We start from the raw sequence: 72,089 nt of genomic DNA on the forward strand, positions 1-72,089 counted from the left end.
GATGCTAACAGCAATGCTGGAGCTGGAGGAACTTTGTTTTACAAATGCCCAAGTAACTGTACTTTTGATGTCACGTGCGATAGCACAACTCTTTGCTCTAAGTGCAATCGAGCTATGAACAGTCTAACACGTTATGTTGGAAAAAAAGTTGTTGATGACAACATATCGACTCAGAATGGTTTTGTGAAAGATGTTATAACTTTCATGGTGATGGATGATTTGGTGATTGAACCCATGTCAACAATATCAAGCATCACTTTGCTTAACAAGTTCAATGTCAAAGAGGTTGGTACCTTGCAGGAGAAGGTTGTTGAGATGGGAATGGATGAGGTAAAATATATTTTTTATGTATTTATGTTTAAATTTTGTTCCTATTTGTTAAATTGGCCATTATATTTCATTATGGGTAAAAATCTTCTTAACTTCGCACATGTTCTAAGTTTTTAAGCTGTTTGATTTACTTTATTTTGAACAGGGCATCAAGTTGCTCAAAGCTTCTTTGCAGTCTAAGATGGTCTTGACAAGTGTTTTCATCAAGAAGAAGATTTGAAGAAGGATGTATTTTAATTTACTTTTTCGTTTGATTTTTAAATTTTTATGAGAACATGGCATGTTCGTTTTTGTGTTGTAGTTTTTACTTTTTGGTTTTGCATGATGCTTTCCATATTAAGGTCGTTTTATTGTTGTCTCAAATATATTCTAGTATCTTTTTATTGAGCAGTGTGACGTACCTTATTTACATGGGTTGTGTTATTGGTAACAGAATTTTTTGACTGAGCAAAGCTATATGTAACAAAAAATCAATCATCCACGCGTATTTTATGATACATTCTATTTTATAGGTCCTTAATGTAAGATTTTTTTTTAAAATTAATTGAAAAATGAATTTATTTCTGTCAATTAAAAAAGACTGTCATTTAATAAGAACTAATAATTTATTTGAAAATTTAACTCTTATTTTAACCATTTGAAAAATTATAGAGATGACTTTGATACATGTTATGAATCTTTTCACACTGATACATAGTGAATAATTATTGTTCTCAATTTAAAAAATAATTTCTTTGGGATAAATAATTATTCTTAAAAATATTTGTTCAAATATCCGTGACATTACTAAAGAAATAACTTTGTTTGGTTCCTTGTGCTCCTTTCGAGTGCATCTATTGCATCTACCATAGAAAGATACAAATAATTATTTTTGTCGTGGATTCATTTGTCTCAATGCTCAACTCTCTGTTATTTCCACTCATTTTGTTTTATTGTTGGTTTTGCTGTGACCAAGTTAATCAACTGAGCCATTTCATATAACTCGAAAGGAGCACAAGGGAACCAAACAAAGTTATTGCTTGTTCGATAGAGAGAGTTATGGATTATGGAGGGTGTGAATCTGAGTTTAAGGAAATGGTAGCAGAACATTGTTCAATTGGGTATGTCACATCATTCGCGATGCAGTCGTGATATTATATTTTTTTTCTTTCAGATTTAGCGTTTTCGTTTTGTTCACACCTACGTTAATACAGTATAGAATACAAAGAAAATGAGCAGTGCTAAAATTGAAAAATGTTTTAAAAAATTATAAGACTTGGCTAATTGAATAAAGTCTTTAAGAAAACTTATAAAACTTGGCTTATCGTATTAATAGAAGTTTGAAGAGGAAGAGGGTCAGCCACGAAATTTTATCCGGTAAAGCTGATATCTTTTTTGTTACAAGAGACTAAATTTAATCAGATTGATGATTTTTTGGCGAGGAGTTTCTGGTGAAGGGAAAAGGTGGGTTGGTCCCTCAGGGGTTCCGAAAGTCAATCGGGTGGGTTGCTAACATTGTGGAGGGAGGGAGTTTGCAATGTTTTGTGTAGTATCAGGGTGCGGGCTTTCTTGGGATCAAAGTTTTATGGAGAGTGAGTGTTACTATGTGGTTAATGTGTATTCACCGTGTAATTCTATTCAGAAGAAGAAGCTTTAGAAGGATCTTGAGGAGAAAAAATAATTTTCGGGTGTTTGGCTAAGGATTTTAACGCGATTGTAAGCCACAAGGAGAGGAAAAAGGAGCATCCACTAAAACAGATCTTCTGAGACGAAGGATTTCAAGTGCTTCATAGAGGATGTTAATCTAATTGATATGCCATATAGAGGAAACAAATCCAGCTGCTTCAGTGGCGACGGGAGATCGATGAGCAGGTTAGATCAGTTCCTTGTTTCTAGTGGTTTGATTGATAGGTTGGGTATCGTAGGGTAGTTGGTTATAGGAAGATTGCCTCGTTTGGCTTGTGATCAATAACTCATATTGGGGTCTGAAACCCTTCAAGGTTAACAATTGTTAATTTGAAAACAAGGATTTCCTTGGTTTTGTTGAAAAGCAGTGGTTGAATGCCTCAAACTAACTAATAGTGTTAGTTTTATAGCTTATTCTAAATATGACACAACATTAGTTTCAATGCCTCAAAAATAAAATAAAGTCGAATTTAAACAATCAAAATTATTAAAGTAGATAAAATCGGGTTAGAAAAGGAAAAAAATTGGAAGAAAGCTCGCTTGCCTGTTACGACCCGTAATAGCCATTACGAGTGGCTGTAACAAGCCTCTGTTTTTTGTCCAAGGGCGTCTCTTATGAAGGTTTGGAGAGTCATGTCTATTACGACCCGTAATAGCCATTTCAGATGGCCGTAACAGACCCCTGATTTTTGTATGGATAATTCTAACTCTTGGCCTTTTTTTTTGCGTTTTATCCACTTTTCATCAATATTTCACTTGGACGCCTATTATGAACTAAAAACAAAGAAAATACAATATCAAAGCATAAAACATGGTAAAATGAAAGGAAAATGGGTGAAAATGATAAAATATAAAGGAAAAACAACTAATAAAAAAATACAAAATAACCACTTATCACGCGTTCTCTCCTCTATCGGTTGAGTTGTATCTCCTTCTCGATTAATATGGGAGGGGCATTAGGACCTCAACGCGATTAACTTCTCCTCCAAAATTTGATAAAAGAGCTTCTAATGAACCAAATATGCATGGCTTGCATTACATTCATTCACATTTTATTGCATCTGCATCTCATCATAATGTATGTCATTTTCCAGACAAAATACAAAAAAACTCATCCATCCTTTGTCCATGATCAGCAAAGTGATTCCTGACACACATTTAGAACAAAGAACCATGTATCAAGAGATGATGGACGAGCTAAGGAAAAGTCATGAAGCATTGAAGGAGGAACTCAATCTTTTGAAGAGCCAAATGGGATGGGTCATGGAATACCTGCAAGCCTTATTGAGAAAATAGGATCATCCCATACCCATTGCTGCAACGGAGGGAGCTACTGCTCCACATCCATCCGGTGTTACCCCAAATCATGGGCAATTCTATGTGGCAACTCCTCATCTACTGGCGTATGACCCCCCCCCTAGGATGTCATCATCAACATCCTCTGCCTATTCCTCCTCAAAATCACCGAAGTCAGGTTCAGAACAAAAATCAGAATCAGAACAAGGGGAACCAAAATCACAACGACCCGATTCCGGTGCCATATAGCAAGCTCTACCCGCAGCTAATCCAGAATGCTTTGGTGGCCCATCGAGCTCTCACACCTACGTCACCATACCTGCCATGGTACAATCCAAATGCAACATGTGAATTCCATAAAAGGGAAGTGGGGCATGACCTAGATTCTTGCTTAGCGCTGAAATCCTTGGTACGAAAGCTGATTAACAAAAAAAAAGCTTAGTCTTTGAAGAAGATCACCCGAAGGTCAAGTGTGGATACCATACTAGAACAATAATGTGTATATATTTCTTTTTAGTTTCTAAGTATTATATATATGTTCATGTGTTTTTTTGGTTACTATATATATATATATATATATATATATATATATATATATATATATATATATATATATATATGTATATATATATATATATATATATATATATATATATATATATATATATATATATATATATATATATATATATATATATATATATATATATATATATATAATGTGTTAAAATTTTGTTTTCATTTTATATACTAGCTCTATTTTGATTCTGTACTAATATAGATTTATTGTGCATTGTGGCTAGTGAGCGTTTTGAGTTTAGATTTTTATTTTTCAATTATCTTGAGTTGATGTAAAAAATATTGTGACATTGCTAAAATAGTTTTTTGGTTGTTGTTGTCTTTCATTACTTTACAATTTCGGAAGTTAAAACTCAATTTAACTTTCGAAAACCGTTTTGATGCATAGATTCACTTGCTCGATTTTTTATAAGAGTGATTCATACATGAGTCCACTTTGAGTTAGCTTAGAGTTAAATTCATTTGCTTTCAATTTAGGTTGGTTTTCGGTCACATGGCTTACTCTTGGTCCTTGTTACAATGAGTTCGGTTTATTTCGGTCCCGTGGCTTACTCTTGGGTCTTCTTATAATGAGCTATTTTCTTTTTGCGTGTTCGCATTTACTTTTCTGTATTTCAATTACCCTGAAATCACTTCAAACCATTTTGATAACTAAAATTGGAAGAAAAAGATTACACTGGATGAAATATCCAGTCGTAATCTCGAATATTAGGCTCAAGTTGTAAGAGTTTGCAAGCCATAAGTATTCGTCTTCTTTTCAAAACGCTCTGATATTCAAATCATTTTCATAATAAATCTGAAGAAAAAGATTACTCTGGATGGAATATCCATTCGTAATCCCGAATATTAGGCCCAAGTTGTAAGAGCTTGTAAGCCATATGTATTCGTCTTCTCTTTAAAATGCTCCTATATTCAAATCATTTTCATAAGTGAATCTAAAGAAAAAGATTACCCTAGATGGAATATCTAGTCGTAATCCAGAATGTTAGGCCCAAGTTGTAAGAGCTTGTAAGGCATAAGTGTTCGTCTTCCTTCTAAAACACTTGTAAATATTCAAACAATTTTCATAAGTAAGTTGAAAGAAAAAGATTATCTGGATGAAGTATCCAGACGTAGTCCCGAGTATTAGACCCAAGTTGTAAGAGCTTGCAAGTCATAAATACTCGTCTTTCAAGCCAAAAAATACATTCAACCAATCAAACTCTTTTTTCGCCGCTGTGTGATTGATCAGAAAAACATTTAAGGTGATGTAAAATAATGCTTCGGCCATAATTGTTGGGTTGAGATAAGTGACGTTTTTCCAAATTTGATTTGAAAATAAAAAAAAAATGTCAGCATTATCTGCATTTCTTAATCTTCAAGTTGCAAACTAGTATCCACCTTTATACTAATTCTAAGTCGAGTACCTCATAACCTATATAAGTCTAATAACATAAAATCATATAGCTAACTGCTCTAGCTTAATTTTAAATGGTTGTTACAATTTGTTACAACTAATATCTTAGGCTTTTGCTGAAATTACTTGTGATGAAAGCTACTTTAGACCATCGCGAACCTTTTCTTTGTGTTACATAAACATGTTCCTTCATAATGAAAAAACAGTACATAGGCAAAGAAGAGACGCTTAAAAATAACAGGAGAGCCAAATAAATTTTTTTATTATAAAATAAAATAATAAAGTGCTGATATAATTGATCATGACTATAATAATAAATAATTAAGTAGATTGTTTAAAAGTTACCATAGGAGTAGTGTAATGTGTGTGCATTTTAAATCACAGGGTGCGTTCCAGCACCACCGTCCTGCATGGAGTACTGAACCGCTACTATAAGATGTAACGGTTTGAATGCAATGTCATGGGGGCTTTCCACATTCGCAAGCTCTTGCTAATTAATGTTCATCTATTTAATACTCAAACTTTTTCTGCCTATAAATGAACATAGCGTCTTCTTCCGTTTTTAAACCACACGAGTATAGCTTTCCAATATGGCATCCTCTTCTTCATCCCCAACCAAAGTGACCCTCAAACTTCTTATTGACACCAAGAATAAAAAAGTTCTGTTCGCTGAAGCATCTAAGAATGTGATTGATTTTCTCTTCAACTTACTTCGCATACCCGTCGGCACGGTTGTAAAACTGCTAACCAAGAATGAAATGGTAGGCAGCATAGGAAATCTGTATGACAGTGTTGAAAAAATGAGCGACAATTACATGCAAATAGGGCAAACCAAGGACGTTCTTTTGAATCCAAGAGCTCCATCTGGAATCTCTGGCCTTCTTCCGGCAACTGACGCAGATGCTAACAGCAATGCTGGAGCTGGAGGAACTTTGTTTTACAAATGCCCAAGTAACTGTACTTTTGATGTCACGTGCGATAGCACGACTCTTTGCTCTAAGTGCAATCGAGCTATGAACAGTCTCACATGTTATGTTGGAAAAAAGGTTGTTGATGACAACACTTCCATTCAGAATGGTTTTGTGAAAGATGTTATAACATTCATGGTAATGGATGATTTGGTGATTGAACCCATGTCAACAATATCAAGCATCACTTTGCTTAACAAGTTCAATGTCAAAGAGGTTGGTACCTTGCAGGAGAAGGTTGTTGAAATGGGAATGGATGAGGTAAAATATATTTTTGATGTGTTATGTTTAAGTTTTGTTCCTATCTGTTAAATTGGCCGTTATACTGCATTGTGTGTAAAAATCTTCTTAACTTCGCATACATTCTAAGTTTTAAAACTGTTTGATTTACTTTATTTTGAACAGGGCATCAAGTTGCTCAAAGCTTCTCTGCAGTCTAAGATGGTCTTGACAAGTGTTTTCATCAAGAAGAAGATTTGAAGAAGGATGAATTTTACTTTACTTTTTAGTTTGATTTTTAAATTTTTATGAGAACATGGCATGTTCGTTTCTGTGTTGTAGTTTTTACTTTTTAATTTGCATGATGCTTTCCGAATGATTAAGGTCGATTTCTTGTTGTCTCAAATGTATTCTAGTAAGTACTTTTTATTGAGCAGTGTGACGCACCTTATTTACATGAGTTGTGCTATTGGCAACATAATTTTTTGACTTAGCAAAGCTATATATAACGAAAAATCAATCATCCACACGTGTTTTATGATACATTCTATTATATATGTCCTTAATATAAGAAAAAATAATTTTTTTATATTAATTGAAAAATCAATATATTTAGTTTGTATGTAGTTAATGTATTGATTTTTTAATAAATTTAAAAGTATTTAATTAATATGCCTTGACAGTTTAAATATTTTTTGGCTAATGCTAACTTGTGTCCTAGGGGCCCAAGATAAGACACCCACTTGTAGAAAGTTTGTTTTGAAAAAACCAATTTTAAAATAAATTTTTTTCCTTTATTAAAATCAATGCACAATTTCCAATACAAAATTATTTTTTGTAGTTCTTATTTTTTATATTCTCAATTAATCATAACTATTAATTTATTTCAAATGTTATATTATTATTTTAACTATTTGAAAAATAGGAGAAACAGATAATTGTGATATAAAATAAATTTTTTTATACTAATAGTGTAAAACAATTATTCTCAATTTATAAAATGATTTTTTTTCTTATTTTAAAGATCTGTTTTTATTTCTTTAAAATATTTGTTGAAGTATGGGTCACATTCATAGTAAAATGAAAGGGCTCCTTCGTTTAACTTGGTCACAACAAAACCAACTACAAAACAAAATGAGACAAGTGAATCCACGATAAAAAATAGTTGTTTGTATCTTTCTTTAGTAGATGGACTAGATGCACTCGAAAGAAGCACAAGGGAACCAAACAAAGTTATTGCTTGAGTGATGGAGAGAGTTATGGGTTATGGAGGGTGTGAATCTAAGTTAAAGGAAATGGTAGCAGAACATTCTTCAATTGGGTATGCCAACTTATGTGTTATCAAAGCTCTCATCATGATTACCAGGTCTCTTTACATAAGGGGAGGCGGAAGCAGTTTGAAGACGAAGAGGGTCAGCCACGAAATTTTATTGGGTAAAGCTGATATATTTTTGTTGCAAGAGACTAAATTTAATTTGGTTGACAATTTTTTGGCAAGGAGTTTCTGGGGAGGGGAAAAGGTGGGTTGGTCCTTCAGCAGTTCCAAAGGTTAATCGGGTGGTTTGCTAATGTTGTGGAGGGAGGGAGTTTACGATGTTTTGTGTAGTTTCATGGGTGCGGGCTTTCTTGGGATCAAAGTTCTATGAAAGGTGGGTGTTACTATGTTGTCAATGTGTATTCACCGTGCAATGCTATTCAGAAGAGGAAGCTTTTAAAGGATCTTGAGGAGAGAGAAAAATATTTTTCGGATGATGAGTGGTGTTTGGCTGGGGATTTTAACATGATTGTAAGCCATGAGGAGAGGAAAAGGAGCATCCACCATAACAGATCTTCTAAGATGAAGGACTTCAAGTGCTTTATAGAGGGGGTTAATCTGATTGATATGTCCTGTAGAGGAAACATATCCAGTTGTTTCAGTGGCGACGGGAGATCGATGAGCAAGTTAGATCGGTTCCTTGTTTCTGGTGGATTGATTGATGGTTGGGGTATCGTGGGGCAATTGGTCGGGTAGCGGGACATCTTCGACCATTGTCCCATTTGGCTTACGATCAATAACTCTGATTGGGGTCCGAAACCCTTCAAGGTTAACAATTGTTGGTTTGAAAACAAGGATTTCCCTGGTTTTGTGGAAAAGGAGTGGTTGGCCCTTTGCGTTGTTGGAAGAAGCGATTTTATCCTCAAGGAGAAACTTAGATTGATTAAAGGGAGACTCAGAATGTGGAATGTGGAGGTGTTCAGTCATTTCAATATGGAGTTGGAGGAAGCAAATGACACAATTAATGAGATGGATGAGCTTTTGGCTTACTGCAAGGAGGAGGAAGTGACGGGTATTGTTGCAAGGAGAAGTAAGAAGTTGGGAATTTTGTGGAGAAGGCTTGATATTAATGAGAATATGTTGATCCAAAAATCCAGGAAGCTTTGGATTATAGATGGGAATTTAAACTCGAGATACCTTCATAACATAATCAAGGGTAGATGGAGGAGGAATTTCATTGGAGTAATTCATTCCGACAGGGGAACTTTATTTTCTGTTGATGAAGTCAAGGAAGAAGTTAGAAGGAACTTTTGTTGTAAATTTTTGGAACCTGAGCTTGATAGGCCGTTGTTGGAGGGTGTTGATCTTAATGTGTTTTTTTAGCTGATTCGAGGATGTTGGTTTTCGGTCTAGGAATTTCAAAAGGTTGTTTGGGGGTGTGATGACTCGAAAAGAGGGAAAGGAAAATATCAATTAAAGCCAAGGGGAACTGAGAAACAGGTAAGGAAGTCAGTTATGCGAGGGAAATGTATTAACACCCCTCACATCCATGGCACTCCATGGAAACCGTTTTAAATGCTCTTGTTTGGATGAGTGTTGCTATTTTTATTTACCTGCAAAATAAAAAATGGGTTTAAGAGCGAGAGAGTGCTTAAGGAGGATTGAGACCCTCATGTCTACATATTCTCATGGTGCAATGAGAATATCAGAGCTTTGTAATTCTTGAAACCAAAGAGAGAAAAGGGGGGAAAGAAAGAAAAGTGCTCGCCAATGATTCACATCCCCGTGCTTACTTACCCTTATAGTGCAATTAGGAAGTCAGAGCCCAGTAGTTCGAAGGACTAAGACTGAAAGAGAGAAAGATTGAGGGTGGTGTTTAAACCAAAAGGAAGGCTTACCAAAGCACGGGGACTGACATGGTAAGGGAAAAAGCGGGAATTTGTCAAGGAACTGGGATTGATATGACAAGGAAATGACGTCAAAACCAAGAAAGGAGGTGTATAACCACAAAGGTGTTAACCTAAAAAAGAAGGAAAAACGGGTTAACCATAAAGGTGTGTCCCAATCGGTGAATGTGACAAATTTTCAACTGCATCCTATCATAATCAATCAACTTGAAAGAAAATATTTCACTAGAAAGGTTAATGAAGATGCAAACAAGCACATGCAGAGATTCCTGACCATGAGTACTACTTTGAAAATTGATGGTCATACTGATGAAGCAAATAACTTAAGAATGTTCCCATTCACTTTATCTGAAGAGGTGGAAGAATGGTTCCACTCTCTTCCAGCTGGCAGTATTACATCATGGGAAGAGATGGAAATAACTTTCTTAAATGAGTATTTTCCAGCATTAGTATTTTTGAGAAAAAGGTATGAAATCTTAAAGTTCAAACAGAAAGATGGTGAATCTTTGGGATATACCTACAAAGGATTCAAAAGGGTCCTGGTAGCTTGCCCAACTCATAATATTGATCAGACTTAACAAATGCAGATGTTTGTCAATGGGCTGGAAAAAAAAGACAAAACAGTTGATTGATACAACATTCTTGATATAGTAAGGCTTATTTTCACCGACAATTTTTTATGGACATAGAAATTAGGGTAAAATGATTAAAGGTTTTCTCACCAAGGACTTGGGAGAAAGTACCATAGAGAACTGATAGTAATTGATATTTGTTGATGCAATAGTGACTCAGAGTTGTTACAGGGACAAATCATACACCTTTCCTGACATTGTTCCTCTTCCCTTGCAAACCCTTATTTTTTCAGTCTTATTTTCTTTTGCCTTTATTTTTATAGCTGAATCTAAAAACTCCAACTATAGTTTTTGTTAATTGAACGATGATTTGAATTCGATATTGACTTGCAGTCCTTGAGATCGACATTTGGGGAATTTCCCCTTTATTATTATAACAGGCAAAATAATACACTTGTTATTTTTCGGATCATTAGTCCAACTCACATTTGACCCAAAGATGCCATAAGTGGGTGTGGGGACGAGTGATGGCGACTCCACATGGAAAACATGTAAGCTCGCCCGACCCAAAGATGCCATGAGAGGGTGCGGGGACGAGTGGTGGTAACTCCACATTGAAAATATGTGAGCTCACCCGACCCACCCCAACACCTCTTATAGGCTTGAATCACCCATCCCACATTATTTTTCTTGATCCTCATATCATGGGTGACATGTTATGTAAGTTATGAAATGAAATAATGGATCCCATTACTGATCCACATAAGTAACAATTTGTCTTACTAAGGGAGAGTATTGGTCCTCCTAACCTCACGTTTCAATCTTTTCAATTAAGTGGAAATGAAGACGAGGTAGCCAATTTAGTCATAGGGTTAGAGCCTATAAATAATCTGACCCATATGGCTAAAGAGAGATAGTCATTTCGTATAGATTCGGCATAAAATACCCTCTTACTCTCTCTTCTATGAAACACAAGTTTTCTTCTTTATATTTATCACAAGTAAAAAGAACAAAGACTGAATCCATATCATAACGCGTCCTACATTTGATTGGAATCTAAAGCTGATAATAAAACAACGATGAAACAACAAAGCCCAACTAACATAGACAAAGTGAAAACATTAATCTTGAATATAATTGAGACGAACACTTATGGAAATAAACATATTAACATAGAAAGCATGATATAAGAACGAGGATCCAATTATGTGACATTCATTTCAAACATCAATTACAAAAGATGTCTTTCATCAGAAAAATACAACACAAATTATTTACTTAATTCCCAAAATATCATAAAGAAAAACTGTTGGGAAAATAACAAAAAAAAATATTACACATTTGGAAGCATACCCACAAAAAGAAAAAGAGCAAAACAAATAAAAAAAAAACTCACAAATTCATTATTCAAACTTCAAATCTTTACAAAACAAAATTACAAACTCTCTTAAGAAGAAGATTGTGAACCCTCAAAACTACAATTTTTGAACATAAAAATTGCAAACTCTCTCTCAATTATAATTTTTGAACGGAAATATTGTAAACTCTCTTTCAATTACAATTTTTTTTGACGAAAAAATTGCAAACCTTCTCTCAACTGTAATTTTTAGACAGCAAAATTACAAATAATTCTAACAAATTATTTTTGAACGGAAAAATAGGAAACCCTCTCAACAAACTATTTTTGCACGAAAAAAAAGAAAACGCTCTCTAAACACACAACTATCCAAAATTTAATACACCAAAAAGACTATATTTTATTTTTGTGTAAAAAACTAAAACTAACTATATTTATATTAATACTCAAATTCTATTTTCTTCTTACTAGTACTACCCAATGTGAGACTTGAATAAATATATTATTTGACCCAACAAATCTTCCCTTCATCCAAAGTCTCAAATATACTCACTTTGTCTTCAACTTCTTCTTCAAAATGATCATTATAATTATAAAAATTAACCATATTTGTAAAATTATCTCTTCAATCTTTTTGTCTTTTTCCTCCCTTGATCAATTTTTTTTGTTACTATTCCTTTTTCACTTGATCAAAATGTTTTGTGACTCTTCATTCCTCCCTTGATCAAAATCATAGCCCTGATACCAGTTATTAAGAAAATAACAAACAAACAAAAATTCTACGCACGCAGAAGCATACCCACAAAAAGAAAAATTCAAAAACAAAACTCACAAATTCATTATTCAACTTCAAATCTTTACAAAACAAAATTACAAACTCTCTTATTAAATTGCAAATTTTAAGGAGAAAAATGAAAATCCTCCAAACATTATTGAGAACAAGTGTGATTTATATGGAGAAATAAGTGTGAGTTTTAAATCCCATATTGCTTAAAAAGTGGAGGTTGAACACTTTATAAGTAAGCTTATACATCTATCACCTTAAAATTTTTGGTGAACATGTGGTGCATGTCTCATTTGTTTGAGTGAGTCTTTGACCTTTAGGTGAATGTTATACCAATGTGAATGTTTTCTTCTCATGATGCTCCATCAGGGGTATCATAGTCTGCTTCGAGTAAGGGACCGACTCCTTGTGTCGAAAGTCTTCCTGACATGGTGGTCTGGAGGCGTGTCGCGTTTAAATGTCCATGACGAGATAAATGTGTCTTTCAATGGCGGTACAAGCATATGGAAGAAAGAGCTTCCGCTTTAGGGGAAACATAGTGGATGGACTCACATTTGAGGAGGAGATTGTTGAGAACAAGTGAGTTGTGTGGAGAAACATGTGTGAGTTCTAAGTCCCACATTGTTTAAAAAATAGAGGTTGAATACTTTATAAGTAAGAAGACCCATACTCCTATCGCCTTAAGATTTTTTGGTGAATATGTGACCTCTCTCACTTGTTTGTGTGGTGAGTCTCTGACGTTTAGACAAGAGTTAAACTCAATATAAATATTTTTTCAGAAACAATTGTTGTAAGAACTAAATAAGACTATTATAAGTTTTGAAAATGATAATTTTTATTTTGTTAGTTAAGGAACCTTACCATAAGAAATGGAAGTGTTAGTATTATAGCATCAAAGTGGATAATATTATAGACATACATTTTTAAAATTAGTGATATTAACTAGATATTTATACATCAAAATTATAATAATAGAAATTTCACTTTTTATTTTAAATAGAGAAATCTAGTAAAAAAATATCACATAGGATCCCGATATTATAGAACAATATATTATAGATGATAGTTATCATTCAGACATTAAAGCCCCATCACAAGGAACAAAAAAACAAAATTCCAGTCTCACCTTCTTATGTTTTGAAGACTTACTTAAAAGAGAAGGAAAAAAAAAACATTTGTAGATAAACAAACAACTATCTTATTACCCCTTGCATCTCGGTTTTCAACTTTGCTTCTTGATAAAAACACTTGTCAACACCATCTTTGATTGTAGAGACGCCTTAAGCAACTTGATTCCCTGTTACACAAAAAAAAAAAATATAATTCCAAAATTACAACTGAATTAGAAAATTATACACATAACGAAGTTAGTTTTTACCTCATCCATTCCCATTTCTACGTTCTTTTCTTGCAAGGTACCAATTTCTTTGACATTGAACTTGTTCAAAAGTGTGATGCTAGATATTGTTGACATTGGCTCAATCACCAAATCATCCATCACCATAAATGTTACAACATCCTTCACAAAACCACTCTTAATATTTGTAGAAACTTTCTTTTCAGCAACATTCTTATTTCCAACATATCGCACTTCATTGTTCATCGTACAGCTGCAATAACCATACCCGGGACGGCAAGGACAACGAAGTTGGTTATCATATGTCACCTGAAAATTACATTTATTTTGGCACATGTATAACTTGGGTCCTTGGTCATCATCAGAATTGGCATCATTCTGGGTAAGAAAGCCAGAGATATCAGTTGAAGAGCTCTGAGCTCTTGGGTTCAACAAAATATCTTTAGTTTGGTCTGGCAGCATGTAATTCTGGTTGAGGTTTTCGACACTCTGATAAAGATTGCCTAAGCTACCTACCATGCCATTAGCACTTAGGAGCTTAACTACAGTTCCTATAGGCAAGCAAAGAAGGTTAAACAGAAAGTCTACAACAGACTTTGAAGCTTCAGCAAAGAGAACTTTTTGGTTCTTTGTGTCGATGAGAAGCTTCATGGATACTTTGGTAGATGAAGAAGAAGCCATATTATACTGAAAGGTTTCTTTTACAGTATAAAAAGCAACAGATGAGACTATCCATTTATAGGAAAATAGAGTTATAAAGAAATGGAGTTTGGATTGTGGAAAGCCAGTAGTCGCTTGCAGTGATTCCTTGCCGTTATGATTATCATCTATTAATATCCAAGTCTTCATAATGTTTTTTCATTCATATTAAAAATACAATAAAGACAAAACATCAATTTTGTGTACTTTTTTTTTCTTTCAAATATATCTTTTAAAGTTTTATTTTAAATTTTAACTTAAGTTTTTCACACGATGGTTTATTATTTTTTATATCATATCTTTAATTATTTTATAAATATTTAAAATAAAAGTTAAATTAATTAAAAATAAAATATAGTTTTTTTTTATTTGGCATAATGTATTCATCATAAATATAAAGATAAAAGTTTTTTTTTTTAATTTGGCATAATTGTGAAGACTAAGTATATTAAAGTGTCCTCTTGTATATCTTGTATATCTCAAACTCGAATTCTTCTAATAGTAGAGTTGATTTTTTTTAATTAGTCGTTTAATGAGTCGAATTTAAATATCAAAAAATAAAATGAAGTTAAATATAATATTTTAATATAAATCTAAAATAATCGTATATCTTGATTTGAGAATTTTATTTTATATTTGAGCCGATATATGAGTGAGTGTCTTTTGCCTTATGGTGGAGAATGTGATGGAGAATTCTTAGTGGTCTTCTTTCATGGTGTTTTTTATTTGTTGGTGAATTTTTCGCCTAACCTAAAACTCAAGAGGCAAAAAGGGAACAACAAACGATAAACAACTTCAACAACTCATTTATCACCCTAAAGCAAAAACTCATTTATCAACGCAAAACAACTTCAACAAAGAAGTAAATCTAAGAAAGATACAACTCAAATAAACACTAATGATTTTCATCTAGTACCAAAATATTAAATAACTTAAATATTATTTACATCAAAACTAATATATTATAAACATATATTATAAATTCATTGTCGCACTATAGCCTATAAATGCCAATGAAGTAAGATATCCAACATGAATGATGTAATGTCGTTAAAAAATCATATAAATTTGAAGAAAATGTAAGATCACTTGATTAGAAACAATCACAAACTTTTATGTCATAAAAAATAATTAATATGTTAATTTAAACATTTATTATACTCTCTAAAAAATTAACAATGTCGACAAAGACAATGTTGATAATGTGTTTAATGACATAATATTCACACTCGTATCCTCCTAATTGTTTGCTCGTCTATAAATTTATTTTTTATAGTAAGTAATAATACATACAAAAACACATGTAATGTTTATATAAATGAAAGTCACAAATAATAGACTTATTATAGGGGTATAAGTTTGAGCTTTTTTCTAGTCCTTTCAACATTTTGTTCCCTCCACAACTTTACATGCCGAAAACAATTTAAATATTATAGAGTGAGCTAGTTAAAAGTAAAAGAAAATAATATTAAGTCTCATATAACATAAACTTGCTTAACAACCACTACTACAAAATATATCTATCGTAACATATTTTTACATCAATTAATCAATCAACCGAAGTAATAGCTTAAATTTAGGCGCTTGCATTTTATTTAATTTTGTTAACAGATCTATCACAATGGTCGACAATAACAATATTGGTTATATATTAAAGCTTACCGGCTTTGAATCCCAACACCAATATGTTTTTATTTTTTCTATAGGGCAAAGAGTTTATCTATTAATTTCTATATTTATATAAAAATTAAAAATAATTTCACCGCGGTTGTATTTGTCAATTGTGGTTACATGTCACCTAAAATTAAATTGTTTTACTACGGTTGGTCTTTTCAATTTGGTGAAATATGTTTCTTTAAAATAAAATAAAAATGTCATATTTAGTTTATTTTCTTCCGAACACAAGTGCCCTAGCGAAGAACACAAACGAAAGTTATAGTGAAACTTCCAAACTTCATCATCTTTATCATCATTCATGTTCTTTAGCTTATTGTTGTCGCACACGCACGAAGGTTGAGTTTTCGCGAAGTCCTCCAGATACGCGAAGACTTTACAATAAGGTTTCTTGGTTACAACCTATTCTTCAGTTTACGACACATTATCTATTTCATCACTTTTGTCACCATTCATGTAGAGTTTTAAGTTTTAGTGTTGTTAAATGTTATATTATTGTAATAAAAATTGATTAGAAAATCGTATTCCTATATATTTTATGTATGAACCTCTAGAATGTTCTGTGAATATAGGTTGTGTATGCAACATATTAGTATGTGAGAATGTTGTGTGAATATTATTTTATAACGATATTAGTATGTTGTGTGTAGAATTAATGTGTCATTTGTGTTGTTGTGATTGAATGATATTGAGATTGTTTTTATGTTGTTGGAATGCTATATATTATTATGATTCAATGATACGAATATGAATATTGTTTTATAACTTATTGTGTTGTTGTATTGTTAAGTGACTCTACAAGTGTTTGTTATAAATTTCATAATTTATTATGGATTGATAGTTGGATGAAAGCGGATAGAATAAGTCCCACTGCAAAAAAAAATATGTCTTGTCTGGCGGCAGACATACTGCAGTGGTTGTTCGGAACCACCCACATAATGCATTAACTGTGGCGATTGTGTCAGAACCGCCCCCAAGACACACTAATCACGGCGGTTGCAAACCCCCACCATAATAAAGTAGATAACTGCGATGATTACTAAAATATTTACAGTTGTTTTCTAAATATATTTGTTAATTACAACAGTTAAAAATTATCGCGGCAGTTACGTCATCAACATTGAATTTGCGTCATGAATTTTCTTTTAAGTGCGTCTAATAAAAAGTTATCATGACGCTTTATTTACGACGGCAATTAAATCATTTATTTGTGATAATTAATTATAAAAATAAATAAAAAATCTCGTCCTTTTAAAATATTAACGTTTAAAATCTAATCCTTGCTTTGATTTCAAGGGCTTTTCCATCGTCTGCAATCCCTTTAGGAATCTCTTGGTCGACAACACCTTGAGCAGGAAAAGCTTCAGTCGTATCCAAAGAAGCCTTTTGTTCCTCGACCTTAGCAATCTTCTTAGTAAGTTCAGCTATTTGAGTGTGATAGTTTGGGATTTGTTGATCGAAGGCTTGTTGTTTATTGAGACGTTCCTGCTTCTTGACCTCTAAATTGAGTTTATTCTCACAAACTTCACTAAAATCTCACTATCCTCTCATCTCGCTGATCTTCGTCTTAATTTGAAAATCAACATTCCGACGAAGAGCGAGGTCGTTGATCAGTTGTGTGAAGAAAGCTTCAAATTCAATCAAGTACCTGAAATCGGAGTAGGAAGCTCGTGTCGAGCAAGTTCGTCAAGCAGTTTAAGGATGTCGAGTCCCAAGGATTCTTCCTCTTTGATGACAACTAGAATCTGTTAAAGTTTGAGAGCGACAAAAGCATCCATTTCTGAAGTAGGTACGACAGTCGAGGAAGAAGGCTGAACCTCAGTCGATACTAGGCAAAGTTGTTGCAACTTTCTTAGGATCTTTGTCGGATTCTGTTGCTTGATGGCTAGAACCTCCTGCGGAGTGAGAGTGCTAAAAGACGTACCTTCGTCAGCAGCAGTAGAAAGGGCATGAGTTTGTTGAATGTCAAGATTTTTATGAGCTCCAGGCGACACACTTTGGAACTCATCTTTCCCTTGAGGACTCAAGAGGGTAGCAGTGTCAGCTGGTTGGGTTTCAACCCTCACGTTGCTTGTGGGCTCAGCAAGAGTTGTATCAGCCTCGTTTCCATATAACAAAGAATTTATGATCAATGTAGAAGAATAATTCACGAGGTTATTGTTGGTTCTAAATGTTGGTAGCAATTTTGGTAAAACAAAGAGTGTTCACAAGATGTTATGTGTGATGTCTTATCATGAGATATCCTATGTACCTGTTGGAGCTTAAGAAGCATAATTATGCAGGATTGTTTCAGAATATCATACACAAGGTCATGACATCTGATATGGTTGTACCTGCTGGATGTTATAAAAGGAATTATTGAATTATGCAGGATTTTTCCAGGATGTCAGACCCGATGTCATGACATCCTGTACACAGAACATTCAGTATGAATGTCTGGTGTTTTGTGATTGCACAATTAATGGCAATCTATGTATGATTGAAGATCTGATTTGCAGGCGCATTCAATCATGGATTACAACCTGATTTACTTATTTTCCAAAGAGATCTGACCAGCTGTCATAAGAAGATTTGGTTGGAAAATAGATTTAGGGTTTTCAAGATGTCTAAGCCCAGCTGAAAGCTTCTATAAAAAGGGGCTTAGAAAACCTGTTTTACAACACAACCAATACTGAGCGAAATACAGAGAGAGAGCTAGGGTTTGTGTCTTGTTTAGTCATAAGACTTGTAAGCCATTCAAGTCATCCATTGATGATTGAATTGGTCTGATTTGTGGTTGTAATTTGTCACTCTAAAGCTTTTAAGCAAGATTGTGTGTCTACTTGATCAAAGCTGTTAAGCAAGATCAAGTGTGTGTCTTCTTGATCAAAGTTGTTAAGCAAGATCAAGAGTGTGTCTTCTTGATTGAAACTGTGAAGTAAAATCAAGAGTGTGTTATTGAAAAGTGTTTTCTTTTCACAAGGGATTGTTGTTTAAAATCACAGGTGTGATTGTAGGGAAGTGAGTGGGTTCTCATATCTAAGAGTGCTTAGGTAGAAATTGCACAGGTAGAGATTAGGTGAGAAAGATTGTAACTTATTAAAGTGTACGGAGAGTCTTTGAACTGATTCTATTTTAGTGAATTTCCTTCCTGGCTTGGTAGCCCCCAGATGTAGGTGAGTTGGACCGAATTGGGTAAACAATTGCTTGTGTCTATTGCATTACTATTCTTTCTCTTTATCCTGTTAGCATTATTCAGATATTAGTGTCGTGACATTACCTTCGACATCTCATATCTGATACTAGAATTTCAATTGGTATCAGATCGGGCATCCTGCTCTGGTTCTGGGTGAGATCTAGGGACGATACTTTCTGGTACTATGGAGAGAGATGGAGGATCTGTTTGAAGGAGAATGGCGATCCAAAACGCAGCAGAATTTAAAATTTCTCCTTTAATGATCCTTACGAATGGGCATGATCAGTGATAGAATCGTTACCTCTTGTGGCGATCACGAACGTTGAACGATGACAACGCCTCTACTCATTCCACACGAACGGATTCCTTCAATCTCAGTGCTAGCTGCTACGAATGAAGGCTTTGAGTGAGAGAGAGAGAGAACCGAAATTGCAAGTGTGACAATGCTTCTACACAAGGGTTCTATTTATAGAACCACTTGTGTGGGCTACAAGCTAAAAAGCCCACTCAAGTGTATATGACCCATATCTTATAATATACCAAAATCACTTAAGCGTGTGGTACCTTACCATATTTCGTATTCTACGTAAGTACACCGTACCTTACGATGTTCTATAATTCACTTAAGGGCACCGTACATTACGGTATTCCTTAATTACTCTATCTCTCATCAATCCGTCCTTTGTGTGCGATCCTATAGGTTTTCGCGGCATTGGCAATTATATTAAATCACGTATTTAACATAATAAATAGTGAGCGGTATCTAGCAACACATCATTTCTACCCAAGACACGAAAATGTCATGTGATCTGACAAATCCTTCTGTGATAATAATTATGTGTATAATTACCCTTTTGCCCTTATGTCTATATTGAACACAAGGCATAGACCGTGTCATCCTTGTCTAGTTCAATATTGGGCCCATAGACATTTATCCTGTTACGCAGGATGGACAAATTCAATCTAGGTCACTCATGTCCCTTAGCATGCTTCGTGGAGTACCCATCAACTGTCTTTATGGTCATCCAATTACGGACAACGTTTGATCAACAATAAGGCACTCGACTATACACCTAGGGTCCATAGTGGTTTCAGGTCGAAGGGTGGTATGCACCATTATCACCATGAGAATAACTTATGACACTTTGCATAACATTCTATATAGTATTCTCATAGCGGGTCAATCCAGTATAAATATTACTCTTAATATTCATACCTATGTTTAAGACTTGATAACTCTTTATCCATGATCCATGAGATGTGATCATCAGTCTCTAAACATAATAGTCTTCATGCTTTAATGTTATCCCACTTCACAATAAAGCTTGACTACGGATACTTTAAGAATAGTGTCCTTATGTCTAATGTGATCTCATGATTAAGTCATACTTAATACATTAAACGGACTAGCTATTCTAGGGACTTTATTAAACAAACATAATAAAGAAAAAGCCTTTTATTATTAATAAATAATTCGATACAAGTACCAAAAGTATTGGCCTCTAGGGCTTACACCAACACTGTTCACAGACCACCTATTTTGGATGGATCCAACTATGACTACTAGAAACCTCGAATGGTAAACTTCATAAAATCTCTGGATAATAAGGCTTGGAAGGCTGTGTTAACAGGCTGGGAACATCCAGTTGTTACCAAGAATGGAGAAGCTACTGCTGATAAGAAGGCTGAAGAACAATGGACCAAGGAGGAGGATGACTTAGCCCTTGGGAACTCTAAAGCATTGAATGATATATTCAATGGTGTAGATAAGTATATCTTTAGATTGGTAAACAACTGTGAAGTGGCTAAAGATGCTTGGGACATTCTCAAAACCACTCATGAAGGCACCTCTAGAGTGAAGATGTCTAGACTGAAGCTGCTCACTACCAAGTTTGAAAGTTTAAGGATGAAAGAAGATGAAAATATTCATGAATTTCATATGAATATTGTTGAAATTGATAATGCCTCAGGAGCCCTGGGTGAGAAGATGTCAGATGAAAAATTAGTGAGGAAAATACTCAGGTCACTCCCTAAGAGATTTGCCATGAAAGTGACAGCCATAGAAGAGTCTCAAGACATTTCTAATATGAGAGTTGATGAGCTAATTGGATCCCTTCAAACATTTGAGATGGGAATGTGTGATGGATCTGAAAAGAAAGCCAAAAGCATAGCATTCAAGTCAAACACTGAGGAGGAAGAGGAGGAAGGTGGTCCAGATATTGATGAAGATCTGGAAGATGATGTAGCAATGTTGGGAAGACAGTTCAACAAGCTAGTAAAAAAGATGGATGAAAGATCTAAGGCTAATGTCAAGAACATCGCATCTGACATCAGTAAATCCAACAATGTTGGAAGAAGAACAAGGTCAGATGAAAAGCCCAAAGAAGAAAAAGGAGTTCAGTGCCATGAATGTGATGGGTATGAACACATTAAAACTGAATGTGGGACCTACCTCAAGAAACAGAAGAGGAGTCTTGCTGCCACTTGGTCAAATGGAAGTGAAACAGAAGAATCTGCAAATCTTATGACTGCCTTGACTAGAAGATGGGATTCTGATGAAGACTCAAGTGATGGTGAAGTAACCTTTGAAGAGTTGGCCACTACCTACAGAAAGTTGTGTCTCAGAAGTGCAGAAGTGTGTAAACAGGTTGAAAGCCAGAAGAAGGTGATAACTCAACTAGAGAATGAGAAGGTAGAACACTTGGAAACCATCTCTAAATTAAAAACAGAAGCAGTGGTTCTGAATGCCAAACTAGATGAGAGTCAACAAGTTGAAATCCAGAAGAAAGTGATAGCACAACTGGAGAATGAGAAGGCAGAACATGTGGAAACCATCTCCAAGTTAAAAACTGAAGCTGTATTCTTGAATTCTAAACTGGATGAGATGACCAAGTATGTAAGAATGCTAAACAATGGATCTGACACCTTAGACAAGATTCTCCATACTGGACAAATAATAGGAGACAAATCGGGCATTGGGTTCAATGAATCTAAGGCTGAGCGCAGTTACACTGGTGGAAAACCTAAATCCAAACCTAAGTGCAGCCATATTGATAGCAGACCTGCGATGTCACATCACATGTCACACCATCATAAAGGAAGACATCAGAGAGGGAAACACCAAAAATGGAGATGTCACTACTGTGGAAAGTTTGGCCACATAAAACCTTTCTGCTATAAGCTGTATGGTTACCCTCAGCCTGCTCATCATCAACCTAGACCCAAACATCACAGACCTGTCAACAAAAAGCAATGGGTTCCTAAGACTAATGTTACAAGTCTAATAGCTCACACTTCCTTCAGAGTTTCAACCAAAGAAGATTGGTTTTTTGACAATGGGTGCTCCAGACACATGACTGGAAACAAAGACCTGCTAACTGGCCTTCATCCTCATGCCATGAGTTATGTAACCTTTGGTGATGGAGCAAAGGGTGAAATCAAGAGGATTGGTAAGCTGGATTGCCCTGGAGTTCCTGACCTTGACAATGTCCTACTTGTTAAGGGCTTGACTGCAAATCTAATAAGCATCAGTCAACTATGTGACCAAGGTCTAAATGTTAACTTCACTAAAACTGAATGTCTGATTACTAACAAAGAAAGTGAAGTGATCATGAAAGGAGTCAGGACCAAAGACAATTGTTACATGTGGAGTTCTCAAATTGGTTATTCTTCAAAGGGTACCTTAGTCAAAGAAGAAAGAGTGAAGACATGGCATCAAAGATTGATCCATCTGCATCTTAAAGGTATGAAGATGATTATATCTGTTGAAGCTGTTAGAGGAATTCCCAACTTGAAGATTGATGAAAGAAAAGTCTGTGGGAAATGTCAGACAAGAATGTCACACCAGAAACTCAGACATGACACCACTTCCAAAGGTTTGAAACTCCTCCATATGGATTTGATAGGACCCATGCAGGTGGGAAGCCTTGGTGGGAAGAAGTTTGCATATGTAGTGGTGGATGACTTCTCCAGATACACCTGGATCAACTTTATAAGAAACAAATTTGATGTGTTTGAAGTCTTCAAAGATCTTTGTCTAAAACTTTAAGGAGAAAAGGAAAGTCAAGTTATCAAAATTAGAAGTGAACAAAGAAGGAAGATGGATCCCAAAAGATTATTTCTGGGCTATAGCAGAGCATATAAAGTCCTTAATTCCAGAATCAAAATAATGATGGAATCTATTAATGATGTGGTTGATGACCAATAGACTGATGTCTCAGACGATGTTAAGACATCTCTAAATGATCCCCAGCTGATTTCTCAGAAAAGGTGAATGAACCTCCTCAAGCTGAACCTGACAAAGTCAACAAAGGACCCTCCATCAGAGTTCAGAAGGATCATCCCAAATATCTCATTCAAAGAGATCCAAGTAAAAGGGTCACAACTAGATCAAGGGAAGTGATCTCAAATGGCTACTTGAAAGAGGAAGTATATGTTAAACAACCTAAAAGGCATGTGTACAGATTTAAGAAATCCCTCTATGGTTTGAAGCAAGCTGCTAGGGTTTGGTATGAGAGACTCATAATGTTCCTCACTCACAATGGTTACAAGAGGGGAGGTATTGACAAGATCATATCTGTGAAAAATGAAAGAGAAAAGCTCATAGTGGCTCAAATAGACATGGATAATATTGGGTTTGGTGGGAGGTCAAATCAAATGGTAGAACATGTTGTTAGACAAATGCAGTCTAAGGTTGAGATGAACCTTGTTGGACTTGGGCTACAAGTCAATCAGATAGAATAGTCTATTTTTCTATCTCAAAGCAAATATGCCAAGAACAAGGTTAAGAAGGTTGGCATGGAGAATGTAGATCATAAAAGGACACCTGCTCCTACACATTTGAAAGATGAAAATGGTGTTTGTGCTAGATATCAAACTGAATACATAGCAGCTGGAAGTAGCTGTTCTCAACTGGTTATGATGAAACAAATGTTGACAGAATACAATGTCACACAAGATGTCATGACAGTGTACTGTGACAACCTGAGTGCTATAAATGTTTCTAAAAATCCTATTCAGCACAGTAGGACAAAGCACATTGATATTCGCCATCACTTCATTAGAGAACTTGTGAAAGAGAAAGTCATAGCACTGGAGCATGTTAAAACTGAAATGCAATTAGCTGACATATTTACAAAGGCTTTGGATGCTAATCAATTTGAATGTTTAAGAGGGAAATTATGGATTTGTATCCATGAGAATTTATAGCAATTAATATGGAGTGGAAAAAGCTCAGATAAGGAAGATGACACTGCTGAGAATGTTATTAATCTGGAGGAAGAGAGTTCAGAAGAAGAAGAGGACACCTTGGTTCGTCATGTAAAACCAAGTGTTGCTAGGAAATTGAAGACCAGAAAAGGGAAGATTGTAGCTGAGATGTTGACAACCAGAACTAGGAAGAAGACTGCTGGTGTAGGACCCTCCAAATCATGGAGTAAAGTTGAGATTAAGAAGAGGAAAGGCAGAGAAAGTTCTGACTCTGAAGAGGATGTCGAAGACGATGTCCCAGACATCTCTCCTGCTAAAAGGTAGGCTATTAAAAAGTCCCTAGCCAAAGAGGCAGCTGTGCACTTAGACAACATCTCTTTCCATCTGGAAGAAGGTGCTGCCAAGTGGAAGTTTGTCATTCAAAGGAGGGTTGCTGTTGAAAGGGAGCTAGGAAAGGAGGCTGTGGAAGTGAAGGAGATTATGCAATTGATCAAGTCTATTGGTTTGATGAAAACAGTTAGTGCATTGCCCCAATGTTTTGAAGGTATTGTGAAGAAGTTTGTGGCTAATATCCCAGAGGATATTTCTGACAAAAATAGCAAGAATTTTAGCAAGGTGTTTATAAGAAGAAGATGCTACTTCCTCAGACTGAGTAGTAAAGGTCCCCCTGTTATGAAGACTGTGTGTTGGGTGCTACTCTGGATGCTGTTATGACTGTTTTGGAAGCTTGGATGTTTTATTTTTGTTGAAATGTTTGTATTTTGTGGCCGTCCTTACTGATGCGTTGATGTAATATTTGGGCTCTTAATGAGTTCCATGGATTTGTTCATTATCTCAACTATCACAGATGTGTATGATGATGGTTTGTACTGCCTAACTATTATGTTTTAACATTTTTAATGTTATAACATCTGTGCCGACATTCTCTGCTAGGCTAATTGACATTTATTTTGTCTAATTGGTCACCTTTGGTCAATTTTGACTAAAAAGGGGGAGAAGTGTTTATGTGGAGCTGGAGCTGTGAGAAGATGTATGTGGCTGTACATATGGATAACTATTGTTAAACAGAATGTTGTTCTGTTTACAGATGTCAAAAGGGATGTCTGATGTGGTGGTGCATAGGTGGTGATGTTGAAGCAGATGTCAGAATAACATTCTGATTGTTACAGGTGTTGTGGTTACAGGTGCTGTTATTATCAAAGGAGATGAATGCACAGATTTAGGGGGAGAAGTAGTACCCTTGGGCATTTGTTTTTCTTACTAGTTGCATCCATAACTAGTAATTATGTTTTTGTTGCACAGATTTAGGGGGAGGATAAGCACCCTTGTGCATGTGTGTATTACTAGTAACTATAGCTAGTAATTGTGTTGCTTCTGCTGCTGTTTAAACTGTTGTTTAACTGCTGGTAGTTTTCTTGTGAACAAAAAGGACAAATATATGTTTTAGCCAAAATTTGCCAAAGGGGGAGTTTGTTGGTTCTAAATGTTGGCAGCAATTTTGGTAAAACAAAGAGTGTTCACAAGATGTTATGTGTGATGTCTTAACATGAGATATCCTATGTACTTGCTGGAGCTTAAGAAACATAATTATGCAGGATTGTTTCAGAATGTCATACACAAGGTCATGGCATCTGATATGGTTGTACCTGCTGGATGTTATAAAAGGAATTATTGAATTATGCAGGATTTTTCCAGGATGTCAGACCCGATGTCATGACATCCTGTACACAGAACATTCAGTATGAATGTATGGTGTTTTGTGATTGCACAATTAATGGCAATCTATGTATGATTGAAGATCTGATTTGCAGGCGCATCCAATCATGGATTACAACCTAATTTACTTATTTTCCAAAGAGATCTAACCAGCTGTCATAAGAAGATTTGGTTGGAAATAGATTTAGGGTTTTCAAGATGTCCAAGCCCAGCTGAAAGCTTCTATAAAGAGGGACTTAGAAAACCTGTTTTACAACACAACCAATACCGAGCGAAATACAGAGAGAGAGCTAGGGTTTGTGTCTTATTTAGTCGTAAGACTTGTAATCCATTCAAGTCATCAATTGATGATTGAATTGGTCTGATATGTGGTTGTAATTTGTCACTCTAAAGCTTTTAAGCAAGAGTGTGTGTCTACTTGATCAAAGCTGTTAAGCAAGATCAAGTGTGTGTCTTCTTGATCAAAGCTGTTAAGCAAGATCAAGAGTGTGTCTTCTTGATTGAAACTGTGAAGTAAAATCAAGAGTGTGTTATTGAAAAGTGTTTTCTTTTCACAAGGGATTGTTGATTAAAATCACAGGTGTGATTGTAGGGAAGTGAGTGGGTTCTCATATCTAAGAGTGCTTAGGTAGAAATTGCACAGGTAGAGATTAGGTGAGAAAGACTGTAACTTGTTGAAGTATACGGAGAGTCTTTGAACTGATTCTATTTTAGTGAATTTCCTTCCTGGCTTGGTAGCCCCCAGATGTAGGTGAGTTGGACCGAACTGGGTAAACAATTGCTTGTGTCTATTGCATCACTATTCTTTCTCTTTATCCTGTTTGCATTATTTAGATATTAGTGTCGTGACATTACCTTCGACATCTCATATCTGATACCAGAATTTCAGTTACGAAACAAGAGTGGTCAAATACCTGGGGAGCTACATGTTTTTGGGGAAACTGGAGTAGTTTGTGCTTGACCTATGGGTGCAAAGACTTCAATAAGATCATCAGGAACTGAGATCTTTGCGGTCGAAGAAACAATTCTTGAAGAAGGTTTTTTAGCCAGAATTTTATTTTTCTTTCTCTCCGGAGTGGGCAGAGTAGATGGTGGCGCCTTCGATGTAGGAAGAATATGGGAGTGGGCACTGCCATCAGAATCCTCACTTTCAACAGAAGGCACCTCTTCAAGAACCTAAGTCATAAGATGCATAAGAGGGTGACTGAATTAAAAACATCATGAAACATCAAGACACGAAGTACGTGTGGTTTTAGAGTTGAAAGCGCCTTTTTCCTTTTTAGAGGTTTGTTTGGGGCTGGCGCAGCAGCTGAAGCCCGCTTTCGACCCTAAAAAATAAGGACAAAGAGAGAAAGAGGTTGTTATTTTTGCTTCTCAAAGAAAGGAAAAGCGAGGGAAAATTGGTTACCTTTTTTGTTTGGGCCTCTTCGACATCTATAATTTGGTTTTTTTCGACGGGAGCATCGATATTCGACTGTGGAGTCGGTGTTTCTCCAGCGAGGGCGGAGAAAGCATCGATCGTGTTTTGGAGAAAAAATGCACTGGGAAAATATTGACGTTGGTATTCGGACCACCACTTGTCAAAGTCTTTGGTGGTCAGGAAGGATTGTTGAAATTTGAAGACTGGTAATTCGAGACGCTGAGTCGACTTGTGAAATTTGAGGCAAGCTTTGTGGCCTTTAAAGTTAAGTTGTCGACCAGCCCATACAATGCCAGTCGAATGAGACACCAAAAACTTTGGTAACATCTGCCTCAGGCCAAATTGTCGAGCCACCAAGTTAGGTTGGTAGCTCATGAAACCATATCCCTTCGATCCTGCCTCTATTATGAAGGCCAACATCGTAGGATTCAAAAATTCCCTCCACACAACACTCGATAGCGTTGCAACTTAGGGAGAATCACCAGGGAAATGGTTTTTAAACCATGTTGGGCCAAAGCTTCGATCCACAAATGGGGTCATACCTGGAACAAAAGAATTGGCTTCAATGAACATATTAAGATACTACATGAAGAGGTGTTTGCTGGAGGTCTCCTGACATGTCATTAAGGCGAGTCTTACGCCTTTGATAGGTCGATCCTGGTTTAAACGCATTATACGCTCCGACACAGGATAACCCAATTGGTACTCGAAAGTGGCATTTAACCAATGTTGCAGCAGCCACATGGGGCCAAACAGGTTCAGAGCCTTTGAAGTGGAGTGGGAAAGTTTCATTTTTAGTGTCGTAAGCCCTAGAGAATGGTACAAGCAGGCTAGCAAAAGTTTACCTAACGAAACCTGTCGACCTTCATGGATTTGGATTGTCAGGCTTATATAGCTCTTGACTATTTGCATAGAGCCATGACAAAATACATAATACGAGAGCCAAAGAGTTAGAAAAGCAATATACTCCTCGTCGGATACTACAACAGAATCTTGATCTTGGTGTTCTTCAATATAGTTCTAAAGACTTGCACGATTGAAAGAAAAGTTATTTTCTGTCGGAAGAGTAGGGTCGAAGGTTTCGTCCAAAGGTGAGAAAACAGTAATGTCTGCCACGTCGAAAAGAGTTGACGTTAGCATACCACAAGGAAGTTGGAAGGTGTTAGTCGAACCATCCCAAAAGTACATCAAAGCAAGCATCATACTTGGGTTGATTCGATGGGCATTCCTTGAGATTTGGATGGAGTTGGAAATATTATCCATCTTCCATTGTTCTTGGCGTTTGTGTTGAACTTTGTTGAGTCAAGCCACATACTCTTTATTGCCAGGAGTAGGCATCGAACTGAAAACCCTGGCCTTTGGGTCCATGAACTTCACGTTGATGGAAACATCCTTCTCAAAGGCTGATGGAATGGCAGGAGTAAATCCGAGAAGTGGGTTTGAACGTTTATGGGTTGCGTTTTGGTATCTGGATACGTCCCGTGGAAATCAATGAGTTTGTCAGCAACGACAAAGGGAATAAGCATTTGGCGTTGCCAGATTTTCACTACAGCCTCATCAGTGGATGTTTGTTGAGGAATAGACTTTAAAATTTCTTCTTCAGTAAGTTGGAATGCAATAGGGTTGTTACCAGTGTTGAAGGTGGTTATATCCTTGGCATTAGTAGAGGAGGCCATAGCAGTAAAAGAAGGAAAGAAAATGAGGAGAGTAATATCGCTCTGAAAATTTGCAAGAAAAATGCGCAAATGAAGAAGAGGAAAGAAAAAATGGAGAATGTGAAAGAGTGATATTTATAGGAAAATAGAATGGCAACCAAGGGTCAGTCGATTGACGACAGATGTCTTATTCAGTGGTAGTGGGAAAGTTAGTAGAGTTAGTTGAAAACCCACGATCTAGGAAGTAGTTGCTAATGATGGCGTTTTTCCCGGGGAATCATGGCGCGGAAAGGAATCATCATTGTGCAGAACATCATTAACGATTAGACATCCATCCGAAATTTGGAAAAGTCAAAACGCCAAGTTTCTCGGTCGAAATGTCTCTCGTTCGAAACTGACCTTTTAGGGAGGCAATTTGTTAACCAACAAATTTCGATCATGCCGAAGAAGAAAAATAGAAGCAGGAGGAATGCAATCAAAGCGGTTCGACAGTCAGGAGGGACCTAAGCCAGGTTGAAAGAAAGTCGACGAGGGGGTGATCTTGTCGAAGTCGAAGCGAAACATGCAAGGATTGATACAAATCGGTTAAGCAGAACGTGGGGAAGTTGCAAAGGACGTGTACTTACAGGCCCAGACGCGTGGCGCATCGTGAATGGACAACAACCACATAACCGTTATTTTTTATTACTATTTAAGTAGATTGAATTTCTAGTTTTAAAGGTGACATTTATAACATTGCAAAAGGAAAACACTTGAAGTATCAAGCATCTAAGACAAAAGAGTTAACTTCTTACAAAAAATGTACACTTGTTTCTACATTTACTTTCCAACCATTTAACTTATCAAATCATTTCATTTGTTTTGTTTATTTACGTCTTTATCTTTCTTTTATCCGTTTATTTTCGTTGCACCCTTTCTTACAAGCATTTTTACCTATAATTTTTCTTGATCCAAACACTTCACCAAGAACACACCATATACTCAACACATCTAGTTTAGGACGCTGTAGCCGATTCTGCAAATAAATCTCAATAGGAAGGCTAGAGATTGTTCGCACGAAAACCACGTACAAACAGACAACAGTTCTACAATGAAGCTGTTTAAAAATCTAGTTTTGCATAGTCGCAATAAACATATTGATGTCAGATTTCAGTTTCTTCGTGAGATGTCTAAAGAAGGAATTGTAAATTTGATTTATTGTGCTAGTCAAGAACAATTTGCAAATCTTATGACCAAATCATTGAAGGTGAGACTATTCTTGAAGTTGCCAAAGTCTCTTGGTGTTTGCTCTGAAATTGAAGTAAACTGCAAACCAGAAGTCAGAAGTCAAAATGAGAAGTTGCAATTTAAGGGAGGATGTTGAGGATAGAAATTAGCATGTAGTGCTAATTGTTAGTGGGTGGTTTCATTTGCAGTTAATAAGAGACCTATTCAATTTTCAGTTTTATTATCTAGTATCCATATTTGTAGGACTTGTTGTTCCGTGGTGGTTTTTTTCTTTTGATTCGTTTAACTGATGTAAGGCTATATAATAGCCATTACTTCTCAATAATGCAATTCATCTTCTTTGCTCCAAACCTTACTCTATACATGTATCTTGTTTCTTAACAAAAATGAGTGATACTATTGTTTCCGGAGAAGATGTGCTTCTATTTCTTTTAAACTCTTTGGATGGAAGAGTGAAGTCGTCTATGTTCGCTTTTATTTGGTCTTTGGTTTGTTGGAGCATTTTGAATGCTAGGAATAATTTGGTTTTTAAACATTTCATGTGGAATGTGGTAGAGATTTTATTGATTATTAAATCAATTGGGAGAGATTGGTTTTCTATATTGTCTAAAGGGAGTATAGATATTAATAGAGAGTTATGGTTTGTTAATCCGTATAATTTTATTGGATCGTAATTTGTGTCCCTTTGTATTGGGTTGCACCCCTTGTGCGTTTTAATACAAGTGCTTATCAAAAAAAAAATAAAAAATGAGTGATATTAACTAGATATTTATATATCAAAATTATATAATAGAAATTTTCATTTTTATTATAAATAAATTGAGTAAAAAATACATAGGATCACGATATTATAGAAAAATATATTATAGATGATAGTTCTCATTCAGACATAGAAAACATCACAAGGAAATAAAACCTAAAATCCAACAGTCTGATCTTCTTAAGTTTTGAAGACTTATTTAAAAGAAAAAAAAGAACATTTGTAGATAAACAAACAACTATCTTATTACTCCTTGCATCTCGGTTTTCACTTTTGCTTCTTGATAAAAACACTTGTCAACACCATCTTTGATTGTAGAGACGCCTTAAGCAACTTGATTCCCTGTTACACACAAAAAATATGTAATTACAAAATTACAACTAAATTAGAAAATTATACACATAACGAAGTTAGTTTTTACCTCATCCATTCCCATTTCTACGTTCTTTTCTTGCAAGGTACCAATTTCTTTGACATTGAACTTGTTCAAAAGTGTGATGCTAGATATTGTTGACATTGGCTCAATCACCAAATCATCCATCACCATAAATGTTACAACATCCTTCACAAAACCACTCTTAATATTTGTAGAAACTTTCTTTTCAGCAACATTCTTATTTCCAACATATCGCACTTCATTGTTCATCGTACAGCTGCAATAACCATACCCGGGACGGCAAGGACAACGAAGTTGGTTATCATATGTCACCTGAAAATTACATTTATTTTGGCACATGTATAACTTGGGTCCTTGGTCATCATCAGAATTGGCATCATTCTGGGTAAGAAAGCCAGAGATATCAGTTGAAGAGCTCTGAGCTCTTGGGTTCAACAAAATATCTTTAGTTTGGTCTGGCAGCATGTAATTCTGGTTGAGGTTTTCGACACTCTGATAAAGATTGCCTAAGCTACCTACCATGCCATTAGCACTTAGGAGCTTAACTACAGTTCCTATAGGCAAGCAAAGAAGGTTAAACAGAAAGTCTACAACAGACTTTGAAGCTTCAGCAAAGAGAACTTTTTGGTTCTTTGTGTCGATGAGAAGCTTCATGGATACTTTGGTAGATGAAGAAGAAGCCATATTATACTGAAAGGTTTCTTTTACAGTATAAAAAGCAACAGATGAGACTATCCATTTATAGGAAAATAGAGTTATAAAGAAATGGAGTTTGGATTGTGGAAAGCCAGTAGTCGCTTGCAGTGATTCCTTGCCGTTATGATTATCATCTATTAATATCCAAGTCTTCATAATGTTTTTTCATTCATATTAAAAATACAATAAAGACAAAACATCAATTTTGTGTAGTTTTATTTTCTTTCAAATATATCTTTTAAAGTTTTATTTTAACTTTTAACTTCAATTTTTCACACGATGGTTTATTATTTTTTATATCATATCTTTAATTATTTTATAAATATTTAAAATAAAAATTAAATTAATTAAAAATAGAATACAGTTTATAAAGATAAAGATAAATATAAAGATAAAAGTTTTTTTTTATTTGGCATAATTGTGAAGACTAAGTATATTAAAGTGTACTCTTGTATATCTCAAACTCGAATTCTTCTAATAGTAGAGTTGATTTTTTTAATTAATCGTTTAATGAGTCGGATTTAAATTTCAAAAAATAAAATGAAGTTAAATATTATATTTTAATATAAACTTAAAATAATCGCATATCTTGATTTGAGAATTTTATTTTATATTTGAACCGATATATGAGTGAGTGTTTTTTGCCTTATGGTGGAGAATGTGGTGGAGAATGTGGTGGAGAATTCTTAGTGGTCTTCTTTCATGGTGTTTTTCGTTTGTTGGTGAATTTTTCGCTCTAAAACTCAAGAGGCAAAAAGAGAACAATAAACAAAAACATCCTAAGGCAAAAACTCATTTATCAACGCAAAACAACTTCAACAAAGAAGTAAATCTAAGAAAGATACAACTCAAATAAACACTAATGATTTTCATCTAATACCAAAATATTAAACAAACTTAAATATTATTTACATCAAAATTAATATATTATAAAAATATATTATAAATTTATTGTCGCACTGTAGCCTATAAATGCCAATGAAGTAAGATATCCAACATGAATGATGTAATGTCGTTAAAAAATCATATAAATTTGAAGAAAATGTAAGATCATGGTCTTTTTACAAAAATAACCCAGTTTTTCAAGGAAATTCCAAAAATACCCCTGGTTTCAAAAAAATTCCCAAAATACCCAACTTTTAGGAGGAGTCTCCAATTGAATTGGCGACTCCTCTTAAAACTTGAATGGAGGCGCCAATTGGATTGGTTAGGGCAGGTGCCCTAGCCAATCCAATTGGCGCCTATGTGTAGGTTTTAAGAGGAGTCGCCAATTTAATTGGAGACTCCTCCTAAAAGCCTCAAATGACAAAACATTCAACATAAGAGTTGTAGATCTTTTCAAGACAATGAATTTGGACTTAAACTTTGCATCATTGGATTTTTTATGAGAAAGTTATGGGCACTTGAAGTTGGACTTTTTCACAATCCAATTGGCGCCTATGTGTAGGTTTTAAGAGGAGTCGCCAATTCAATTGGAGACTCCTCCTAAAATGCATTTTTTTGTCTTATAAATAGATGTGTTGTGTGACAAATTGTTCCACATCTCATATAATCATTTGGCTATCATGTTTGCTGTTCGTCGCCGATACGGAAAGGTGATTTATGCGAGAGACAAACCTCAAATGCTGATGATGTTTTGGAACATCACCACGTTCGATCAACTGAAGAGGGAGCTGGTTCGATGGTTAGATTGGGAAAATACCATAAGGGGAAAAAAATCAGAAGTATTGAGAGACTTGACAGTATCTTTGGTTGGGTGCGAATGAAGACTGATAAGGATGCTAGGGAAATGATGTTCGGTCGAGACGACATTAATTTGATTGTTGTAATTAGTTAAGAATATTTATGTTTTCAGATGTTTTGTACTGATGTTTGTTGTGAAACTCGTTGTAACAAGAACTTTATGATATATAATGATTGAATGTTACAGAAATACAATGTTACAAAAAGCTTAAGACCTAGATGATGCTCCTCGATTGGGACAGTTATTTTTGTTGTGTCCTGGTTGACGACAGATACTACATATTCTTATCATTTTATCTGTGGAATCCATCTCTATTCTGATACGTGTGTTGTTTGGTCTTCCTTTCTTCTTTCTACGCATCTCGTCATTGTGCCAAACAATATCTCCTTCATATGGAGGCCAGTAATCCTCCATTGGTAGTACTGAGAAGCTTTGAGTATAAACATTCATGATGGTGTTGGCCTTGTACACATCAGATAAATGGTTGTAAGCGTCTTGACGAGTATAAGCGCATGCTGCAATGACATGGGAGCAAGGTATGCGGAAGGCCTGGAATTTTCCACAATCGCACCAACTTCTGTTTAGTCTAACAACGTAGGCTAAATTTGGTATCCCCTCGTTGTTGCCCATTGTTTCCTGGACGCTGAAATTTTGTCTATGACGGAAAAGGAGCATCCACCATAACAGATCTTCTAAGATGAAGGACTTCAAGTGCTTTATAGAGGGGGTTAATCTGATTGATATGTCCTGTAGAGGAAACATATCCAGTTGTTTCAGTGGCGACGGGAGATCGATGAGCAAGTTAGATCGGTTCCTTGTTTCTGGTGGATTGATTGATGGTTGGGGTATCGTGGGGCAATTGGTCGGGTAGCGGGACATCTTCGACCATTGTCCCATTTGGCTTACGATCAATAACTCTGATTGGGGTCCGAAACCCTTCAAGGTTAACAATTGTTGGTTTGAAAACAAGGATTTCCCTGGTTTTGTGGAAAAGGAGTGGTTGGCCCTTTGCGTTGTTGGAAGAAGCGATTTTATCCTCAAGGAGAAACTTAGATTGATTAAAGGGAGACTCAGAATGTGGAATGTGGAGGTGTTCAGTCATTTCAATATGGAGTTGGAGGAAGCAAATGACACAATTAATGAGATGGATGAGCTTTTGGCTTACTGCAAGGAGGAGGAAGTGACGGGTATTGTTGCAAGGAGAAGTAAGAAGTTGGGAATTTTGTGGAGAAGGCTTGATATTAATGAGAATATGTTGATCCAAAAATCCAGGAAGCTTTGGATTATAGATGGGAATTTAAACTCGAGATACCTTCATAACATAATCAAGGGTAGATGGAGGAGGAATTTCATTGGAGTAATTCATTCCGACAGGGGAACTTTATTTTCTGTTGATGAAGTCAAGGAAGAAGTTAGAAGGAACTTTTGTTGTAAATTTTTGGAACCTGAGCTTGATAGGCCGTTGTTGGAGGGTGTTGATCTTAATGTGTTTTTTTAGCTGATTCGAGGATGTTGGTTTTCGGTCTAGGAATTTCAAAAGGTTGTTTGGGGGTGTGATGACTCGAAAAGAGGGAAAGGAAAATATCAATTAAAGCCAAGGGGAACTGAGAAACAGGTAAGGAAGTCAGTTATGCGAGGGAAATGTATTAACACCCCTCACATCCATGGCACTCCATGGAAACCGTTTTAAATGCTCTTGTTTGGATGAGTGTTGCTATTTTTATTTACCTGCAAAATAAAAAATGGGTTTAAGAGCGAGAGAGTGCTTAAGGAGGATTGAGACCCTCATGTCTACATATTCTCATGGTGCAATGAGAATATCAGAGCTTTGTAATTCTTGAAACCAAAGAGAGAAAAGGGGGGAAAGAAAGAAAAGTGCTCGCCAATGATTCACATCCCCGTGCTTACTTACCCTTATAGTGCAATTAGGAAGTCAGAGCCCAGTAGTTCGAAGGACTAAGACTGAAAGAGAGAAAGATTGAGGGTGGTGTTTAAACCAAAAGGAAGGCTTACCAAAGCACGGGGACTGACATGGTAAGGGAAAAAGCGGGAATTTGTCAAGGAACTGGGATTGATATGACAAGGAAATGACGTCAAAACCAAGAAAGGAGGTGTATAACCACAAAGGTGTTAACCTAAAAAAGAAGGAAAAACGGGTTAACCATAAAGGTGTGTCCCAATCGGTGAATGTGACAAATTTTCAACTGCATCCTATCATAATCAATCAACTTGAAAGAAAATATTTCACTAGAAAGGTTAATGAAGATGCAAACAAGCACATGCAGAGATTCCTGACCATGAGTACTACTTTGAAAATTGATGGTCATACTGATGAAGCAAATAACTTAAGAATGTTCCCATTCACTTTATCTGAAGAGGTGGAAGAATGGTTCCACTCTCTTCCAGCTGGCAGTATTACATCATGGGAAGAGATGGAAATAACTTTCTTAAATGAGTATTTTCCAGCATTAGTATTTTTGAGAAAAAGGTATGAAATCTTAAAGTTCAAACAGAAAGATGGTGAATCTTTGGGATATACCTACAAAGGATTCAAAAGGGTCCTGGTAGCTTGCCCAACTCATAATATTGATCAGACTTAACAAATGCAGATGTTTGTCAATGGGCTGGAAAAAAAAGACAAAACAGTTGATTGATACAACATTCTTGATATAGTAAGGCTTATTTTCACCGACAATTTTTTATGGACATAGAAATTAGGGTAAAATGATTAAAGGTTTTCTCACCAAGGACTTGGGAGAAAGTACCATAGAGAACTGATAGTAATTGATATTTGTTGATGCAATAGTGACTCAGAGTTGTTACAGGGACAAATCATACACCTTTCCTGACATTGTTCCTCTTCCCTTGCAAACCCTTATTTTTTCAGTCTTATTTTCTTTTGCCTTTATTTTTATAGCTGAATCTAAAAACTCCAACTATAGTTTTTGTTAATTGAACGATGATTTGAATTCGATATTGACTTGCAGTCCTTGAGATCGACATTTGGGGAATTTCCCCTTTATTATTATAACAGGCAAAATAATACACTTGTTATTTTTCGGATCATTAGTCCAACTCACATTTGACCCAAAGATGCCATAAGTGGGTGTGGGGACGAGTGATGGCGACTCCACATGGAAAACATGTAAGCTCGCCCGACCCAAAGATGCCATGAGAGGGTGCGGGGACGAGTGGTGGTAACTCCACATTGAAAATATGTGAGCTCACCCGACCCACCCCAACACCTCTTATAGGCTTGAATCACCCATCCCACATTATTTTTCTTGATCCTCATATCATGGGTGACATGTTATGTAAGTTATGAAATGAAATAATGGATCCCATTACTGATCCACATAAGTAACAATTTGTCTTACTAAGGCACCTCTAGAGTGAAGATGTCTAGACTGAAGCTGCTCACTACAAGTTTGAAAGTTTAAGGATGAAAGAAGATGAAATATTCATGAATTTCATATGAATATTGTTGAAATTGATAATGCCTCAGGAGCCCTGGGTGAGAAGATGTCAGAAAAAATTAGTGAGGAAAATACTCAGGTCACTCCCTAAGAGATTTGCCATGAAAGTGACAGCCATAGAAGAGTCTCAAGACATTTCTAATATGAGAGTTGATGAGCTAATTGGATCCCTTCAACATTTGAGATGGGAATGTGTGATGGATCTGAAAAGAAAGCCAAAAGCATAGCATTCAAGTCAAACACTGAGGAGGAAGAGGAGGAAGGTGGTCCAGATATTGATGAAGATCTGGAAGATGATGTAGCAATGTTGGAAGACAGTTCAACAAGCTAGTAAAAAAGATGGATGAAAGATCTAAGGCTAATGTCAAGAACATCGCATCTGACATCAGTAAATCCAACAATGTTGGAAGAAGAACAAGGTCAGATGAAAAGCCCAAAGAAGAAAAAGGAGTTCAGTGCCATGAATGTGATGGGTATGAACACATTAAAACTGAATGTGGGACCTACCTCAAGAAACAGAAGAGGAGTCTTGCTGCCACTTGGTCAAATGGAAGTGAAACAGAAGAATCTGCAAATCTTATGACTGCCTTGACTAGAAGATGGGATTCTGATGAAGACTCAAGTGATGGTGAAGTAACCTTTGAAGAGTTGGCCACTACCTACAGAAAGTTGTGTCTCAGAAGTGCAGAAGTGTGTAAACAGGTTGAAAGCCAGAAGAAGGTGATAACTCAACTAGAGAATGAGAAGGTAGAACACTTGGAAACCATCTCTAAATTAAAAACAGAAGCAGTGGTTCTGAATGCCAAACTAGATGAGAGTCAACAAGTTGAAATCCAGAAGAAAGTGATAGCACAACTGGAGAATGAGAAGGCAGAACATGTGGAAACCATCTCCAAGTTAAAAACTGAAGCTGTATTCTTGAATTCTAAACTGGATGAGATGACCAAGTATGTAAGAATGCTAAACAATGGATCTGACACCTTAGACAAGATTCTCCATACTGGACAAATAATAGGAGACAAATCGGGCATTGGGTTCAATGAATCTAAGGCTGAGCGCAGTTACACTGGTGGAAAACCTAAATCCAAACCTAAGTGCAGCCATATTGATAGCAGACCTGCGATGTCACATCACATGTCACACCATCATAAAGGAAGACATCAGAGAGGGAAACACCAAAATGGAGATGTCACTACTGTGGAAAGTTTGGCCACATAAAACCTTTCTGCTATAAGCTGTATGGTTACCCTCAGCCTGCTCATCATCAACCTAGACCCAAACATCACAGACCTGTCAACAAAAAGCAATGGGTTCCTAAGACTAATGTTACAAGTCTAATAGCTCACACTTCCTTCAGAGTTTCAACCAAAGAAGATTGGTTTTTTGACAATGGGTGCTCCAGACACATGACTGGAAACAAAGACCTGCTAACTGGCCTTCATCCTCATGCCATGAGTTATGTAACCTTTGGTGATGGAGCAAAGGGTGAAATCAAGAGGATTGGTAAGCTGGATTGCCCTGGAGTTCCTGACCTTGACAATGTCCTACTTGTTAAGGGCTTGACTGCAAATCTAATAAGCATCAGTCAACTATGTGACCAAGGTCTAAATGTTAACTTCACTAAAACTGAATGTCTGATTACTAACAAAGAAAGTGAAGTGATCATGAAAGGAGTCAGGACCAAAGACAATTGTTACATGTGGAGTTCTCAAATTGGTTATTCTTCAAAGGGTACCTTAGTCAAAGAAGAAAGAGTGAAGACATGGCATCAAAGATTGATCCATCTGCATCTTAAAGGTATGAAGATGATTATATCTGTTGAAGCTGTTAGAGGAATTCCCAACTTGAAGATTGATGAAAGAAAAGTCTGTGGGAAATGTCAGACAAGAATGTCACACCAGAAACTCAGACATGACACCACTTCCAAAGGTTTGAAACTCCTCCATATGGATTTGATAGGACCCATGCAGGTGGGAAGCCTTGGTGGGAAGAAGTTTGCATATGTAGTGGTGGATGACTTCTCCAGATACACCTGGATCAACTTTATAAGAAACAAATTTGATGTGTTTGAAGTCTTCAAAGATCTTTGTCTAAAACTTTAAGGAGAAAAGGAAAGTCAAGTTATCAAAATTAGAAGTGAACAAAGAAGGAAGATGGATCCCAAAAGATTATTTCTGGGCTATAGCAGAGCATATAAAGTCCTTAATTCCAGAATCAAAATAATGATGGAATCTATTAATGATGTGGTTGATGACCAATAGACTGATGTCTCAGACGATGTTAAGACATCTCTAAATGATCCCCAGCTGATTTCTCAGAAAGGTGAATGAACCTCCTCAAGCTGAACCTGACAAAGTCAACAAAGGACCCTCCATCAGAGTTCAGAAGGATCATCCCAAATATCTCATTCAAAGAGATCCAAGTAAAAGGGTCACAACTAGATCAAGGGAAGTGATCTCAAATGGCTACTTGAAAGAGGAAGTATATGTTAAACAACCTAAAAGGCATGTGTACAGATTTAAGAAATCCCTCTATGGTTTGAAGCAAGCTGCTAGGGTTTGGTATGAGAGACTCATAATGTTCCTCACTCACAATGGTTACAAGAGGGGAGGTATTGACAAGATCATATCTGTGAAAAATGAAAGAGAAAAGCTCATAGTGGCTCAAATAGACATGGATAATATTGGGTTTGGTGGAGGTCAAATCAAATGGTAGAACATGTTGTTAGACAAATGCAGTCTAAGGTTGAGATGAACCTTGTTGGACTTGGGCTACAAGTCAATCAGATAGAATAGTCTATTTTTCTATCTCAAAGCAAATATGCCAAGAACAAGGTTAAGAAGGTTGGCATGGAGAATGTAGATCATAAAAGGACACCTGCTCCTACACATTTGAAAGATGAAAATGGTGTTTGTGCTAGATATCAAACTGAATACATAGCAGCTGGAAGTAGCTGTTCTCAACTGGTTATGATGAAACAAATGTTGACAGAATACAATGTCACACAAGATGTCATGACAGTGTACTGTGACAACCTGAGTGCTATAAATGTTTCTAAAAATCCTATTCAGCACAGTAGGACAAAGCACATTGATATTCGCCATCACTTCATTAGAGAACTTGTGAAAGAGAAAGTCATAGCACTGGAGCATGTTAAAACTGAAATGCAATTAGCTGACATATTTACAAAGGCTTTGGATGCTAATCAATTTGAATGTTTAAGAGGGAAATTATGGATTTGTATCCATGAGAATTTATAGCAATTAATATGGAGTGGAAAAAGCTCAGATAAGGAAGATGACACTGCTGAGAATGTTATTAATCTGGAGGAAGAGAGTTCAGAAGAAGAAGAGGACACCTTGGTTCGTCATGTAAAACCAAGTGTTGCTAGGAAATTGAAGACCAGAAAAGGGAAGATTGTAGCTGAGATGTTGACAACCAGAACTAGGAAGAAGACTGCTGGTGTAGGACCCTCCAAATCATGGAGTAAAGTTGAGATTAAGAAGAGAAAGGCAGAGAAAGTTCTGACTCTGAAGAGGATGTCGAAGACGATGTCCCAGACATCTCTCCTGCTAAAAGGTAGGCTATTAAAAAGTCCCTAGCCAAAGAGGCAGCTGTGCACTTAGACAACATCTCTTTCCATCTGGAAGAAGGTGCTGCCAAGTGGAAGTTTGTCATTCAAAGGAGGGTTGCTGTTGAAAGGGAGCTAGGAAAGGAGGCTGTGGAAGTGAAGGAGATTATGCAATTGATCAAGTCTATTGGTTTGATGAAAACAGTTAGTGCATTGCCCCAATGTTTTGAAGGTATTGTGAAGAAGTTTGTGGCTAATATCCCAGAGGATATTTCTGACAAAAATAGCAAGAATTTTAGCAAGGTGTTTATAAGAAGAAGATGCTACTTCCTCAGACTGAGTAGTAAAGGTCCCCCTGTTATGAAGACTGTGTGTTGGGTGCTACTCTGGATGCTGTTATGACTGTTTTGGAAGCTTGGATGTTTTATTTTTGTTGAAATGTTTGTATTTTGTGGCCGTCCTTACTGATGCGTTGATGTAATATTTGGGCTCTTAATGAGTTCCATGGATTTGTTCATTATCTCAACTATCACAGATGTGTATGATGATGGTTTGTACTGCCTAACTATTATGTTTTAACATTTTTAATGTTATAACATCTGTGCCGACATTCTCTGCTAGGCTAATTGACATTTATTTTGTCTAATTGGTCACCTTTGGTCAATTTTGACTAAAAGGGGGAGAAGTGTTTATGTGGAGCTGGAGCTGTGAGAAGATGTATGTGGCTGCACATATGGATAACTATTGTTAAACAGAATGTTGTTCTGTTTACAGATGTCAAAAGGGATGTCTGATGTGGTGGTGCATAGGTGGTGATGTTGAAGCAGATGTCAGAATAACATTCTGATTGTTACAGGTGTTGTGGTTACAGGTGCTGTTATTATCAAAGGAGATGAATGCACAGATTTAGGGGGAGAAGTAGTACCCTTGGGCATTTGTTTTTCTTACTAGTTGCATCCATAACTAGTAATTATGTTTTTGTTGCACAGATTTAGGGGGAGGATAAGCACCCTTGTGCATGTGTGTATTACTAGTAACTATAGCTAGTAATTGTGTTGCTTCTGCTGCTGTTTAAACTGTTGTTTAACTGCTGGTAGTTTTCTTGTGAACAAAAAGGACAAATATATGTTTTAGCCAAAATTTGCCAAAGGGGGAGTTTGTTGGTTCTAAATGTTGGCAGCAATTTTGGTAAAACAAAGAGTGTTCACAAGATGTTATGTGTGATGTCTTAACATGAGATATCCTATGTACTTGCTGGAGCTTAAGAAACATAATTATGCAGGATTGTTTCAGAATGTCATACACAAGGTCATGGCATCTGATATGGTTGTACCTGCTGGATGTTATAAAAGGAATTATTGAATTATGCAGGATTTTTCCAGGATGTCAGACCCGATGTCATGACATCCTGTACACAGAACATTCAGTATGAATGTATGGTGTTTTGTGATTGCACAATTAATGGCAATCTATGTATGATTGAAGATCTGATTTGCAGGCGCATCCAATCATGGATTACAACCTAATTTACTTATTTTCCAAAGAGATCTAACCAGCTGTCATAAGAAGATTTGGTTGGAAATAGATTTAGGGTTTTCAAGATGTCCAAGCCCAGCTGAAAGCTTCTATAAAGAGGGACTTAGAAAACCTGTTTTACAACACAACCAATACCGAGCGAAATACAGAGAGAGAGCTAGGGTTTGTGTCTTATTTAGTCGTAAGACTTGTAATCCATTCAAGTCATCAATTGATGATTGAATTGGTCTGATATGTGGTTGTAATTTGTCACTCTAAAGCTTTTAAGCAAGAGTGTGTGTCTACTTGATCAAAGCTGTTAAGCAAGATCAAGTGTGTGTCTTCTTGATCAAAGCTGTTAAGCAAGATCAAGAGTGTGTCTTCTTGATTGAAACTGTGAAGTAAAATCAAGAGTGTGTTATTGAAAAGTGTTTTCTTTTCACAAGGGATTGTTGATTAAAATCACAGGTGTGATTGTAGGGAAGTGAGTGGGTTCTCATATCTAAGAGTGCTTAGGTAGAAATTGCACAGGTAGAGATTAGGTGAGAAAGACTGTAACTTGTTGAAGTATACGGAGAGTCTTTGAACTGATTCTATTTTAGTGAATTTCCTTCCTGGCTTGGTAGCCCCCAGATGTAGGTGAGTTGGACCGAACTGGGTAAACAATTGCTTGTGTCTATTGCATCACTATTCTTTCTCTTTATCCTGTTTGCATTATTTAGATATTAGTGTCGTGACATTACCTTCGACATCTCATATCTGATACCAGAATTTCAGTTACGAAACAAGAGTGGTCAAATACCTGGGGAGCTACATGTTTTTGGGGAAACTGGAGTAGTTTGTGCTTGACCTATGGGTGCAAAGACTTCAATAAGATCATCAGGAACTGAGATCTTTGCGGTCGAAGAAACAATTCTTGAAGAAGGTTTTTTAGCCAGAATTTTATTTTTCTTTCTCTCCGGAGTGGGCAGAGTAGATGGTGGCGCCTTCGATGTAGGAAGAATATGGGAGTGGGCACTGCCATCAGAATCCTCACTTTCAACAGAAGGCACCTCTTCAAGAACCTAAGTCATAAGATGCATAAGAGGGTGACTGAATTAAAAACATCATGAAACATCAAGACACGAAGTACGTGTGGTTTTAGAGTTGAAAGCGCCTTTTTCCTTTTTAGAGGTTTGTTTGGGGCTGGCGCAGCAGCTGAAGCCCGCTTTCGACCCTAAAAAATAAGGACAAAGAGAGAAAGAGGTTGTTATTTTTGCTTCTCAAAGAAAGGAAAAGCGAGGGAAAATTGGTTACCTTTTTTGTTTGGGCCTCTTCGACATCTATAATTTGGTTTTTTTCGACGGGAGCATCGATATTCGACTGTGGAGTCGGTGTTTCTCCAGCGAGGGCGGAGAAAGCATCGATCGTGTTTTGGAGAAAAAATGCACTGGGAAAATATTGACGTTGGTATTCGGACCACCACTTGTCAAAGTCTTTGGTGGTCAGGAAGGATTGTTGAAATTTGAAGACTGGTAATTCGAGACGCTGAGTCGACTTGTGAAATTTGAGGCAAGCTTTGTGGCCTTTAAAGTTAAGTTGTCGACCAGCCCATACAATGCCAGTCGAATGAGACACCAAAAACTTTGGTAACATCTGCCTCAGGCCAAATTGTCGAGCCACCAAGTTAGGTTGGTAGCTCATGAAACCATATCCCTTCGATCCTGCCTCTATTATGAAGGCCAACATCGTAGGATTCAAAAATTCCCTCCACACAACACTCGATAGCGTTGCAACTTAGGGAGAATCACCAGGGAAATGGTTTTTAAACCATGTTGGGCCAAAGCTTCGATCCACAAATGGGGTCATACCTGGAACAAAAGAATTGGCTTCAATGAACATATTAAGATACTACATGAAGAGGTGTTTGCTGGAGGTCTCCTGACATGTCATTAAGGCGAGTCTTACGCCTTTGATAGGTCGATCCTGGTTTAAACGCATTATACGCTCCGACACAGGATAACCCAATTGGTACTCGAAAGTGGCATTTAACCAATGTTGCAGCAGCCACATGGGGCCAAACAGGTTCAGAGCCTTTGAAGTGGAGTGGGAAAGTTTCATTTTTAGTGTCGTAAGCCCTAGAGAATGGTACAAGCAGGCTAGCAAAAGTTTACCTAACGAAACCTGTCGACCTTCATGGATTTGGATTGTCAGGCTTATATAGCTCTTGACTATTTGCATAGAGCCATGACAAAATACATAATACGAGAGCCAAAGAGTTAGAAAAGCAATATACTCCTCGTCGGATACTACAACAGAATCTTGATCTTGGTGTTCTTCAATATAGTTCTAAAGACTTGCACGATTGAAAGAAAAGTTATTTTCTGTCGGAAGAGTAGGGTCGAAGGTTTCGTCCAAAGGTGAGAAAACAGTAATGTCTGCCACGTCGAAAAGAGTTGACGTTAGCATACCACAAGGAAGTTGGAAGGTGTTAGTCGAACCATCCCAAAAGTACATCAAAGCAAGCATCATACTTGGGTTGATTCGATGGGCATTCCTTGAGATTTGGATGGAGTTGGAAATATTATCCATCTTCCATTGTTCTTGGCGTTTGTGTTGAACTTTGTTGAGTCAAGCCACATACTCTTTATTGCCAGGAGTAGGCATCGAACTGAAAACCCTGGCCTTTGGGTCCATGAACTTCACGTTGATGGAAACATCCTTCTCAAAGGCTGATGGAATGGCAGGAGTAAATCCGAGAAGTGGGTTTGAACGTTTATGGGTTGCGTTTTGGTATCTGGATACGTCCCGTGGAAATCAATGAGTTTGTCAGCAACGACAAAGGGAATAAGCATTTGGCGTTGCCAGATTTTCACTACAGCCTCATCAGTGGATGTTTGTTGAGGAATAGACTTTAAAATTTCTTCTTCAGTAAGTTGGAATGCAATAGGGTTGTTACCAGTGTTGAAGGTGGTTATATCCTTGGCATTAGTAGAGGAGGCCATAGCAGTAAAAGAAGGAAAGAAAATGAGGAGAGTAATATCGCTCTGAAAATTTGCAAGAAAAATGCGCAAATGAAGAAGAGGAAAGAAAAAATGGAGAATGTGAAAGAGTGATATTTATAGGAAAATAGAATGGCAACCAAGGGTCAGTCGATTGACGACAGATGTCTTATTCAGTGGTAGTGGGAAAGTTAGTAGAGTTAGTTGAAAACCCACGATCTAGGAAGTAGTTGCTAATGATGGCGTTTTTCCTGGGGAATCATGGCGCGGAAAGGAATCATCATTGTGCAGAACATCATTAACGATTAGACATCCATCCGAAATTTGGAAAAGTCAAAACGCCAAGTTTCTCGGTCGAAATGTCTCTCGTTCGAAACTGACCTTTTAGGGAGGCAATTTGTTAACCAACAAATTTCGATCATGCCGAAGAAGAAAAATAGAAGCAGGAGGAATGCAATCAAAGCGGTTCGACAGTCAGGAGGGACCTAAGCCAGGTTGAAAGAAAGTCGACGAGGGGGTGATCTTGTCGAAGTCGAAGCGAAACATGCAAGGATTGATACAAATCGGTTAAGCAGAACGTGGGGAAGTTGCAAAGGACGTGTACTTACAGGCCCAGACGCGTGGCGCATCGTGAATGGACAACAACCACATAACCGTTATTTTTATTACTATTTAAGTAGATTGAATTTCTAGTTTTAAAGGTGACATTTATAACATTGCAAAAGGAAAACACTTGAAGTATCAAGCATCTAAGACAAAAGAGTTAACTTCTTACAAAAAATGTACACTTGTTTCTACATTTACTTTCCAACCATTTAACTTATCAAATCATTTCATTTGTTTTGTTTATTTACGTCTTTATCTTTCTTTATCCGTTTATTTTCGTTGCACCCTTTCTTACAAGCATTTTTACCTATAATTTTTCTTGATCCAAACACTTCACCAAGAACACACCATATACTCAACACATCTAGTTTAGGACGCTGTAGCCGATTCTGCAAATAAATCTCAATAGGAAGGCTAGAGATTGTTCGCACGAAAACCACGTACAAACAGACAACAGTTCTACAATGAAGCTGTTTAAAATCTAGTTTTGCATAGTCGCAATAAACATATTGATGTCAGATTTCAGTTTCTTCGTGAGATGTCTAAAGAAGGAATTGTAAATTTGATTTATTGTGCTAGTCAAGAACAATTTGCAAATCTTATGACCAAATCATTGAAGGTGAGACTATTCTTGAAGTTGCCAAAGTCTCTTGGTGTTTGCTCTGAAATTGAAGTAAACTGCAAACCAGAAGTCAGAAGTCAAAATGAGAAGTTGCAATTTAAGGGAGGATGTTGAGGATAGAAATTAGCATGTAGTGCTAATTGTTAGTGGGTGGTTTCATTTGCAGTTAATAAGAGACCTATTCAATTTTCAGTTTTATTATCTAGTATCCATATTTGTAGGACTTGTTGTTCCGTGGTGGTTTTTTTCTTTTGATTCGTTTAACTGATGTAAGGCTATATAATAGCCATTACTTCTCAATAATGCAATTCATCTTCTTTGCTCCAAACCTTACTCTATACATGTATCTTGTTTCTTAACAAAAATGAGTGATACTATTGTTTCCGGAGAAGATGTGCTTCTATTTCTTTTAAACTCTTTGGATGGAAGAGTGAAGTCGTCTATGTTCGCTTTTATTTGGTCTTTGGTTTGTTGGAGCATTTTGAATGCTAGGAATAATTTGGTTTTTAAACATTTCATGTGGAATGTGGTAGAGATTTTATTGATTATTAAATCAATTGGGAGAGATTGGTTTTCTATATTGTCTAAAGGGAGTATAGATATTAATAGAGAGTTATGGTTTGTTAATCCGTATAATTTTATTGGATCGTAATTTGTGTCCCTTTGTATTGGGTTGCACCCCTTGTGCGTTTTAATACAAGTGCTTATCAAAAAAAAAATAAAAAATGAGTGATATTAACTAGATATTTATATATCAAAATTATATAATAGAAATTTTCATTTTTATTATAAATAAATTGAGTAAAAAATACATAGGATCACGATATTATAGAAAAATATATTATAGATGATAGTTCTCATTCAGACATAGAAAACATCACAAGGAAATAAAACCTAAAATCCAACAGTCTGATCTTCTTAAGTTTTGAAGACTTATTTAAAAGAAAAAAAAGAACATTTGTAGATAAACAAACAACTATCTTATTACTCCTTGCATCTCGGTTTTCACTTTTGCTTCTTGATAAAAACACTTGTCAACACCATCTTTGATTGTAGAGACGCCTTAAGCAACTTGATTCCCTGTTACACACAAAAAATATGTAATTACAAAATTACAACTAAATTAGAAAATTATACACATAACGAAGTTAGTTTTTACCTCATCCATTCCCATTTCTACGTTCTTTTCTTGCAAGGTACCAATTTCTTTGACATTGAACTTGTTCAAAAGTGTGATGCTAGATATTGTTGACATTGGCTCAATCACCAAATCATCCATCACCATAAATGTTACAACATCCTTCACAAAACCACTCTTAATATTTGTAGAAACTTTCTTTTCAGCAACATTCTTATTTCCAACATATCGCACTTCATTGTTCATCGTACAGCTGCAATAACCATACCCGGGACGGCAAGGACAACGAAGTTGGTTATCATATGTCACCTGAAAATTACATTTATTTTGGCACATGTATAACTTGGGTCCTTGGTCATCATCAGAATTGGCATCATTCTGGGTAAGAAAGCCAGAGATATCAGTTGAAGAGCTCTGAGCTCTTGGGTTCAACAAAATATCTTTAGTTTGGTCTGGCAGCATGTAATTCTGGTTGAGGTTTTCGACACTCTGATAAAGATTGCCTAAGCTACCTACCATGCCATTAGCACTTAGGAGCTTAACTACAGTTCCTATAGGCAAGCAAAGAAGGTTAAACAGAAAGTCTACAACAGACTTTGAAGCTTCAGCAAAGAGAACTTTTTGGTTCTTTGTGTCGATGAGAAGCTTCATGGATACTTTGGTAGATGAAGAAGAAGCCATATTATACTGAAAGGTTTCTTTTACAGTATAAAAAGCAACAGATGAGACTATCCATTTATAGGAAAATAGAGTTATAAAGAAATGGAGTTTGGATTGTGGAAAGCCAGTAGTCGCTTGCAGTGATTCCTTGCCGTTATGATTATCATCTATTAATATCCAAGTCTTCATAATGTTTTTTCATTCATATTAAAAATACAATAAAGACAAAACATCAATTTTGTGTAGTTTTATTTTCTTTCAAATATATCTTTTAAAGTTTTATTTTAACTTTTAACTTCAATTTTTCACACGATGGTTTATTATTTTTTATATCATATCTTTAATTATTTTATAAATATTTAAAATAAAAATTAAATTAATTAAAAATAGAATACAGTTTATAAAGATAAAGATAAATATAAAGATAAAAGTTTTTTTTATTTGGCATAATTGTGAAGACTAAGTATATTAAAGTGTACTCTTGTATATCTCAAACTCGAATTCTTCTAATAGTAGAGTTGATTTTTTTAATTAATCGTTTAATGAGTCGGATTTAAATTTCAAAAAATAAAATGAAGTTAAATATTATATTTTAATATAAACTTAAAATAATCGCATATCTTGATTTGAGAATTTTATTTTATATTTGAACCGATATATGAGTGAGTGTTTTTTGCCTTATGGTGGAGAATGTGGTGGAGAATGTGGTGGAGAATTCTTAGTGGTCTTCTTTCATGGTGTTTTTCGTTTGTTGGTGAATTTTTCGCTCTAAAACTCAAGAGGCAAAAAGAGAACAATAAACAAAAACATCCTAAGGCAAAAACTCATTTATCAACGCAAAACAACTTCAACAAAGAAGTAAATCTAAGAAAGATACAACTCAAATAAACACTAATGATTTTCATCTAATACCAAAATATTAAACAAACTTAAATATTATTTACATCAAAATTAATATATTATAAAAATATATTATAAATTTATTGTCGCACTGTAGCCTATAAATGCCAATGAAGTAAGATATCCAACATGAATGATGTAATGTCGTTAAAAAATCATATAAATTTGAAGAAAATGTAAGATCATGGTCTTTTTACAAAAATAACCCAGTTTTTCAAGGAAATTCCAAAAATACCCCTGGTTTCAAAAAAATTCCCAAAATACCCAACTTTTAGGAGGAGTCTCCAATTGAATTGGCGACTCCTCTTAAAACTTGAATGGAGGCGCCAATTGGATTGGTTAGGGCAGGTGCCCTAGCCAATCCAATTGGCGCCTATGTGTAGGTTTTAAGAGGAGTCGCCAATTTAATTGGAGACTCCTCCTAAAAGCCTCAAATGACAAAACATTCAACATAAGAGTTGTAGATCTTTTCAAGACAATGAATTTGGACTTAAACTTTGCATCATTGGATTTTTTATGAGAAAGTTATGGGCACTTGAAGTTGGACTTTTTCACAATCCAATTGGCGCCTATGTGTAGGTTTTAAGAGGAGTCGCCAATTCAATTGGAGACTCCTCCTAAAATGCATTTTTTTGTCTTATAAATAGATGTGTTGTGTGACAAATTGTTCCACATCTCATATAATCATTTGGCTATCATGTTTGCTGTTCGTCGCCGATACGGAAAGGTGATTTATGCGAGAGACAAACCTCAAATGCTGATGATGTTTTGGAACATCACCACGTTCGATCAACTGAAGAGGGAGCTGGTTCGATGGTTAGATTGGGAAAATACCATAAGGGGAAAAAAATCAGAAGTATTGAGAGACTTGACAGTATCTTTGGTTGGGTGCGAATGAAGACTGATAAGGATGCTAGGGAAATGATGTTCGGTCGAGACGACATTAATTTGATTGTTGTAATTAGTTAAGAATATTTATGTTTTCAGATGTTTTGTACTGATGTTTGTTGTGAAACTCGTTGTAACAAGAACTTTATGATATATAATGATTGAATGTTACAGAAATACAATGTTACAAAAAGCTTAAGACCTAGATGATGCTCCTCGATTGGGACAGTTATTTTTGTTGTGTCCTGGTTGACGACAGATACTACATATTCTTATCATTTTATCTGTGGAATCCATCTCTATTCTGATACGTGTGTTGTTTGGTCTTCCTTTCTTCTTTCTACGCATCTCGTCATTGTGCCAAACAATATCTCCTTCATATGGAGGCCAGTAATCCTCCATTGGTAGTACTGAGAAGCTTTGAGTATAAACATTCATGATGGTGTTGGCCTTGTACACATCAGATAAATGGTTGTAAGCGTCTTGACGAGTATAAGCGCATGCTGCAATGACATGGGAGCAAGGTATGCGGAAGGCCTGGAATTTTCCACAATCGCACCAACTTCTGTTTAGTCTAACAACGTAGGCTAAATTTGGTATCCCCTCGTTGTTGCCCATTGTTTCCTGGACGCTGAAATTTTGTCTATGACGGTCAAAGACTGTTACAGCGTGTGTGGTAGCTTTGATGCTCTCCTCTTTCATGACCTTCATGCAACACTCACTGAATACTTGCCCGGACATTAACACTGCACTCCATCTTTCACCTTTGGTTGCGAACATAGAAGCCAACCTATAATAGGTTGATCTTACCAAGGCGGTTATCGGCAGATTTCGAATTCCTTTGAAAACCCCGTTCATGCATTCCACAATGTTTGTTGTCATGTGGCCCCATCGACAACCACCGTTAAATGCCCTTGTCCACTGCTCTACTGGTATGTTATTTATCCATCTCCCTGCGTCTTTATTAGACAGTCTAATTTCATCACGATAATATTGAAATGACGGTTGAGTTAAAGCATAACCAGCATTCACCACCTTCTTGCGAAGATTCTTATCTTTTATAACACGCATGAAGTTTTGTGCAATGTGTCTGATACAGTAGACATGTGTAGAAGGAGGATCATGCCATCCGTTGTCATGGTTGTTGTATGCACTCTCAATGGCAGCATGTCTATTAGAAATCAAACAGAGATTGGCTTGTGGAGCCACATGCGTTTTGAGATGTCGAAGAAAGAAACCCCATCCACCATCCGTTTCACCTTCAACAAGAGCAAAGACAATGAGAAAGACATTGTTGTTACCGTCTTGTGCAACCGCCATGAGCAAAGTACCCTTGTATTTTCCGTATAACCAAGTGCCATCAAGTTGATTAATAGGTTTGCAGAATGCGAAACCTTTGATGCACAGGTCAAATTCCCAAAAGAGACGGTGAAATATTCTATTACCTGTAGCACAGGTTCCGTCTGGCATCATTGTTGGCACCGTCTCCATAATTGCCACAGTTCCTGGGACATATGTTTTTAGTGCCCATAAAAACTGTGGCAATTCCTTGAATGAATCCTCCCAGTTGCCGAAAACCTGTTCAACAGCCTTTGTCCTCGCAATCCAGGCTTTCTTGTAAGATGGAGTATAATTATATGTTGTTCTGATATGGGATATAATTATACTCACCTTCACTGATGGGTCTTTATTTACCAATGGCAGAATGTCTTGACATATCAAAGTTGCGCTTAGTTTACGGTGATCTTGTTCAATGTTAGTTGCAATGCAACTGTGCGGTGGGTTTATTGAAGCGATCTCCCAAGATTCGTTTTTATTCTTGTAAGACGCAGCTAAACAAAACTTACAAAGCATGTTACGACATTCGATAACATACCTTATAGAATCAGTGCGTTTCACTGTAAAGTCAGCAGAGTTGTTCATGTGAAATTTTTTGATTGCCAGAACACATTCTTCTTTGGTACGAAACATGTCTCCCACCTTTAATTCACCTTCTGATCTCGGATACGGATTATAGAAAACACTGTTGGATGTTTCATCGTCGTGAAGATCCATATTTGTCATATGTTGAGGCGGATTGTAGACATGACTAGGAGGTATTGGTGGTGGTTGATCATCATTTTCATCGTCGTTGTTCAGCATGTGATCATCCTGTATCTCGGTCTCCTCTTCTTCTTCATCAACAACGTCGACTTCTGCTTCTGCTTCTGGGTTAAGTTCATCTGACCATTGTGCATCATTTTCACCAGCTTCATCCTGATCGGTTAGTTGAGAATGTTGAGATGGTATACATGGTTGAAGAGTAATGTACAACTCGATACAGTTGCAACCTGAATGTTCATGACTAACAAACATGTATTCAACATCTTCATCGTCTCGTACCTTAAGGGGGAAATACTTGCATTGACCATTCTAAAAAAATATTGGATTTTGATATGTGATCTTTGACACAATACCCGATCCTATAAAGGATTGTATTCTTTTTTTCAAATGCAAGAAGGTTGCATTTCTCTTGATCGTGATTCTAATGGTATCAGTGTTTCGAAAACAAAAACCATGTAGCTCAGACTCGAATGTTTCACCGTTGCAGTGAACGTTGACACTGTATAATGATGAAGATGACATTGTGCAGATGAAAACTATTTTCTTACTGCAGATGAATGTGAGTGAAGTGTCTTGGATGTTGATAGTAAGACACTTAAATAGATGGTATCAGTGTCTCACATGCTAGCTAGTTCTGAGATGATGTGTCGGACATGCAAGCTAGTCTGAGATGACGTGTCGGACATGCAAGCTAGTCTGAGATGATGTGTCAGTCATGCAAGATAGTCTGAGATGATGTGTCAACCATGCAAGCTATCAAGAATTGACTGTTCAGCATGCAGGAGACAAGACAGCCATGTGTCGGACATGTAAGATAGTCAGAGATGATGTGTCAACCATGCAAGCCATCAACAAGTGACTTGTTCAGCATGCAAGAGACAAGACAACCACGTGTCAGACATGCAGACACACACTCCAAATGGATTGGAGCCTCCACTTAGTCCTTGTACATGGTCGCCAATCCAAGTGGAGACACCATGCATTCAGACCTCGAAACCAAGCATTCAGACCTAGCCTTACATGCATGTCCCTATGGAGGCGCCTATTTGAATGGCGACCCCTCTTAAAGCTTGTACATGGTCACCAATTCATGTGGAGACACCATGCAAGCACAAATTTTCATGCTCCCATCCATTTGCCTATAAATACATCCACTCCTTCAACACTTCTTCCACACCATCACTCTTACTACTTCCTCTACCATCACTCTTACTACTTCATCTTCAACAACATCTTCTAGTTTCATCTACACCAACCCCCCAACAAAATGTCTTTACTCACAATGGGCGAAGCACATAGAGGAACGGTTGCAAACATCGCAACATATGTAAGTTTTTTCTTTTGTTAACTTTTTATCTTTCATCTTCACCAACCCCATTTTATTTTGACATACCAACTTATTCAAGTGTTTTATTCTTTCTTTTATAGTATGTATCAAGGTTTCAAACTCGGGTCCACGAATATGTCCATATGGACCTGATGATTCAACCTCATGTTGAACTCGACGGTTTTGGTCATATTAGCAAGATTATGTCTTGGTCTATAGATAACAAGTTCATTCTAGCCTTATGCGAAAGATGGAGGCCAGAGACACACACATTTTGGTTCCCAACCGGTGAGTGTACCGTGACGTTAGAAGACGTCTACATGCTTTTAGGACTACCAATTGAAGGCAAGGCTATTAATGGTAAGACCAACTATGCAAATTCAATTTGCATGGAGCTCTTAGACACTGATTCGTTAGATGATAATGCTAGAGGTCAAGGTATACTACTCTCACGCCTAAAGTCATATTATAATAGTTTATACTTAGATGAGCATTCTATCGAAGATGCTCGAATAATAAAAACTAGGTGTTACATTATTTTGTTAATAGGATCCTTTTTATTTCCCGAAGGTAGTGGTTCTAGCATGCATATTATGTACTTACCTCTACTTAGACATGTAGATAGAATAGGAATTTACAGTTGGGGATCTGCTTGTCTAGCCTATCTCTATAGCTCGTTGTGCAAAAACTCCCACAAAGACACATCTACATTTTCTGGATGTGCTGTTTTGCTACAAGCATGAGGTTGGTCAAGACTACCGTCTCTAGCACCGGTCAATAACAACCCTTTCACTTTTCCATATGCACAAAAGTAAGTTGTTTAAATTGCTATATCTTTACTTACTTCCTTAAAGTTTATTACCTCAGACTATTTTTTTTTAACTTTTTGGTGTAGATGGTCGGCACGTGGTATGAGTTACAACAGATGTCCGAGACACTGTATTACTCAGTATCGCAACCTGTTGGATCACCTTCGACCGACAGACGTAAGCAAAATAACTTAATTATTTCGTTATATTTTGTTAACTTTTTCTACATTCATTATAATCCTACCTTCTTTAACATTTCAGTTCATTTGGCGTCCATACCTTAATCTGGATCATCACCATGAGGTCAACGCTGAAGACGCAGCCGTATGGACAACATGCACACCGATAATACGGTTCACAACTGTGGAGATGCACAACACCGATTGTGTGAAGCTGCAGTTCGGTATGGTCCAGAATATCCCAGATCCCCCAGCTAGCCTAGGAGAATGGCATCTGCGTAAAGTGAACGACCAATGGAACTTCAACCCTTGGCAAAATTCGTAAGATCGGAGTGTCGCGAGTGGAAGTACCGTCATGACCATGTCTTAACTGACGCAGTCATGCCAAATGAGGTAAAACCAAGTCGTACTTATATGGCTTGGTACTGATCGGTTGGTTTTCAATTTATCGCCGAAGATATGTACCTCTACGACCCACGCCAGGCAAGTTACACACAAGAAGGATCAAATCTAACCCCCAACAACATTCTCAGCCCGATTACTCGCAACCCCCTATCCGTCAAACTTTCCGTTCCACAAGCACACAAACATACAACCAAAACATGCCATTCACCCAACCCCAATACCAAGAGCATACCCCATACCACCTCCAACAAATTGACCATCAAGATGAGACCCAACATCGCTTCGCACCCACACCATCACCCTACCAAAGTCGCCTTAGCCAAAACACCAACCACCCCTTGTAAGACCCCAATTTTAGCCCTAAGATCCCTCATGGCATCATAACATGACACTTGCATAGCCTCAAGGATCATGAGCATCTTGGTTCCCTTTGTCTTTGGGTGGGACCCCTTGTGAGTGGTTTGAGATCACCAAGCATGCTTGAATTGTACATTATTGCTTTTCTCATTTTATTCATTAACCAAAAGCACAAAAATATGTCACTAATATCTCTTGTTTGTAGCTTGAGCAATCACAAGGTCAAAAGCTTCTAGGAGATCCTTTGTGCAATGAGAAGATGAAAGCAAGCATGGCAATGGTCCCCAAAGCTCTCATCTATCAAATATTCCTCCCTAAGTATCTCAATTCATCATTTTGATCAAAGCAAGTCAAGGGGTTTGAGATTTGTTCCCAAAGAAACCCTAATTCATCTGTGTACCAAGTGTGCCTTGCTCCTGAAGCAACCTCAGCCCATGGTCAAATACAATCAAGGGAAGTTCTTTAATTAATCATTTCATGCATAATTGAACTTATATAAGTGCCCTCAATCATCAATTTATCAAGATATGAGTGGTGGATTTGAGAAGTTGATCAGTCAATTCATCTGACTAGTTTGAAATGCACTGAGACCTAACTTTTCATTTGTTGGTAAAATGGAGATGACCCCAAGAGAAAAAATGTTCTTAAGGACAATATGAACAACTTTCATGTTCATCAAAATTGGATTTGAAGCTTGGAAGGTCATCATCCATTCCTATACATTATAGGTCATTTTGACTGAAACTCTAATTTTGGGTCAACTTCCCAAGAACATAACTCATCCATTTTTTATGATTTTGAGGTGGAACCAAATGAATCGGAAAGCTTATTGTCTCTACTTCAAATGTTATGTTGAGAAAAATTTCAAAATCTCAAAATAAATACATGTGATAATGCAAAACATTATAGGTCACTTTGGGCCAAATGCTTTGAAATGGAAAAAAGTCCAACTTCAAGTGCCCATAACTTCTTCATCAAAAATCCAAATGATGCAAAATTTAAGTCCAAATTGATCTGTCTTAAAAAGATCTACAACTTTGATGTTGAGGGTTTTATCATTTGGAGCTTGCATCATTGAGACAAAAGGGCTTGGACATTGGCCAAATTTGGAAACTTCACTTATGCATGTTTTGCACCCTATACTTTAAACTCAAAATTCACTAATTTCCAAGGCCCAATTGAAATTTTGATCAACATATCATTTATTCCTTATGCAATAAGCTTTCTAACCATTACTCATGAGGTAGCATTTGGAGTTTGGAAGCACCATTTTCGAAGACATGAAGATTAAGTGCATTTTGTGAAATTCCATTCAAATTGCCATGCATGAGCTGATTACACTTAATGTACACGTCCATTTGCAATTCACATGAACTCAGCAGGTCATTTCAATCTTCATTGGGCCTTCCACATGATCACACAAGCCTATGCAATGAGAAATCCATTTGCCATGCACACGAGCTAACTCATGCACTCAGCCCTTTCCAGCTATAAATACATGTGATATGCTTCATAATTCTCCAACCTGAAGGCGCCTGAAATGCTGCAAGATTGAACCCCTAGCCATACCTAAAGGAACAAGTTCATTTCTCTCCAAAAATTCAGATCTGAAATTCAATTGCATTTGGTTGAATTTTCAGATCTAAAGTTCCTAAACCTTCATCATTTGATCTATTGAAGTTCTGTTTTGCAAAAGGAACCAAGGAAAGGGACTCAAAGCTTCATAATCCAAAGGTTTTGATCAACTGTTTTTTGCTTCGAATCTCCTTATTCCTTGATCTATTGAACTTGATATTGTGTTGTCTGAAGTCCTCTCTATAGAGGCATCATTACTGAGTGCTTAATTGTTGAAATCGAGCAAGTTCATGATGAACACCACCAAACTTCCATCTCTGATTTCTCTCTTAATAGGAATCTAGAGTGGAAGTGAGTGGTATAGGAGTGATGTACATCACTTCACCTTTCGAACGGTGCCTGGATCGTCCATTTTAGTGATCATTTGAATCTCTGCATTTTTTGATCTTTGCCGGAGCTCACCAGAGAAGACGGTGGCGCTGGCCACCGTCTCATTGCCAGATTCAATGTGAGCCATTGATCTCAATCTCCAGATCTAATCTCCACGCTTGGATGTTATGACTTTATTTAATGCATTGTACTTCTCAGTTGACTAATGACTATGGTACGCGCGCGCTCCTGATCCATTGGATGTTGCCACGTCAATTAATGAAGTCATCCAACGCTTCCTGATTTTTGCCATTTTCTTATTTCTGATTTTATTTTCTTTATTTCCTTTTATTTTAAAAACTCATATCTCTTTTATTATTGGTCCAAAAAATATGGGACCAATTGCATTATTTCTCTTTTTAATTCTAGTTTCTGAAATTGATTTTTAATATTTTTTATTTCATCATTTGATATTTTTTGTGATTTTTCCCTTTTCTGGTTATTTTTAATTCATTTTAAATAGTTTTTGATATTCAAAAAATACAAAAATATTTTTCTAACCTCTTTGAATGATGATGGATCTATGAAAAATATTCTCATCAATTTTTTAATTGATTGAGATTTATTTGAGATTTTAGTTCAATTAGATTATTTTTTATTCATTTTTAATTGATTAAAAATAGTTTATGACTTTTAAAAATGCTGAAATTTTTTATCAAACTTTGTTTGACCTTGTTGAACTTGGGATAATTCACTTGGACTTTTCAAAGTTGATTTGAAGTGATTTTGAAGTTTGACCTTTCTTTAATATTTTAATTCAAGTGTATTCTCAAATATTAAAAATGCCAAAAATATTTTGTTTGTTTCTTGACTTCCAATCTTCATCTCATTTCTGATTTTGATGGTTTGACCTTGATCTTCCCTATCTTTGGTCAACATTTATGGATTGGTACATTCCTTTTCATTTGATGTACTTTATTTTTCTTCATTTTCATTATCCATCTTCTTCATCTTCTTCTTCTTCTTCTTTTCTTCTTTTGATCAATGAGTTAAAGGTTGATAAGTTAGCATTGATTAGGGAGGTTTAATCTTTCTTGATTCAAATCTAATTCATCTTGACCAAATGATAAAGTGAATGGCTTTGCATTAAGGATAGATTGCTTCCTAAATCATGCAAAGGACTTAAACCAATACAAGATCATTTCTCTTCCTCCTTTTGGCATGGCAAGTTGTTGGAACTTGGTTCACTAATCAAGACTTCTAACTTGTGTTGTTGCCTACATTATTATTGACCGGCCTCAGATAGTTGTGAATTCTACATAAGTCCAATTACGATTGCTTAACATAACGCTAAATTTGCCTTATGGCACACTAACTATTAACATTAACCATTAACCATTAACATTTACTTCTTGCACTTTACTTTTATGAAATTTATTATCTTTGTACATATTATTCATTTGCTTTTCCCTTTTGCTCACTTGAGCACATGTTTATGTTAATGCAATTTGCCTTTTGCTCACTTGAGCACATAATTGTGTATATATCATCGTGTTTGTGTTTTGATTGTTGTGGACCAAATGCAAAGAAATGGACAAATGGACTTAGAATTTAGGACTTTCCCTATGCAAATTTGGAGTCAAAGAGAAACTAGGCATTGGGCCTTTAGAGTGCTATAAAAGTCAAAGAGCAACTAGGCATTGGGCCTTTAGAATGCTATAAATGTTGAAGAGAACTTTGAAAGGACCAATCTCTAAAACTCCTTCTTGTTCATTCTTGATTATTTGATGGAACTTTTTAATGTGTGTGTTCTTGTGCTAGGGATTCCAACATTGAGCTTAAGTGAGGAACCATTGCCATGAGCTTCTAAGAGAGAGACATCTAAGTGCCATTGAGGAACTTTCCAAGAGCTAAATTGATTGTTGATTGCTTGAGCTTACTATTATTGTGATTGCTTATTCCAAAGGATGGGAGCTACTTGGATCATCAATATGATCTCAAGAGAGGCACTCCATTTGTGGTCTTGTTTCTTATCCCTTATCTCTTGTATGATTAGGACTTTAGCCATTCTTCTTCTTCCCTCCACTCTAACCCAAGCCAAAACTTTTATGCAAACATTTAACACTTCTTTTCAAACATTAGAAACCTAAGCCTTATGCTTTTGATTTTCAAACCTTTTCATAATACTTATTGTGAATTGAACTCTTAAATCAACTTTGGCCATATTTTGTAAATACTTTTCATTGGTAAATACCATTCATTCAAATACTTTTGTGGTTTCAATGGCCACTTTCTTAATCAAAACTTTTCATAACCTTTAACTATTAGATTTTAGTTATCCTTGAGGTAGATATAATACTCACCTATATCCTTAGTGATGGACAATGAGTCTTTCATGCTTACTATAGGGTTAACCCCTCACTAGCATGTTGAAGCTATCCTCACATGGTGGATTTGTGGTTTTAGGTTGAGTTTTCTCCCTTGGATAACAAAAGACCTTAAGGCTTTTGGACCAATCAATTCACCAACTCATTTTTGAGATTTTTACCCCGAACTACGAGGTTTTGATCCCAATCTTGTTTAAGATGGTACGTAGGCAATGGGTTTATCCATCCAAACACAAATGTAAATAAATTTGTATATTCTTCCCTCATCTCTTCAATCATGTTTCCACAAATAAATTTTCACAAACTACCAACCTTACAACCAATGTGAAAAGGGCTCCCTAGGAGTACCTAGGATGTTTTGGGTGCTTAAAACCTTCCCATTGCATAACCAACCCCCTTACCCAGATCTCTGACATTTTTACTAGTTTTTGATTCGATAAAACTTTTAGGTTTTTGTTCGCTTTCTAATTCCTTTGGATAAATAGAAGTGCGGTGGCGACTCGACTTGTATGATTTACCTTGGATTTAGTTAATATCTCTAATGGAAACGAATACCCCGCTACACCCCTCCTCCTACCGTAGCCAAGAAGCCCAAATATCACAAAACCAAAACATCCCACAACCCTATCTCTACCAAACACCCCAACAACCTTTCCAACCTTTCCTAGACGCATCATTCACACCCATGTCTCCCTTCAACCATCCCGGTCGCCCATCCATGAGTCAACCACATCCTAACTTCTCTGGCATGGGTCATGAGCTTAGCTACGGCGGTACACCATCATTGCATACTGAAGACTATGCTAAGTTGTCTGAATACCTCAACGGACATTCTCCTGTATTTGGTAGTGATGCTCCTGGCCCCTCAGATGATCAAACACCGGTGCAGAATTGTCAACATGGGTTAGGGCCAAGGGTTAGGGTAGCTAGGGGATGTGGGACCGGAGGTCGGTTAGGTGATCCCGATCATCACCATTAGGTTTCTTTGTGTAAACTCCAAACTTTATTAATATCAAGTCGTATTATATCAAATTTATCTTTCACTTATACAATAAAACATAAAAAAATGCATTTTAGGAGGAGTCTCCAATTGAATAATAGGTCACATGTGATAATACTAAAACATTATAGGTCACTTTGGACCAAAGCCATTGAAATGTGAAAAAGTCCAACTTCAAGTGCTCATAACTTTCTCATCAAAAATCCAAATGATGCAAAATTTAAGTCAAAATTCATTCTCTTGAAAAGATCTACAACTCTTATGTTAAAGGTTTTGTCATTTGAGGCTTTTATCATTGAAACATAAGGGCTTGAAGTTGGTCCATTTTGGCAAAATTCACATACACATGTTTTGCATCTTGAACTTCATGGTCTGTTTTCATAAATTTCCCAATCCCAAATGGACTTTTCTTCAACATAACAATTTTTCCTCATGTCAATACCTTTACAACCATTACCCACATGACCATGTTTCAATTTGGCAAAGTGCATTTTCGAAGAGGAGAAGATTTATGTTATAACATGTTGAAACTTAATGCACAAGCCAATTCAATCACATTCGCACGTCCAAAACACTCCAATTACACTTCATCATGCTAAACCAATTGCATTTGGGCCTCCCATGCGCCTGTACAGGCCCATGCATGGAGGCCCTTATTCCACATGCACACGAGTTTGCCATTGTTTGCATCAGCTTCTACTATAAATACAGGTGCTTGGGTTTGTTTTGGGAGAGATCACCAAGCACCATGTGATTTATCATACTTGTATTTTATCATTTCACTAACCAAAATACCAAAAATATGTCTTTGTATTTGTCTAACTCTTTTGTAGGTAGGGCATGATCCCATTGATTTATCAAGTTTCTATCTAGGGTTTGAGACCCTCATGGCAAAGAGCACAACCATGGATTGATCCACAAATGGTTATAAGAATCATATATGAGTCCCAATTATTCCTACATGTTATATTGATCAAGTATTCTTCAAGACTTTGAAGGTGATTTGCCTTGGAAACCCTAGTTTGTCTGGGTATCTTGAGTAACTTCTCCAACAAGCTATCTCACCAATTGGTAAAATTCCTCAAGGGACACTTCAAAATTAATCATATAATGCATATATGATCTACCATGAGCCCCTCAGATGGTCAAACACCGGTGCAAAATCCATTTGAAACTTGGAAGGTCATCATTTATTTCAAAACATTATAGGTCATTTTGACTGAAACCCTAATTTTGGGTCAACTTCCCAAGGACCTAACTCACTCATTTTTTATGATTTTGAGGTGGGACCAAGTGCATTGGAAATTTTAAGATGTCTACTTCAATTGTTATGTTGGACAAAATTTCATAATTCTAAAAGAAACACATGTGATAATACAAAACATTATAGGTCACTTTGGACCAAAGCCATTAAAATGTGAAAAAGTCCAACTTCAAGTGCCCATAACTTTCTCATAAAAAATCCAAATGATGCAAAATATAAGTCCAAATTCATTGTCTTTAAAATATATACAACTCTTATGTTGAAGGTTTTGTCATTTGAGACTTTTAGGAGGAGTCTTCAATTGAATTGGCGACTCCTCTTAAAACCTACGCATAGGTGCCAATTGGATTGGCTAGGGCATCTGCCCTAGCCAATCCAATTGGCGCCTCCATTCAAGTTTTAAGAGGAGTCTACAATTCAATTGGCGACTCCTCCTAAAAGTGGGGTATTTTGGATTTTTTTTTGAAACCAGAGGTATTTTGGGAATTTTCTTGAAAAAATAGGTTATTTGGGTAAAAAAACCTAAGATCACTTGATTAGAAACAATTACAAACTTTTATGTAATAAAAAATAATTAATATGTTATTTAAAACATTTATTATACTCTCTCAAAAATTAACAATGTCGACAAAGACAATGTTGATAATATGTTTAATGACATAATATTCACACTCGTATCCTCCTAATTGTTTGCTCGTCTACAAATTTATTTTATATAGTAAGTAATAATACACACAAAAGCACATGTAATATTTATATAAATGAAAGTCACAAATAATAGACTTATTATAGGGGTATAAGTTTGTGCTTTTTTCTAGTCCTTTCAACATATTTGTTCCCTCCATAATTTTACATGCCGAAAACAATTTAAACATTACAGAGTGAGCTAGTTAAAAGTAAAAGAAAATAATATTAAGTCTCATAACATAAACTTGCTTAACAACCACTACTACAAAATATATCTATCGTAACATATTTTTACATTGGTTAATCAATCAACCGAAGTAATAACTTACATTTAGGCGGTTGCATTTTATTTAATTTTGTTAACAGATCTATCACAATGGTCGACAATAACAACATTGGTTATATATTAAAGCTTACAGGCTTCGAATCCCAATACCAGTACTTTTTTATTTTTTCTATATAGCAAAGAGTTTATCTATTAATTTCTATATTGATATAAAAATTAAAAATAATTTCACCGCGGTTGTATTTGTCAACTGTGGTTATATGTCACCTAAAATTAAATTGTTTAACTACGGTTGGTCTTTTCAATTTGGTGAAATATGTTTCTTTAAAATAAAATAAAAATGTCATATTTAGTTTATTTTCTTCCGAACACAAGTGCCCTAGCGAAGAACACAAACAAAAGTTATAGTGAAACTTCCAAACTTCATCATCTTTAGCTTACTGTTGTCGCACACGCACGAAGGTTGAGTTTTCGCGAAGTCCTCCAGATACACGAAGACTTTACAATAAGGTTTCTTGGTTACAACCTATTCTTCAGTTTACGGCACATTATCTATTTCATCACTTTTGTCACCATTCATGTAGAGTTTTAAGTTTTAGTGTTGTTAAATGTTATATTATTGTAATAAAAATTGATTAGAATATTGTATTCCTATATATTGTATGTATGAACCTCTAGAATGTTCTGTGAATATAGGTTGTGTATGCAACATATTAGTATGTGAGAATGTTGTGTGGATATTATTTTATAACGATATTAGTATGTTGCGTGTAGAATTAATGTGTCATTTGTGTTGTTGTGATTGAATGATATTGAGATTGTTTTTATGTTGTTGGAATGCTATATATTATTATGATTCAGTGATACGAATATGAATATTATTTTATAACTTATTGTGTTGTTGTACCGTTAAGTGATTCTACAAGTGTTTGATATAAATTTCATAATTTATTATGGATTGATAGTTGGATGAAAGCGGATAGAATAGGTCCCACTGAAAAAAAAAATATATGTCTTGTCCGGCGGCAGACATACTGCAGTGGTTGGTTCGGAACCACCCACATAATGCATTAACTGCGGCGATTGTGTCAGAACCGCCCCAAGACACACTAATCACGGCGGTTGCAAACCCCCACCATAATAAAGTAGATAACTGCGACGATTACTAAAATATTTACCGTTGTTTTCTATATATATTTGTTAATTACAACCGTTAAAAATTATCGCGGCACTTACGTCATCAAAATATTAACGTTTTATTTACGTCATCAAAATATTATCGCAGCATATACGAATTTTCTTTTAAGTGGGTCTGATAAAAAGTTATCACGACGGTTTATTTACGACGACAATTAAATCATTTATTTGTGATAATTAATTATAAAAATAAATAAAAAATCTCGTCCTTTTAAAATATTAACGTTTAAAGTCTAATACTTTTCAGCCCCTTTAAAAAAAATATTAAAAATATTAAAAAAATTAGAGAAATGAAGAAATAAGTATTATAAAATTGGATATGATAATAAAATAGTAAAAACATTTAAAAGTAATAAAAAACATTAAAAATTAAAATTAAAAAACAATAAAAACTCATATATTACATTAACTAGAGGTTATTTAAAAACGTTAAAAATTAAAAACTTTATAAAAAGATTAAAAAGTAAATATAATAAAAACATTATAAACTAAAATATTAAAAAGTATTAAAAACTAAAATAAAAGAAATATTGAAAAGGGTTAAAACTAAAACTAAAACTTTTCGGCCCCTTTAAAAAAATAATAAAAATATTAAAAAAAATAAAAGAAATGAAAAAATAGGTATTATAAAATTGGATATGATAATAAAATAGTAAAAACATTAAAAAGTAATAAAAAACATTAAAAATTAAAATTAAAAAACAATAAAAACTCATGTATTACATTAACTAGAGGTTATTTAAAAACGTTAAAAATTAAAAACATTATAAAAACATTAAAAAGTAAATATAATAAAAACATTATAAACTAAAATATTAAAAAATATTAAAAACTAAAATAAAAGAAATATTGAAAAGGGTTAAAACTAAAATAAAGAAAATAGAATAGGTTTAAGGAAAGAAAAAAGAGGCGTAAGAGAAAAAGAAAAGGAGATAGAACGAGAAAGAAAATGGTTGGTTTGGAAAGAATAAAGTTTGCGAGAAACGAAAACAAAAAGGGGAAGATGAACAAAATCCTAACTTTACAGAAGCTATTTGATTTTTTTTTATTTTTTTTTAAATTCTTTGAGTGAAGCTTCAGAAATTCAGAATTTTGCAACCAAAACTAGTGCTTTGGACAGATCAAGTGGGAGTAACACTATCATTATTGATGGTATGTGTTGATTCCCTCCAATGATATTTAGAAATTTCAATTTCCATTTTTTAAAATAAGCTTTTTCTTTATGTAATGATGTGATTTTTTAGCTTTCATGTTCATTTGAAAAGATCACATTTACCAACATTTGGTGTAGATATAAGAATAATTGTATGAATACTTGACTTCATTGTGTGGTTACTTGATCTAACTATTATATGCTTTAATTTATATTATTTGGTTAAAATTACTTAGGGATTAAGAAGAGCATAAAATTTACTTAAACAGAAATGAATGGCGGTGTGAATATAGCAAGAAAAGCTTCAGTATTTCAAAATGGAATAGATGTGCTTTTGGGGTTTGTAGAAGTCAATCCAAACATGCTTTGAATATCTCTAGTAGAATTGTCTTGCTCTAAGTTAGGCAGAAATTAACTATTTTTCACAAAATTTCAAGGAATGGCCGATTTAATTAATGGAAGTGTTTTTAAAAAACTAATATTTAATATTTTTAGATAAGAGATTAAAACTAAATATTAAATTAAATTAAAACATTTCTTTTCTATTTTAACCTTATTATTATTATTCATTTAACTTCGTTACCGACATTATTCTTGCACAATCGATTTACACAACATTTCATAGATACATAGCTTCAATTTGTTAGAACAAAAGCACTACGATAAACACAATTTGTGTGCAACAATGTAATTGCAAGATGCTAATGGAATGGTACACATGCATTTATTGATAGGGAATTTGGAATAGAAGAAAGAGAATAGAATAGAGATAGTTCTCATTGATTATGTCATCTGTTATTTATATATGTATTATACAATTGCTTACAAAGCAAATTATCCACACAAAGGTAACTAACTAATCAACAAGTTTGTAACAAACTTTCTAAAGCTGTTAACAGGCAGTTATGAATTATATTTCAACACTTCCCCTTAATTCATAACTGTTGAACACTTATAACACCAAGTTTCCTTCTCAAAAGCTCAAATTTGTCAAGCTTTAAAGCTTTTGTAAAACTATCTGCTAGTTGCACTCCAGTTGGACAGTATTGTACCTCAATCATTCCATTGTTCACTTGCTCTCGAATGAAATAAAATCTTGTATCAAAATGTTTACTTCTGCCATGTGAGATTGGATTTTTTTGCAAGGCTGATGCTGACTTATTGTCGATTCTGAGTATTAGAGGCTTCATCACTTCACACCTCAGTTCCTTCATCACTGAATCCAACCACATTGCTTGATAGGTTGCAAATGTTCCTGCAATATATTCTGCCTCATAGGATGAAAGAGCAGTCACTGGTTGCTTTGTTGTACACCATGATATAGTTGCTTCATTGAACTTGAATACATAGCCAAATGTGCTTCTCCTGTCTGTGATGTCTCCACACCAATCACTATTTGAGTATCAAATGAGTTCACTTCTGTCACATTTACTTCTATTAGGGAATAGCAACCCATACTCCTTTGTGCCTTTTACATACCTAAGTATCCTTTTATCAACTATCAAGTGAGTCTTCCTTGGATCATGCATGAATTTACTAATCACACTTACTGAGTAGTAAATGTCTGGCCTGTTGTTGCACAAATACCTCAGTGAACCAATCATTTGTTATAACACTGTTGGATAAACTCTTTCTTTCTCACTGCACTCATCAATTTTTGAGTTTGTCTCTGATGTATTTGAATTGAATTGCAGCTATTCATTTCAAATTTATCAAGCAATTCACCTATATACTTCTGCTGGTGCATCACTATTCCTGTCTTCATCTTCAGGAATTCCATCCCTAGGAAGAATGAGAGTTCACCTAGATCAGTCATTTCAAATTCAGATTTCAACCTGTTTTTCACTTTTTCAATCTCTGATGTTTTGCTTCCAGCGATGTGCAAATAATCCACATATAAGCAGATTATCATGATTTCTTCTTTACTTAAGATTTGCACATATACACCAAACTCTGCTGAACACTTCTTGAAACCTATTTGAGTGAGAAACTGATCAATCCTCTTGTTCTAGGCTTGAGGGAGCTGCTTCAAACCATATAGAGCCTTATGGAGTCTATACACCATATTCTCTTTGCCTTGTACTTCAAAACCAGGAGGATTTGACACAAACAAACCCTCGTCTAGTGGACCATTTAGAAAGGTTGACTTTACATCTAAATGATAAAGTCACCACCTTCTCTTACAAGCTAGAGCCACTACTAGTCTTACGGTTTCAAGCCTTGCAATTGGAGCAAACACCTCATTGTAATCAGTGCCATGTTTCTGTAAGAACCCTTTAGCCACCAACCTGGCCTTATGCTTTGAAATTTTTCCATCATGATTTAATTTCAGTTTGAAAACCCACTTCATATTTATTTCTTTTTCTTATCTGGCAAGTTAACTAGCTCTCAGGTGTGATTCTTCTCAATTGATTGGAGTTCTTACATCATAGCTTTTTTCCATGCACCTATCTTCAATGCTTCTTTAAAGTTGAGAGGTTCAGAATTTGCTAATAATGTGAAGTGAATGATATCACCTTCAACATTTACTGCATTATCAAAAATCACTACACAATCATCCAACCTGCTTGGAGCTTGTCTGATTCTCTGAGGTCTCACAGTTGCTTCCACTTCTTCATGCTCATCTGCATCATTATTGTTTACTTCTTCATTATCTGACTCATCTGCATCATCATTGTTAACTGATTCATCACTTGAATCAGGATAAATGTAGCTTTGTTGACTCTCTTTACTGTATACTGGTTCCTCTTCCCATTTCCACTTCTCAGCCTCATTCACAATTACATCTCTATTGATATGTACCTTTTGAGTTACAGGATTATAAAGCTTATAGGCACCTGTAGGATGATATCCTATAGGTATCATAATCTCACTCTTATCTTCCAGCTTGCTTCTTCTAACATTTGGTACACGTTTATAGCACAAGGAGCCAAAAACCTTGAAATGCTTCACACTAGGCTTTCTTCCACACCAAGCTTCTTCTGGTACCTTCAAGTTCAGCTTTTTTGTAGGACATTTATTCATAATGTAAGCAGTTGTAATGACTGCTTCACCCCAAAACTTGTGTGGTAGGTTTTTCTGCTTGATCATACTTCTTGCCATATTCAGTAGAGTTCGGTTCCTTCTCTCAGCAAGTCCATTATACTGAGGTGTATAAGGAGCTCTTACTTCATGCACAATACCTTGATTGACACAGAAAGCTTCAAATTCATTTGAGGTGTATTCTCCCCCACCGTCAGTTCTCAAGATCTTAATAGATTTGTCACTTTCTTTTTCTATTAAGAGTTTGAATTTCCTGAAAACCTCTAAGGCCTCACTCTTAAACTTGTTTGTATACAGTCATATCATACTTGTAAATTCATCAACAAATATGATGAAGTACATGCTTTCTCCCAATGAAGATACTTCAAAAGGACCACATATATCCGAGTGAACTACCTGCAGTGCTACACTAGCTCTTTTAGGAGCTTCAGAAACAAAGGAGGACCTACTTTGTTTACTTTTCACATACACTTCACAAATGGCTTTTCTGACATTTAGTTTTAGCAAGCCATACACCAGTTCTTTAGTATTCAAGTCACTGAGACTTCTAAAGTTTAGGTGACCATACCTCTTGTGCCATAAGTCTTCAACACCTTCACTCTCTGCTGCAGACAAACACATCATCTTCTCACTTGGGATGTTGCATATGTATGTTCTATTCTTTGACATGTTTGATTTGAGCACCAAATTCTTCTTTGCATCAAACAACTTCAAAGAGTCACCACCCATAGTCACTGAGAATCCCTTCTCTACCAGTTGACCAATGCTCGTGAGATTACACTTCATCTCAGGGACATACATCACATCTTCAATAATGATTCTTTTGCCATCATTGCTTACGATCACTATATTTCCACTACCTTCAGCTACAAGGTTTCTACTGTCAGCCAGTTTGATGCTTGTTTTCTTGCTCGTATCAAACTTATCAACCACTCTTTATGCGATGTCATGTGGTTAGAGCACCCAGAGTCAAGAAACCACTCTTCATTTTTATTATTTTCATCACCAGTGGTAGCCATCAGCAACACAGTGTTGGCATCATCTTCATGATCCAGATTTGCTTCTTTATCAGTATTTTGATCTTTCTTGAACCAACATTCATCATCGAAATGCCCATACTTCTCACAGTTGAAGCATTGCACTTTACTTTTGTCAAACTCCCTCTTCTTGTTTTGACCTCTGCCAAAGCCTCGTATCCTTAAAGATACAACTTTGTTTACACATTTGTTCTTCCCATTGTTGGACCATTCTACTTTTCTCTTTCCCTTCTTCCTGAAATCCTTCTGATTTCCTTCTTTTTCGAAAGTTTGAACTTGAAGTGCTTGTTGAACTGATGTTTCAGAGCTTCTATCAAGCACCAGGAGCTCATGTGCTTCCAATGAATTTTACAACTCTTCGATTTTCATAGTTCTCACATCCTTTTCTTCTTGGATAGCTACAACTATGAAATAGAACTTCGTGTTTAAAGATCTCAGCACCTTTTCTTCTACCATATGATTTGTAATATTATCCCCAGAAGTTTTCATTTGATTGACAATGGCTGTTAGTTTTGATAAGTAATCACTTACTTTCTGATCTTCTTCCATCTGCATCATCTCATACTTTCTTCTATAGGATTATAGCTTCACTTGTTTCACCTTATCTCCATCAGTGTGATAGTTTTCTAGGATATCCCATGCTTCTTTGGTTCTTGTTACTTTGGAAATCTTCTCAAAGTGCTGATTGTCACCATTTTGCTGAATGTAGAACAAAGTTTTGCAATCTTTCTTCTTGACTTCCTTGTATGCGTTCCTCTGCGCATCAATTGAATTCACCACTAAATCCTCATAGCCATTCTGCACAATTTCACTCACTTTTTGTGCTCCAAATAGAGATTTCATCAGCGCACTCCATCGATCCCAGTTCTTGCCATCAAGAACTAAAATATTTGATCCAAAACCATTGCTATCTTGCCTATCAAGAATCTATCACTCAGTGTTTCCCTTGATTGTTCCCCTCACTTTTCACTCGTGTTTCCCTTAGATCGAACCAGGCTCTAGATGCCAATTATTAGAACAAAAGCATCGTGATAAACACAGATTATGCGCAGCAATGTAATTGCAAGATGATAATGGAATGGTACACACACTTATTGATAAAGAACTTAGAATAGAAGAAAGAGAGTAGAATAAAGATAGTTCTCATTGTTTATGTCATGTTACAAACGGTTACTTATATGTATTATACAATTGCTTACAAAGCAAGTTATCCACACAAAGGTAACTAACTGATCAACAAGTTTGTAACAAACTTTCTAAAGCTATTAATAGGCCGTTATCAATTGTATTTCAACAGAATTGTTTCTATTTCAATATCTGAAGCCTTTGTAGATATAAAGACATAAATTATTTGTTTAACATATTAAAGAAAATGTTTAATATCCTATTTAATTCTGTATTTTAATCATTTTTGTTTTATTAACGACGACAAATGTAAGGATTGATTTTTGAGTTTTCAATCATAAATTAAATAAAAAACACTAATATAATATATTTTTAGGATTAAGTGATCAATATAAAAATAAAATAAAGAGAACAAAATAAATCCCAAATTTAAGATATGAGACTAAAAATAATATTAAGTCTAAAGAAATATGGACTGTTTCATTTTATTAAATATTAAAGCAAAGTTTAATTTTCAATTTTTATAATTAATTATTCTTTTTAATTAAATTTTTCATTTTTTTCTACATCTCTCTTATTTAATGAATTTATTAAATAAATTATAATAAACAAATTATATAATTAACAATTTTTTATAACGTTTTTTTTATGAGAATGACATTTTTAAAATAAAAGCTCTATTGTGAATTCCCTAAATCATTATTATTCCCTCTTTCACTATTTTTATTCTCTCTCTTCTGACACTCTTTCTAACATCTTCCTCTCTTTTATACTTGTCCTCACATTCAAGCAACGACACCCAACTCCATAAATTAATAGTCTCTTGTATTCTACTGCTATATCAATTCAACATGTCTTCTTCTTCTACCACCAAAGTGTCACTGAAGCTTCTCATCGACACAAAGAATAACAAAGTTCTCTTTGCGGAAGCTTCAAAATCTGTGATAGATTTTCTCTTCAACTTGCTATGTTTACCTATTGGTACCGTAGTTAAGCTCCTAGGCACAAATGGCATGGTTGGTAGCTTAGGAAATCTGTATCAGAGTGTCGAGAGTCTCAATCAAAGTTACATGCTACCAGACCAATCTAAGGATGTTCTCTTAAACCCAAAAGCTCAATGCTCCTCAGCTGATATCTCTGGCTTCCTTACCCATAATGATGACAAAGACGATACTGAAGAAGGTAATATCTTTTACATGTGCCCACATAGATGTCGTTATGAGATATCATATGATCCTTCTGTGCTTGGTACATGCAGACATTATATGACCAATGAAGTAAGTTGTATGGGAAATAAGAATGTTGCTGAAAAAAATGATTTTTCCAATATCAAGAGTGGTTTTGTGAAGGATGTTGTAACATTTATGGTGATGG

The 72,089-nt window shown here is 35.7% G+C and overlaps 6 protein-coding genes across 6 annotated transcripts in view; 3 read left to right on the top strand and 3 right to left on the bottom strand.

Moving 5' to 3' along the window:
• Nucleotides 1–550, top strand: part of LOC127096479 (uncharacterized) — an 856-nt gene extending 306 nt beyond the window's left edge. Inside the window, exons 1-2 of the mRNA XM_051035043.1 lie at nt 1–330; nt 476–550. The exon at nt 1–330 is cut by the window's left edge and continues 306 nt beyond it. Of these exons, the coding sequence (XP_050891000.1) occupies nt 1–330; nt 476–550 (405 nt within the window). The remainder of the gene's footprint in view (nt 331–475) is intronic.
• A 5,314-nt stretch (nt 551–5,864) lies between these two features.
• On the top strand, nt 5,865–6,787 carry LOC127098096 (uncharacterized). The gene is made up of 2 exons (XM_051036597.1): nt 5,865–6,495; nt 6,640–6,787. The coding sequence occupies exons 1-2, from the start codon at nt 6,025–6,027 to the stop codon at nt 6,712–6,714; spliced, it is 546 nt and encodes a 181-aa protein (XP_050892554.1). The 5' UTR covers nt 5,865–6,024; the 3' UTR covers nt 6,715–6,787.
• Nucleotides 6,788–13,550: 6,763 nt separating this feature from the next.
• LOC127096480 (uncharacterized) lies at nt 13,551–14,534 on the bottom strand. Its single transcript, XM_051035044.1, has 2 exons — nt 13,707–14,534; nt 13,551–13,625 (listed from the first exon to the last, which is right to left on the bottom strand). The coding sequence occupies exons 1-2, from the start codon at nt 14,532–14,534 to the stop codon at nt 13,551–13,553; spliced, it is 903 nt and encodes a 300-aa protein (XP_050891001.1).
• Nucleotides 14,535–31,441: 16,907 nt separating this feature from the next.
• On the bottom strand, nt 31,442–32,361 carry LOC127098097 (uncharacterized). The gene is made up of 2 exons (XM_051036598.1): nt 31,641–32,361; nt 31,442–31,561 (listed from the first exon to the last, which is right to left on the bottom strand). Exons 1-2 carry the CDS (start codon nt 32,298–32,300, stop codon nt 31,487–31,489), a joined length of 735 nt encoding a protein of 244 aa, XP_050892555.1. The 5' UTR covers nt 32,301–32,361; the 3' UTR covers nt 31,442–31,486.
• A 15,426-nt stretch (nt 32,362–47,787) lies between these two features.
• LOC127098098 (uncharacterized) lies at nt 47,788–48,707 on the bottom strand. The gene is made up of 2 exons (XM_051036599.1): nt 47,987–48,707; nt 47,788–47,907 (listed from the first exon to the last, which is right to left on the bottom strand). Exons 1-2 carry the CDS (start codon nt 48,644–48,646, stop codon nt 47,833–47,835), a joined length of 735 nt encoding a protein of 244 aa, XP_050892556.1. The 5' UTR covers nt 48,647–48,707; the 3' UTR covers nt 47,788–47,832.
• Nucleotides 48,708–71,516: 22,809 nt separating this feature from the next.
• Nucleotides 71,517–72,089, top strand: part of LOC127098099 (uncharacterized) — a 1,004-nt gene continuing 431 nt past the window's right edge. The window contains exon 1 of the mRNA XM_051036600.1: nt 71,517–72,089. This exon is cut by the window's right edge and continues 116 nt beyond it. Coding sequence (XP_050892557.1) covers nt 71,567–72,089 — 523 coding nt within the window. The 5' untranslated portion in view covers nt 71,517–71,566.

Source organism: Lathyrus oleraceus, chromosome 6 (assembly GCF_024323335.1).
Source record: "Lathyrus oleraceus cultivar Zhongwan6 chromosome 6, CAAS_Psat_ZW6_1.0, whole genome shotgun sequence".
Lineage (NCBI taxonomy): Eukaryota > Viridiplantae > Streptophyta > Magnoliopsida > Fabales > Fabaceae > Lathyrus > Lathyrus oleraceus.

Bases quoted from the DNA above. Each gene is read 5' to 3' on its own strand.
- LOC127098096 (XM_051036597.1), top strand. From the start codon at position 6,025: ATGGTAGGCAGCATAGGAAATCTGTATGACAGTGTTGAAAAAATGAGC. The intron at 6,496-6,639 runs GTAAAATATATT...TATTTTGAACAG, and splicing joins TTGAAATGGGAATGGATGAG to GGCATCAAGTTGCTCAAAGC.
- LOC127096480 (XM_051035044.1), bottom strand. From the start codon at position 14,534: ATGAAGACTTGGATATTAATAGATGATAATCATAACGGCAAGGAATCA. The intron at 13,626-13,706 runs GTAAAAACTAAC...TTTGTGTAACAG, and splicing joins TAGAAATGGGAATGGATGAG to GGAATCAAGTTGCTTAAGGC.
- LOC127098097 (XM_051036598.1), bottom strand. From the start codon at position 32,300: ATGGCTTCTTCTTCATCTACCAAAGTATCCATGAAGCTTCTCATCGAC. The intron at 31,562-31,640 runs GTAAAAACTAAC...TGTGTGTAACAG, and splicing joins TAGAAATGGGAATGGATGAG to GGAATCAAGTTGCTTAAGGC.
- LOC127098098 (XM_051036599.1), bottom strand. From the start codon at position 48,646: ATGGCTTCTTCTTCATCTACCAAAGTATCCATGAAGCTTCTCATCGAC. The intron at 47,908-47,986 runs GTAAAAACTAAC...TGTGTGTAACAG, and splicing joins TAGAAATGGGAATGGATGAG to GGAATCAAGTTGCTTAAGGC.